This window comes from Papilio polytes, unplaced genomic scaffold (assembly GCF_000836215.1).
Source record: "Papilio polytes unplaced genomic scaffold, Ppol_1.0 DF821544.1, whole genome shotgun sequence".
NCBI lineage: Eukaryota > Metazoa > Arthropoda > Insecta > Lepidoptera > Papilionidae > Papilio > Papilio polytes.
Genome location: NW_013527660.1, coordinates 51,146 through 123,234, shown reverse-complemented (window position 1 = coordinate 123,234; position 72,089 = coordinate 51,146). Strand labels below are relative to the sequence as shown.

The window sequence follows — 72,089 nt, the reverse complement described above, 5'->3', positions numbered from 1 at the left end:
TGAGGACGAAGAAAACTATGTCCCTCTCGCTAGTGCGAAACAATTATCTCTGGTGTTAACTGTACATTACGGCAATTTAATATATCCTAGTGCTGGTGGGTCTAGAAAGACCTGCCACGCACTGGCGAAAATTTCATTTTGGGCGCATTTTGACCCGCCGTCGCGCCAGATATCAAATTATGATTTTACTTGCCGCAGTAAACGTGGTAATATTAACTCGTGAACTGTGTGAAGATATTTTTAAAACAATGATTTATTGATTGTATTTATAAAATTTATCACAAGGGTCATGTTTCACAAGACGGTAAAGAAAAAGTGCTGTTTATATTCGGTTATCGAGCTTGTTTACGGTTGAAATTGTGACGCACGTAGCAATCATCGTATAGTTGACCCCCACGACGATTATTTCGTTTGCAATTTTTCCAAACAGTCTGCTGTAATGTTGTTGTTAATTGCACACTGACTAAGATAAACTAGTTGTCTTTTTAACAGCAAAACAAATGAGTTTATCTAACTTTGATAAGATATTTTAGGCATCAATCGCTTGAGAATTATTTAATCGATGTGAACCTATGATCATCATAATTGTATCTCATTACTTGCTAGGCGCTCTGTGCGGCCTACTACGGAGATAAATGGAAGACTATAGCATATTGTCTATCGTTTATGAATTCTCTCGTTTCAGGCACACGCTCCATCCATTTAATTTCTCTCCTCTGATATCCTTTGCGACTGCAATTCTAAAAGTAAATGCGGATGCTCTAAATAATCTCTATCCTTCGGCCGCGTCTTCACTTAACTTAGGTGGAGTCGTGGTCAAGTGCTGATTTATTTATGTTAAAAAAAAAATTATATCCTTGAGATAACATTGAAATAAAACGCATTGTTATAAGGAAACTCGTTTAGTTTAATGTGCGTTGAGTATTATCAATAGAGTCTAGTACAGTCGTAAAGCCAAGAGTAAGTGAAATAGACAGCATGTCTGTTCGCGGACTATTAGCCTAGCGATAGAGTAAATGTTTTGAGATTATGTTCCAGTTGACAACCGAAACTTGCACGATAATAAAGACTTGATGCGGAAAATTACACGAAACGTGTTTAGTGCGTGATTGCTAGGGTTGCCAGAAATCTGGTTTTAGTCGGATTTATTTTAAGATATGTGTAATTTTAGACATCGGAAAATTTAAATGGCCAGCGATGTTTCATGTTTATTGGCTTGTCTAAATAAAAGATAGTTTACTTTGAGTTATTGAGTTTGTTTTTTAATATTTCTTATTATTTTTGTTTCACCCCAGATAATCTTACTAATATTATAAATGCGAAAGTTTAGATGGATGGATGGATAGATGTCTGTTTGAGTTTGTAACCTAAACGGCTGAACGGATTTCGATGAAATTTGGAATAGATGTAGAATATAGTCTGGAAGAACACATAGGCTATTCACTTTTGTTTTTTCCAATACTACGCGTACGAAGTCGCGGGCGAAAGCTAGTGCAATATAATACAATTAACATACAATAGCCTTGCGATACTATACGAGGTAAAGCAGTATTATATCGTGTATTTCGATTACCGAAACATTTATATAAAATCATAATACTATCACTCTCATTCTCTTCTGATAAAAAAGAGCAACAAGGCAATAGGACTTTTCGATATAAAAGTTTATAATTAAATGTTGTTTGTCCGTTATAAATATAATTAATGTTTGGTAAATGGAGTTGTTGCGTCAGAGATATCGTAAAGAGATACAGCTGGCAGGATTCGTGCAGGGGTCAATAGCAAGAGTGTTGTATATCGCCCGCTGATCGCTTTATCAACAACAAAAGTTCGCGCCATGAGTAAAAGACCGGCCACGCTCGGAACACGTGTTAGAGTATGAATAAACACTTCAAAATCTTTTATTTTTAATTTTACCTGATTCTGCAGGTTAATGTTTTTGCGCGTCTTTAAATATCTTTTTTTGTAGCCGACGACGGGGAGGTTTGTATAAAAGGGGGGGGGGGGCAGTAGCAATTTTTTTTAATGCTTATAAAATTTTGGTCTAATTTATTTAATGAAAAACTGACAAATCGTTCTTAAGTTATCTATGTGGGTCTCTAGAGATTGTAAACATCTTACTCGTAGTATAGTTAAAATAAATCAATTCATATATTTAATTTACAATCATCAACTCTAGGCAGGCAGGTGCTGATTTTGACAAATAAAGTGTTAATTTTAAATTATATTCCGAGTGTATATTCTAAACTAGCTTTTGTCCACGACTCCATCCGCGTGGAACTACTAAAAACAAAAGTGAGTAGCCTATGTGTTCTTCCAGACTATCCCTACATAATAATAATAATAATAATAAGTCATTTAATCCATTCAGAAGGCAAACATCATACACTTAATTACACAGTTGACAAAAAATAATCATCTATACGAAATTTCATTGAAATTCGTTTAGGCTACAAACTCTTACAAACATCCATTTATCCATCTAAGCTTTCGCATTTATAATATTAGTAAGATGTATTTTACCCTGTAGTGCTAAAATATATGGTAATTAGCCCTGTTTATTTATTTTTGGCTAAGGTGTGTTAAATAAGCATTTTGCGGAGGTCAAAGGGATAAAGGGAAGGTATCGTTCTTTAACCAGCTATCTAACTAACATTTTAACTGCGAAAGTTTAGATGGATGGATGTTAGAGTTTGTACCCTAAACGGTTGGCCGGATCTCAATGAAACTTAGCATAGACGTAGAGGATAGTCTGAAAGAACACATAGTCTTCTCACTTTTGGTGTTTTTTATTGCACGCGGACGGAGTCGCGAGCGAAAGCTAGTAATAAAAAATTACAAATGTTTTAATAGTAAAACTCACGCATTTCGTTTCTAAACCTCTAACCTCCTTGATAAACAAAGATAACCTTCGTAATTCGGTTAAAATGTACAAATGCGCAGACACTGGAGCGAAAGATAATAACATAAAAACGATACACTCAAATGTGATTGACCTGAGGTCTTAGTGGCCCGTAACGGGGGTCCTAAACCTAAAAAGATATTAACATGTACAAAATATTAATGTTTTCGTCTAACATGCCATTTTTAAATAAAATATTTTACTAATAAAATGCGGCTAATAAATTACCATTTTGTAGCGTTTACACCTATGGTATCAATGTATACTGTTTTAAAATGTTGTGTATCAAATTTATTTAGTCGTAGTTATACGTGTTGTTAGATTGTTGGACAGTGTAGTGGTCGTCTATTATGTGAAGTATCAAGTTGTTTAAGTAAATGACAATAATAATGTTTAAGTTAATGATCAATTGTCAGATGTCACGCATTGTGGCATTATATTCACATGATAGGTGAAAAATAAAACGCTTTAAACCATATTAAGTTGGCTACATTCTTCGAAGAGGAAGAAAACGTCCACTGGTTGGATGGATTTGAATACACGGAAACAAAGATGGTAATTAAAGATGAGAATTCACAAATTGTTTTATGAATAGTCTTAGTTAGCCGTGGGAGAATGTTTAATGTATCCATTATATTAATTGATAAGAAATAATAAAGTTTATATCTTATATTTGTTTCCTAGAATAATTACTACACGTGATAAATTAAATCAACTTTTCAAAAAATTACGTATTGTTAAAGTCACGTTTGTGATATTTTAATAGCATAGCTGTTTTTCCTGTTAAGAAAAACGTTTCATATAATAAATGTTTAGAGATTTTTCATTGGTATTTATTTTTATAATTATAGAAATTCAAAGCAATTTCAATACAATACATAAGTCAGAAGATGATTTTGTGTTGATTAATTGTGTTCGTAGTCAAATCCTAGACTTTTTTTTTATAATATAAGGTGGCAAACGAGCAAGCGGCCACCCGAATCCACCGAAATAGAAAGCGACCACTGCCCATAACATCCGTAATTGCAGATGCGGACGAAGATAGGAAATCGGATCGGATTGACGGAGGAGGAGACGCACATAAAGAGGACATTTCCCCTTCCTATGCGTCTCCTCCACCGTCAAATCCACTTTTCCTTCCCATCCTTTCCTCTCAAGAAAAGGGTGGAAAGGAAAAGGGACTAAAATTAGGCCTCCGGCACTACACTCATCAGACAAAACGCGGAGTTGCTCCCACTTCATGCCTGTTTTCTGTGAGCCGGCCCATTCGTGCGAAGATGTTAAAGCGGGCTTTACCACTGTAGAAACTTCTTCTCGTCCATCATAATTGGATGTCACATTTAAATCAGTCAGAATGTTACTTTTGAAGATGCTGTAATAACTAATCAAGATTTGTCTTCAGTTCTGTCCACGTAGGTAATGTATGTATCACTAAATACCGGTTTGCTCCGAAACAAATGTTACAACGACCTCACAAGGGCGTTCGTGTGCCTGGTGACGAAAGCATTTGAGTTTAATGTTATTAATAAGATATCAAACACTAAACTAATCTACACTATTTATACTAATAGCTTTCGCCCGCGACTCCGTCCGCCTGAAATTGAAAATAAAAGAGAATAGCCTATATTTTTTTTCAGACTATCTTCTATATCTATGTCAAATATCATCGAAACCCGTTCAGCCGTTTAGGCTACAACTCGAACATATATCCATCCATCCATCCAATCATCTAAACCTTCACATTTATAATTAGTAAGATTATAAAGATGCAAGATTTATGTTTTTGTAGCTTCTGAAATAACTCAAAAACTAATGAGTTTTTTTAATTCTTTCACCATTAAATAGCTATGTTATTAGTGAGTAACGGGGATTTTTTAATTTTTTTTTAATTTCACGCGGACGAAGTCGCCGCCACCGAACCGCCAGTGAGTATTACTTTTATATCATCATCTACAGCCACCAACATTATTTTAGAAATTTACACTCCAGTAAAATTCTATGTTACAATGTGGAAATACAACATATCGAGGTTTCTATTTTATCAAAATGTGCAAAAGTAAAAAATACACACGTCAGACAACAATAAAAATATTCCATCACTACTGGTAAAACCCTATTAAGTAAAAAGTGTAGATAACTTTAAGAAATTATACCAGCGAGCTAAGAACCAAGGTTTTCAAGTTGAAGGTGAACCGCCTTTAGTTGTCACGGTTACATGATACGAGGAAAAACTCTCATTATCTTACTATCATCCAGTCACAATTTAACAGACGAGGAATTTATAAGTCCATTTAATTATTAAGGGTTACCAAAGGTACTTTAGAGTAGGAATCGAAACAAAAGGTGGATGTGATCGGCTTGTACTAAGAGACTTGATTACCTTTATAATAATTTTACATTGTAAAGAAATCTTTTAAAGTCGCTCCCATTTCGGATAAAATAAAAGAGAAACGTCCACGTTGGTATGGCCATGTTCAGAGGCGATCAAATTAGCCTTAAACATGCCGACAACGATGCGAACTCGTGGAAGACCACCTACCACTTGGCAGACGACGATCCAAAAGGATATGAAGGAAATAAAACTTGACGAACAAGTCTCTAAGATTTGTCTGGAGCTGTCTGGAGACAAGGAAGACCGACCCCAAATAACTGGGAGAAGAACACAGAAGAAGATTGTAAAGGAATTTTGAGTGATTATCACCACTACACGTCTTCACCGAGGGGCTCGGAGCCTATCCAAATTAGGGTGACTAGGCCATAGTCAACCACGCTGGACTAGTGCCGGTTGGTTGACTTCACACATCTTTGAATTTCTTCATCGATATGTGCATCACGATGTTTTCATTCACCGTAGGAATGTAAATTATGTAGGTACATATGAAAATTCGAAAATTTTTAAATCAAATTGGTACATGGCGGCATTCGAACCCATAAACTGGATATTATAAGTCAAGTGATTATAACCACTGCTCCACCGATGCTCGAATCGTTAGTAAAGTTCCGTAATTACGAACTGTCTGAGATATTCCGTAAACATTTACTAGAGTAGCACGCTGTCGTGCGGTGTAACATTATCGAGTGCGTACACCAGGATTCACGGATACGTAAGTTTAAGATAATATTAATTAACAATGTTATATAGTTCGATAAAATGTGACGCACTTCTTGATAATGAAGTTCAATAAATGAACGCGTGTCGTGAACTGGTTACAACTCGTCGGGGTCATATCGTAATCCTCGGTAGGTCGTCTTACAAGCCGGAACAGGTATTTAGCGATCTTTTTTTTATCTGTCAGTCTACTGAGAAGAATATAACTAACAAGCTGTTGCTCGTGGTTTTGTCCGCTTCGTATAAATATCATAAGGAATGACGTAACTATTAAAGGTACATGAATTGCAATCAGCTCAGTAGTTGTTTAGTTTTTTCAATGCATACAAAAATACAACTCTTCTATAACATTAGTATAGAAGTGTAAAATATGATCTCTAAATACATATGGTATGTATGATACAAAAAAGAGGTTCCTTGAATCTCCCCATTAAAAGAGCTATTTCAAAATCTGTAGCGTAGTTTTAAAGATCTAAGCATTCATCCCTAAGTATTTATACTATGTAGTCTATTAATAAATTCCGGTTTATAGGGCTACAGGCGATTACAACAAAGTAGGTCGAAATCTCCCTAAGTTCAACTTAAGTGTGAGCACACTTTTATAAGATAAATTGTATAACGTCAGCTGTCTATAAAAGCAGTACGTATTTGGGAATTATGAACTAACAAAACACAACAAGTACCAAAGTATAATCATTTCGTTTGCCTTTATTCAGTGTATTCATCAATTATGAACGATCCAATTTTACCGAATCTTGAAAATTTCGTCTGAAATACACTTTTATTACAGTGGTGTTAAAGTTTAGATTACAGTGAATGGGATTACACAATCATTGTGCGACCTGACCTAATTTCTGACCAATGGGATAATGCATTAATTTCCATTTCCAAACAGTAATCTTTGGTATGGGAACTTCGCTATCCTTCGTTTGTGGAATGAAACAAAATATGAGAAGCATAAATCGCATTATCTATGAAGTTTCATACTCCTATAATAATTCTATTTGTGGTTTTACAAGGATTGAATGTTCGTTGTAAATTTGGATTGATAAAGATTATGTTGAACGGCAAGGTGGATTTATTGATTGAAATTCCGAGGCAATCCGTATCGCGTTCCATGATATAAACACGTGCGCCCGTATTTGAATGCAGAATGTGACTTGCCATAAAAGTGTCACTAATGTGTCTATTTTACCATGAGTTTCCACAGCCTAAACTGCTTTATAAATACATCTTACTATCTCTTTCTTTTCAAACGGAATTTGAGAGATGACGATATGTTTTTATATAAGTACATCTGCAGAGGAAGCTTACGGTTACGTGATCACCACAACGTGTCATGGTACAAGGTCGAGGATTATTAACGGCGAACGTTATCAACTTTGTGAACCTTTTAACCAAACACTACATTTTGTTTCTGTCATTGTATACATTAAAAAGAAAAAAATAGTTAAATCAGCGTCAAGCCTATCAAGGTAAAGGTCACGGACTGCAACCATGATTTTGTACCTGCCTTTTGAATATTATAAAGTTACTTAATTTTTATACTAACTTTACTGTTTTGAATGAAATATATGCTCACATTAATACCATCAAAAATGCTTCAATTTATTCCAGTGTCTGGTAATTACAAGCTATTTCGCAACATATGTAAATGAATTAAATGCGTCTGATTAACCCACCGACTTACTTATAAAAACCTGTCCGTATTTCCGTATCGTTCATAAAAATGTAAATATAGAGATTTAAAATTTTAATCATCATAATATTTATATCGCCAGCCGCATTTTTGTTGATATAGAAATATGTGAATTTGAAGACGTTAAGTTTAATTACTTTTTAATATCGGGTTTCGTTTTACAGTTGAAATTAAATAATTTCTAATGTTTTAGTACACAGATTACACAAACTATATTAATAATTTTTTTAACAAAAATAAACCAGCGTTTGACTACGACTCCACCTAACCTAAGTGAAGACGCGGCCGAAGGATAGATAATAGATTTTGATACATATTCCCATTGTATTGGTAGCAAATCATCTTCGTTAAGCGTTCGCTTCTCCCGTCTTTAGGCTACTTTTAAAATCAATTCATCTATTCCTATAAATTCCATAAAAAGGAGCCAAAAAGTACTCGCTTCACGTATTTGTGTATTGATAACATGACTATCAAATTATTAATGGTCTTAAATAGCTTCGCAAACCTAGTACTATAAATTGGCACTGAGCGTATGTAACAGGGTTTTCTATTACTAATGTTACTTCTTACTAATCATATTTAATATTATAAATGTGAAGGTTTAGATGGATGGATGGATTTTTGTTAGAGGTTGTAGCCTAAACTGCTGAACGGATCTCAATGTTTGGCATACATGCAGAGGATAGTCTGGAAGAACATATAGGCTACTTGGTTTTGTTTTTTTAATACTACGTTGACGTAATCGCGGGCGAAGTTTTTATTATAAAAGTTTGCACGAATTGAGTTTGTCAAAAGGTATCACCCGAACAGGTCAATGGATTTTGATGAAAGTCATGTAGAATATAGCCTGGAAGTATACATAGGCCACTTAATGAATGCAAAATTTTAATAATTCCGCGCGGAGTTGCATGAAATAGCTACCTAATAGTTTAACGTAGTTTTAATACGAGTAATACTTCCGAATAGTTTGCATTAACGGATTATGTTTTAGCAAAATATTAGCAATCCATACTTCCGTGGTTTTGATTATAATAATAGAAAGATTTTTCCCAGAGCTTGAGTGCATACGATCTTCAGACATAATAAACGAATATTTCTGTTTCTTATCAAAGTTTACAGTTATCGTTACCGTCGAAGATCATCAAAGTTTAGCAAACTTGAAGCGAGTGACATTTGTTTTATCAGTCAAGGTTGCTATTCTTGATAATCATTGTTTCTTTTATTTGTTTATCAATATTTTCTTTTTAATCGTATTACTTCTTTAGGATGTTGTTTGGTAGTCTGTCCGTTTGTTTACACATGTTAAAGATTTCCGTAACATATTGAGTTATTAATTTACTCGTCAGCTATTTGTAAATAAAAATCTAACACACTTTCCACAAACAAGATAAAAAAAATCCCAAAAAACTTCACATTATAAAAGTATAAATCGAACAATGAATATCGTAAAAAAATCACATTTAAACATAATGGCATAACATTGACTATGTAGAGACAGACTAGACAAATAGCTGCCATTGAACAGAATGAAATCTTTTACTTTTTGACTGTAAAGTAAAGATGACAATAACTCTTGTCTAATATTTCAAATAGAATCGTTCTATAAAACGGATTACTTATTCATTAACACAAAACGAGCTAAGACAAGCAAGTTAAGAAGTTATTGTTTTATTTGACAGGTCTTGTCTCTTGAAGGTCAAAGCATAAATATCCACGTCCTGTAAGCATGATCTTTGCTAACACCATATGTTAATTGTGCTAACTAACACTGGACGTCGGCCTGATAAAAATATTTGCTAGACTGATCCGGTTTGAGAAATTTACATTGTTACATTTTATTTAGTACATTTAGTGTATAATTTTGTACATACATCTGAAACGTGATACTCAAGAATAAATACTTTACTTTGTCAAGTTTATACTAATTTTTAATTTAGAAATAGTCACGGAGTTTTCATCTTTTCATGATGTTTTACGTTTTAATTATATTTTTATATGCTTTTAAGTAATACAAAATTGTTTGGTTAAATCTATACTGTCTTATGTTTTTTTTTAATAGGGACTGGTTCCTGATGGTTAGAAAATGTCATAGATAAATTTTGAAATTTTTTTAACTACCCATTAAGGCCACTAAGACCAAAAAAAGTTAGTGTTAGTAGTTACTAATCTCCACACTAATAATATTATTTGATAAAGATTGAAAGAGACTACGATATAAGAAAAAAAATACAAATGTCAGGGCATCGGCAGTGAAGTTCTACGGTAAAATATGCGTATATGATGTGTGAGAACAAAAAGCGTCGTTTGTCAGTTGCACGCGTTTAGCGCGTGTAGATACCAGGACATGCGATTATCAAACTGTTTTCATGTAATTTATGAGTGTCATTAGACGAATATATTTTTGGAAAAGACGTTGACTTTACTTTGACTAATTATACTCGTAATTATTTGTTTCCTTGAGAAGAAACAAAAGAAACTTTTTGTAAAATCTCAAATGGCTTATTTAATTCGAAATATAATTTCGAACACAATTTGAATTAGAATCTTAATAACGTTCTTTTGTCGAACTTCTATAACCAAAGATGTTGTATGTAAACTATCTGTTGCCCGCGGCTCCGTCCACTTGGAATTAAAAAAAATAGCATGGACAATATGTATTCCTCCAGACTATGTTCTACATCTGTGCCAAATTTCATTGAGATTCCTTGATTCGTTCTTCAGATACCTTCACCAAACATCTAATCCATCCATCTAGACTTGCATTTATTATAAAGTTATAAGTATAGCTTTATTCACATTGTTTCATTATACTAACTTTAACTGAATCAAACAAATGCATCCGTTCTCGTAATTTCCTTCAAGAGTGTTACGAAGTTTTCGCTTCATGCATGTAGATTTTTAGAAGTCTTTTCTAAATCCTTTTACACCTGCACTATTGAAAGAAATCACTACACTAACTTTGAGTGTCATCATCACGACGATTAAATTACGTTGACTATGACGGGAAGAAATTTTGGTCATTTCGTTTTTGAATCTGGAAATTAGGTGTAGAAATAAATCCATATTACCAACGTACAACAACAAATTGTTTGTAAAAACGTTATAATTTATAACACCAAAAGGTTAATTAATTTTGCACACGCATTTAAAATGCACCGCATGCATCCGTTTGAATTAAACATTCATTTAACTTCTGTTACTAAGTTTGCAGCCCAAACGAATACGAAATGTCGGTGGTCGGCCTACATTAATTGGTCCAATTGAGAGTGACAAAATTTGTCGGTTCACTACGATTAAAATAGACAGGTATCAATTTTGCAGTGCAACGTTTTTGTTTTTGACAAATGACATATCCGGACGAAAAGAGATACATCTTACTAATATTATAAATGCGAAAGTTTAGATGGATAGATGGATGGATGGATGTTTGTTAGCGTTTGTAGCCTAAACGGCTGAACGGATCTCTATGAAATTTGGCACAGGTTTAGAGCATAGTCTGGAAGAACACATAGGCTACTTTTTATCCCGGGAATAGTTACGGTTCCTGTGGGATTCATTAATTTAGTTTTTTAATGTTTACTCGAACATTCTGTAACGGTGCAACATATCTTATTGAAATCTGGCACAGATATAAAACAAAGTCTCGAGTACACATGGGATAAGCTACATCCCCGAGAAATGTCCGGTTCCCGTGGGATACGTAACTTTTTGTAATTTATATAGTTTGTATGTTTTCTAATACCACGCGGACGAAGTCGCGGGCAACAGCTCGTATTCAATACTTTAAACTCACGATTCCATCCGCTTGGACTAAAAAAGTATGCGATGTGTTCTTCCGGACTATCCTCTACATCTATCACAAATTTCATTGAGATCCGTTGAGCAGTTTAGGCTATAAACTCTAACAAACAAATATCCATCCATCTAAATAGTCTTATTTATAATATTAGTAAGATGAGATGTAAATCTAGATGTTTAAGAGGAAAGGCAGGTAAGTCAGGATCATACGAAACTGAAGTTGTCTGAATTTGCTTTCCCTTATGAGTAAGAGCCTACCGGGGGTAATATATCTGTTGAGTGTTTAATTTTACATATATTTATTTCGATTTCTTGTATATTAGTTGTATGAAAAGCTGTATTGTGTTTACATTTATGTTTTTGTTTGTTAATTTGTCACAACAAGCTAATTAAGGTCGACCGGAAAGAGTAATTATACTTCGACCCTGCTAATTGATGCTTGTTAAATTATTTTTACCTTTAATACATGAAAAAACTAAAGGTAGTTATTTTGAAATTAGGTAAATAGATTTTCTATAAAAGAAAAACAACGTATTAGATTGGTTTTTAACAAACAATTATATTGAAGTGGAAAAATTATTGGTTTCCATTTGTTTGCAAAATGTTTCCAGAATAATTGGGATACCACTTATTCTCTTAGAAAACAGCAAATTATACTTATGTTTTTTACATATTTCTTAGCAGTAATAGAAGACCAGCACATACGGTGCCGACCCTCCGTAAGGGCAAGTGGATGATGATGATGATGATGATGATGACGATGATGATGATTTTTTAACAGTAAAACTATTAGATCAAAGTACACTAACGCGTGTTAACTCTATAAATATGCATAGTTCTTCATAGATCATAGTATTTAAACAGATTAGATTATGAAGCAGATCGTATAAATACTTGATAGAGAGCACTTAAAATGTAAAATATTTATATCCTTACGGAATTGTAAGATTTTCAGTTAAATATTCAATAACGTACCTATTCAATATTAGTAGCTTACGCCCGCGACTCCGTCCGCGTGAAATTAAAAAAAAGAAACAAAAGTGAGTAGCCCATGTGTTCTTCCGGGCTATCCTCTGCATCTATACCAAATTTCATTAAAATCCGTTCAGCCATTTAGACTACAAACATTCATCGATCCATCCATCTAAGCTTTCACATTTATAACATTAGTATGAAGTATGATTACACTCTCCGTTCATCTTTTATTACAACATACAAAAGTAGAAGCGATGCTTGTAACTTCTTCATATCACTTAATGAAACAAAGAAGGCTTCGTTTGAACGCAATTTAAATAAAAAAATGCAATTGTGTAATTTCGATGTACTTAATGATATTTTTCACCCTTCGAATAGGGAATTCCGAGAACACAAATGTCTATTCGAAATGTGAAATACAATCTCCCCCTTATAAACCTCAGTCAACCTAGTAAAGGTAATTGTGCAATACTAAACGTCTTTGTGTGCATTACCGCAGAACTCCACTGCTATGCCACTTCTATTAATATATATCGACATCCCTTTCTGTTTCTTTGATAAAATAGAGACTACAATATGTAATAATACAACTACAATTGCAGACGAAACCCACCGGTCCGTGTCATATATTATTCAGTAAACGTCAACGCTCGTCGACGTACACCGATCAACTTCACCCCTTTTACTAAAATCACACTAATTTTAAAGCAACAAACCGACATTTAACGGAATTTCAAACATATATTTAGTAATTATTAAGTAAACTATTCCTTTGTGCGAGACGCATTGGCTAATTACTGGACTTTACAGATCCTGATATTTCCACCGTATACCTTTTTATTTCATTTTACCCCACTATTTGTCCGAGTTTACGACGAAAGGACCTTCGTCTGCAATCTTTTATTTTCTTTTTATTACGTACAAACTAGCGCTTGAGCAATATCCCACCTAGACAGAAGTTAAGATGTGGTCGAAGGATGGTACGCGCTAGTTTAGTAAATACCGATTCACACTACTCTTGAAGGCACCCACGTTATAACTTGATGGGAACACTGACGCCGGCAACTTATTCCATTCCGAAGAATTTCAAATCTAAGAGGAAACTCAAAGGTGTGGAACGAGCTTGTTTAATCAGCGCCTATTCCTCTTGTAGTCCAAATTCACACCAGAACAATAACAGAAACGCCTGAATTTATTCCCAATCGTATTGAATAAACATAGGTAATTTAGACCACTCGTAAAATGAATAACAAATTGAAGAATTCACCGTGTCATTGGTCTAAAGATTGTTGTTGTAGGTCTTTTAGCTGGTACTGATACAATTAATTAAATTCATATTTATATAATAAATAATTCAATTCATCGAATCGTTACGAAATATAGATTAATTACTATGTTATATGTAGGTACAGATAATAATATTAATTTAAAAATTAATTTACAAAGGCAGTAAATAAAATTACAAGATTGTAATAAAATCTGACAGCCATGTAAAATACAATCTCAAATCTTTGGATAACATTTTAATTTTAATAATAACAAAGCAATTAAAATCACTCTTAATTAACAACACAGTGACTAATAAAACGACCTCAAATGGGATTGGCCCGTACTTTTAAGAAAAAAATAACATTGTTATGCTAAAAGTTACTATTTTCTGATTTAAATACAGTGAAGTTGCGAGATCTTTTTTCAAGCTTCATTTATTATGAGCAGGCATAAATAATTTTTACAACAAATATATTACATTGTAACCGGCTAACTTTGTGCGAACCTTCTTTATATATGATAAAATTGTAGTGTCTATAATATCAAAAGAAAAATACCAGATTTCGGCACGATGATGTATTTTCATTGCTGATAACGAAAATCACATTTGTCTGACTGTCTGATTTTGACCGGACTTTCACTGAATGGTAGGTGACCTAGATCGACATATTATAGGCCACTTTTTATCCCAGAAATAGGTTCCCGCTGTATACACTGTTTTTTTTCTTTCTTCATATTTACTCGATATCTCTGCAACAATTTTACATATCTTATTGCATCGTAATATTGCGCAGACGAAGACGCGGACAACAGCTAGTAGCAAATAAAATGTTTTTTTAATAGCGTAGTTATAATAAGTGTCACACGAATCAATTGTCACGGATGCGTCACAGCGGAAAGTCTCAACTGTGTAACAATTATATTTTTTAACTTATGTTTATCTCAAGACATCTTATTGTGGAATAAAAAAACAAAAACTTTTATGTTCATTTACAATCGAATACGACTAAAACTTGTCTTCGTGATAATTCTTGTATTATTTCCCGTGTATGGCGGCGTAAAAAATAAGGACTGCATATACAAATACCCTCATTAACGCGATACGATACTAGAAGTTACACATTGTTTGAAATTGAACTAATAGAATTTATAATCAAAGATTTTTTATTTGTGCAAAATTTCCTACCGTCTCGCAATTTGCTTAAAAAGTTTTCGCTTACGTTTATAAGATGTATAAATATACCGATAACCTAGGGAAGACAGGCAGGCGATGACAATGCATTTCCAAGTGTAATCACTGCATAAATGCTGTGCACAAATGTTACCTTGAATCGTATGTGAAGCTAGGCATGATTCTCAAAACGGTCCACTTTGGACCACTTAAGAACCGGTACGGGTTCACGAACGTTTGAAATAAAATTTGGGACACACAAATGGGGGTTTCGAAAACTGAAGGCTCGCTATTAGTTACGATCGTGTGTGAACCACTTAAATTGGAAAAAATAAATACAAAATTTATTATTTTACACTTAATCATCATTTATTTGACCACTGCTAGCTATATGCCTTCCCCAATATCTTCCACATAATGTGGTCCTCCGTTTTCCGCATCCAACGACTTTTCCCTTTAACACTTAATGTTAACAATTTATATTTCTCAGCCTAAAGTAAAAATTAAAATCTACTGAAAGAGAAAATTTTTGGAAGGGGTCCATGAGAAAAAAGTTTGAGCACCTCTGGACTAGTGCAATCATTTGCGTAGTCTACGGAGCCCTTTAAACCGGACTCGAACCGACCAGACTACCTTTTTGCAAATGTACTTATGCACCCGGTTTATGAAACATGTTGACATTATAAAGCAAAAACTCGTTAAAACAAACAAAAAACAACCGGAATATTTTACTTAACTAGAATGTTTTTAAGAAACTAGCTGTTGCTAGCTTCTTTATCCGCGCGGAAATCATAATTGTAATAAATGCAGTTACTCAGTGATAACGTAGCTATTTATTGGTGAAAGAATTTTTGTAATCGGCCCAGTAGTTTACGAGTTATTTCAATATATACAAAAAATACAAATCTTTCCACTTTATAACTATAGTATAGATATGTTCATACGTTTTAAAAGCAAAGAGTATGTCCTCACAGACGAGAATTTTTTTTTTTTTCTTACATTATAATTGCATTACAAGATATTTAATTTAAAATATACTTAAATAGATCTTACCTAAGTCCCATGCTCGTTAATAAAGTCACTTTAATGAATTCTTGAAAATTTTCTAAGAAAAATTACAATGATTAGTGAAACTAATACTAAAGTTAATTAAAAATTATCGTGTATTTTCATTAACTTACGAGTTAGCGTTGCTTAATTACCTATTAATTAACTATTATTGTCTGGGCAAATAAGATAATACCAGGTTTTAATACTAAATTATTTCTAATTCCCGAAATTTAATTAATTTGTTATTTCGATTTCTTTCGAAAGTTGAAAAGGGCGGTTCGAAACAGTTCGTAATTTTGTTTCATAACAAAAATTAATGTTTATATAAATTATTTGTTCTCCCAGTGGAAAAAGGGTTTTATAACCACAGAGGATCTTAATATAAAAGCGGAAGCTTTTATAACCACAACATACATTTAATTATAGATTGTTAGTTTAGGATAAGTTTCCACTGCAGAAACACGCATAGAAAACATATCGTTGTCTTTGTTTTTCAAAGACAATGAGTAGAAAGATAATTGTGTTTCTGTATAAATGTTTCGGCAGTGGAAACTGACTGTTAATTGTAGTCTTGTTTAATCTGCAGCTGCGGTTGCAGCTTATATTTCAAACACAGGTGTAAACTCAGAAACTATTGAAAAAAACTAAGCGAAATACTGACATTAAATGTCATTTTAAAAGCAAAACCATTTATTTTTTTAAAAAGTCCCAAGTTCTATCACCACGAGATTAATACATCTATACTACTATTATAAAGAGGAAAGATTTGTAAGAGGAAATAAAAACTACTACTACTTTTTAAACTTTCCACGCAGACGAAGTCGCGAGCAACAGCTGGTCTGTAATAAAAAGGGGTTTGATTAAAAGAACAGTGTAATAGGGAAAACACTTAAAAATTTCGGTTATAACTTTATTTAATAGCGTTTGTTAACCTTTTTAGGGTAAAAAGCACACCCTAATATGTGGGGTAAGAATTAGAAAAGCGATATCGAAGGCAAAGCCCCTTAACTCATCACACAGTAAAAGGAAGTTTCGTATTCCTTAATATTATTGTATTTTACTTCATCATGCCAAGGCCGAGTTTTAAATTATATGAAAAAATTATAAAAAAAAGTTAATGTGGAATAATGTACCATTGCTAGAAAAAAATAAATTCGTATTATAAAATTAAAAGTCGCAATTAATAATTATTTGAAACCAGTTTAGGCTCTTAAGTTATAAAGTGGAACTAAGTTACGAAGTTTATATTTAATAAATAGGTCTGAAAAGGTTAAATTAAAAGAAATTTCCAAAATAGCTTAAATTGAAATATTTCTTTGCTTATTCATAAGACAGGCTGATTTCGCTTCCTAGTAAATGTTAGTACAAAGGGCAGACGCGGAAGTCCTTGATTTTTTGTATGAAAACCCTGGAAGGTTTTTAGGTTATCTTTATGATTATTCCGTTTTTTTTTTCAACATTTCATTTAATAACAAACGTGATCTAACGACGGAAAATACTGTTTGTTATATTGACAAGATTAATGTGGCAGTTATTTACATTCCATTTATGAAATTGAGTTTGTAATCTATCGTAATAAACAACGATAGAGATAACAATAAACATTCATGTGTGTTTTCACTAACTTTGTAATACAGTTGAGTAGTGTTGATGTAATTTTCCAGTTTGAGCTATGGTACCAGTTGACACCTTAGCACCGAGTACCACTAACCCCTCGTCGTTGTGACCTCGTGATGCTCCAACCGGGAGATCTCTCAACGCGTTCAGCGAAGGGGACTCCTGACTGTTTAGGTTAATCGGGATAATGGGCCGTGGGATGTAGGGTGATACCACACTCCGCAGTAAGTGATGTGAATGAAGCAGCCTCCCCCCCTGTACCCCTCACCGCAACGGTGGTCTCTGCGTGCGCATAAATACGACCGCACACTGAGAAAACGTCAGTCAATTTCGCAGCGCCACGCGTGCTGGTCGTGTCGACTATTGCCCGTTGCCCCTAGCAATACTACTTACGCATCGCGCGCGACTTTCAAGGACTAAACAAGGTACTGTATACTCTTATTTCAAGTTATGCCTCGGTCGATATAGGGACACAAGGGAGTGCGCGAGCGTGTTCTGGCACGCACTACGACGATGGAAATTTATCGTCTTAGAACGTGCAGTGCGATCGCCTTTAGCCCACCATCAGCGTTGCATTGCGAATTACAACACCGGCCAAATCTCCCGGTGGCCGGTGCATCAAAATGTGCTCGCTATGTATTGCACTGCTTAGCGAACTTTCATTTATTTTTGTACATTTCAAATCATTTTAATTATTATCGTACTAGAGACGGTATTATTAAGCACTAGTTCCGTCCATCGAACGAGGCATTCGTAAAACTTCTTTCGTAACCTGTGAGTAACATTTTTAATTTTAAAATGCATGCGGTTAATGTTAAAAAATCGTGTTTTAAATGTTATAAAAAGAATATTAAAAACTTAAAAAGCTTGAATAATTAAATTTCTGGGGATTGAATAATTGAAAAACGGGATTCGCTGAGGTTTGTTCGCGATGAATTAGTAATAAAGTTTTGAAGTGAACGTAAAAACAAAGTTTATGTTACTTGCCCTCGTTAATTTTTATGAACATTTTAGTGTTTTTAGTTTATTTGGTAGAGTATATATCTTCTTAAAATAATCTTACGTAGTAACTTTTAAGTTGTTTTTTTTTTAATTTCTAACTTGAGAAGTTAAAGTGGTTAAATAAAATTATAAATATAAATTAGTGCCGCTTGGAATTTCGAAGAAAATAATACCCAGCAAAGTTGTGGGGTAACATTCTATGGCGCGGAAAAGCGCTGTAATTTACTCGTAGTTATATTCGACCGTACAATTTAAAAAATATTTTAATTTCAGAAAAAATATTCTTTACCTTTTCTACATTTATAAATCTAATTTCGGATATTTAATGCACTGTTATATTACATAAAACGCCTAAAATACGTGTAGGTACTATATAAAAAATTTGCTACACTGGCAATATTCTATCTAGAGAATACCCGTTTCACCAAGAAAATAAAAAATGTTACTCAATTAGGCTTTTTAAACTAATATTGTATCGTTTACAAAGTAATATTTAGTAGGGTAGACAGAAATTATATTTCACCTTTATGTAAATGTTTAGTATACTCAATTATGACGGGCGAGATTTTTGACAGTTATATTTTTGGCATTTACTGATAATCGAACCCTGGTCCCTTAACCATTGAACTAAAAGGGATAATTGTACAACTGTAGAATCAATAAAAAAAATTCTTAAAAAAAATATCCGCATTATGACATTTTGGTATCTTCAGATATAAAAGTAGACTAAGATTGTAAATCCCATTATATTATTTAAATAAACGATAAGATAATGTAATCCGGGTTTCTTACAACAAAGACTTGCCCGCTCCACGTGCCACATTCAACGCTAATAAAATTTATTTTTAGTTATAATAGATACGGATAAATAATAAATCATTACCTTTATGATAGCGTCTAAACTTTTTTTCGAGATAACCCACCGATTATAATTCACTCGGAATCGTATTAATTACGAAATTTCTTAGTACATTTAGTACAATAGATTACAGTATATACGCCTAGTGTAATAAATGTAGTCTAGGCAAAAGATCCCCAAACGTTCTGATTGTAGACCTCTGGCAAAGAATCCTAAGTATCTATACTATTTACTATAATATTATAAAGAGGAAAGATTTTTATCTTTGGATTTTTGTATGTATTCGATTCAAGTACGTAAAGGGCCGATTTCAAAAACTCTTACACAATTAGAAAGGTAATTTATCTATGAGTAACATAAGCTACATTTTTATATAGTTTTTAATTTCACGCGGCCGAAGTCACGAGCAACAGCTAGTCGATGGTACATTTGTCCTTCGACTTGTGAACCCTTCTACATTATTTCCCTCCATCATGCCCTCTGGGGTCCATGGAAAACCCGGCGAGGGTGGAATTGTAGTTTTTCAAATAACCCTTTACTTTGAAGGAGTAATTTCTTAATAATATTATAAATGCGATAGTTTAGATGGATGGTTTGTTAGTGTTCGTCGCCTAAATTGCTGAAAGGATGTTGGTAATATTTGGCGTAGATGTAGGAGATAGTCTGGAAGAACACATAGGTTACTTGCTATTGTTTTTTGTAATTCCGCGCAGACGGAATCGCGGGCGAAAGCTAGTATTTCATATTTCAGATTTTGAATTTAATAATTCTCATTTTTCGTTACAAGGTTGTTTATAATAATAAAAACATTAATTTAGTATTACGTAGTAAATAATACATAAAATATTACATTTGTGTAAAGTAAAATAACATTTATTACATTGAGGATAATATTATTTATGTCATTATGCAATTCTGAGAAAAAAGATTCCGAGTTTTATTTACATGTAATAAAGAATTGAATTTATCATCTCGCTTATATAGCTTGTGCCCGTTTCTGTAATATTCAGGGTACGGCTTAACATTAAAGTCGAATGATCCTTGTAGAAATGATAAATACATGAACAATGAGTTTAACTCTGTCTCCAAAAAAGTCAAAACTAATCAATGATAATAAAGACTATATCTTTATTACTTTCTACTCAGAATTTCGTATACCTCATTGCATCACTTTGTCCCTATATGAAAACAGACATCACAATTGGACTGTCATGTGCAAAAAGAATCTTCCAAAATAGATTAAATCCTAATATTAGCGCATCCAGTCCCTGTTTTTATACTTTTTATTGTGTTTTAGTATGACCTACTTACAGTTAATGACTGCATTTTAGAAAATTCATTTTTTATCTGTTCATTAAGCGATAAGAAATTTTTGGTAGTTAGAATATATGAATTATTCTTTTATCATAGTTATATAAGAAGTACAAACGTAACTGAATGGTAAGCTTTGTTTATTAGATTCTTTGTTTAGCAACAAACAAAAGAAAGGTCGAAGTCTGTTGATACGGACGGCTGTTCATTTACGATGTTAATGCGTCACTATGGAAAGATCGGATGCAATGCCCGCACGCAGTGTTCCACTGCGAAAATAAAAACGGCCGTGAGTCACGGGGTCACACACCTAAAGTACGGCCACCCGACAATTTACCACATATAGTTCGACACTCTTATCTGGCCCGGTAAGAGAAACTACATTATTACACAGATGCCCCAGTCAATGTTAAAAAAATGCCAATTACAGCAACTCATGTCTTTTGTGTATGCTATGACTAAGGTGATAATAACAATGTTCCCACCGGGTCAGAGAAGATTGTAGGACTATATACGTATGTTTACAAACTATATTTATAGAACAGCTGAGCGGAATAAGGGCAACGTGGTTCGTGTTGTACATTTTCCTTTGTTGAAAACTTTTGTATGAAAACGTTCAATAAATGTAACTCTGATTTGTAATTTTTCCTTCATTGTTGTGGCAGCGACGAGCTGATATTAGTTACTGATTTATAATTAAAACATACACAATGTTGTGTCTATTCATTATCAGTGAATAACGTATAGTTGTTTTTTCCTAACTGTACTTTTAATTGATTTTATACACTTTAGTCTTCATTAAGGTCTTTTCAATCTTTACAATTTACTCGATAATGGTTCTTTGATTTTTATAAAATACTAGCTTTCGCCCGCGACTCCGTCGACTCATTAATAACGTATCTTTTTAATGGTGAAACAATTTTTGAAAAAGGCTCTGTAGTTTTTGAGTTATTTTATTACAATCAAACAAACAAAGTTTTCTTTATAATATTAGTATGATTACAGAGATTTGTTTTGTTTTATCATAATGTTGAGTTTTGATATTAAAAAAAAACATACAGACGAATTGATTACCTCCTTCTTTTGGGAAGTCGGTCAAAAAGTAACTCAATAATAACGAAAAAAAAATTTTTATTTATGAATTTTTAGTATAATACTAAATGTAAAGAAACCGATGACGTCATAGATTATTTGAGAGAACAAATGCGTAGTTATATTTATTAACAATAATAAGTTGAATACGACATTAACGGATTCTTGTTTGCGTGCTATCAGAAAACAATTATTATTCAAACGCTAATGATAAGCTATACTTAATACCTACTCGATGTCAATTCTATTACAAACAACATTTGTAATTAATGGAAAAATACTTTACACATTACGTCTGTTATATACTTTGGTTAATCTTACTAATAAACTGCGAAAGTTTAGATGGATGGAAGTTTGTTAGTTTGAACCCTAATTAATGTTATAAAGGGGAAAGATTTGTATTTTTGGATTTTTGTATTTTAGCCAACACAGATGTATTAGTCAGATAGACTATATTTTTATTATTATTTAATTTCACGCAAACGAAATCGCGAGTATCAGCTAGTCATAAATAAAATTGGTATACATGTAGAGGATAGTCTGGAAGAACATATAGGCTACTATTTTTTTGTTTTTTAATACCAAGCGGACGGTGTCGCGGCCGAAAGCTAGTCATCTAATTAGTGATTATTTTATTTGAAATACGATAATAAAACCTTTGACTATAGACTGACCTTGGGTGACCTTTCAAGAAGTATCAACTTCACATATAATCGAGAACAAGCGAGTACTCAGTATCACAGCCATTGTTGTTGTAAACAAACGTTTTGTGATGCAATTTGCATAGTTAATGTTCCTTACTGCTCGGAGTTAATTGACTACTAATCAAATGCTACACACCGTTTAGCTGTTAGCTGAATATATTATCCCATTGTGGAGTTAAAAATTCTTTTTGTGCTTTAAAGAAAAATACAAGGAATAATATTGTTTTTATTGTCTAAATGATGCATTTTTATTACCGAATTGTACGGAAATATGTGACGACGTATTGAAGAAACTGATAAACAAAATTCATGAACTACATTTCAAGACCCTAGTAGTTGTTAGGGTTGCCGTACACGGACAACTTCAAACACAGCCTTCAAGAAAACGCGTATCCGAAATGTACGGCAATTTAAAGAACCCTTTAGAAACGTGTATTATTTTATATTAAACCCGTGGTAATAAACACTTTCATTCCTTTGCCTTAAACCCAAATTGTATACAACACATGTGCGTCGCTATAGGGAGAGCAGAGAGGAGTGTCCCTCTATAAAATCGAATGTTAAAAGAAAACCCTACGTAGTCTAGATCGCCAGGCGACTACTATGTTACAACTAATTTCAACAGGACTAGTTCTAGACGCATCTAGGCGCATAGAAAGTGCGTAAAGTTGTGTAGCTGTAGTAAACATATCGAGGTCGAGACTCGATGGCTTCACTACGCAACATGTCGACAAAACGATCTTGACCTAAACAAGATTGATAACACAAAGATTCGGATAAGCTACTTAGATAAACTTATTGCTTAAATATCTAAGGTTAAATGTACACAAATAGTGTTGGGTTGTACAAAAAATATTATTCAACTGAAAGTAATATGTGGAAATGAAAGTCAAATGTTTGTAGACTTTTGGAGGACATTGTAGTTATGGCTTTTGTTATTCTTTACTATAAAAACAATAGCACAATCTGGCATTGCAGTGGATTTTCACAAAATATTCCTTCACGTTTGTATCACGGTACAGAATTCTGAATAGAGAGAATAACGCTGCCAAAATGTTTGTATATTTTCGTATGAAGGTTCACATATGTTCATCACTTTAATGTATTAACTTTGAAGAGAGTAAAAATAACAAAACAAATCTATACCAATATTATAAAGATTTGTATTTTTGTATGTATTGAAATAACTCAAAAACCACTGGGCTGATTTTAAAAATTCTTTCACCGTTAGAAAGGTAATTTATCTGTGAGTAACATAGGCTATATATTTTAATTTCACGTGGACGAAGTCGCGAGCAACAGCTAGTGTTTTATAAATTATATTTGGAACATGAACGGTATGGAATAGCGTAAATGTTTGTACCCTGTAAAGAGATTTACGGTTCTCTTGGAATAAATTTGAATTTATTTTTTTAAATAACACAACGAAATTCGGTAAAAATATTGATTATTAATATAATTAGAATCCTAACCTAATAGACCTATCAATTAAACGATTTTGTTATTGTAATGTAACATTAGATGATGTAATCTATATGTGCTTAACCTACATAGATAAAACTATTAATATTGAACATTTGTTCTTGATAAAGTTATACAAACAGCAATCGATGCAATACCAGTCACAAATGACATGTTTATTTTTATACTAGTTATTGCTCGCGTATCGCCCGCGTGAAATTAAAAAATACAGCCTATGTTACTCCATGATAACGTAGCTTTTTAATGGTAAAAGAATTTTTTAATTTGGCCAAGTAGTTTTTGAGTTATTTCAATACGTAGAAAAATATAAATCTTTCCTCTTTATAATATCACTACACATTAAGTAAATAGGTTCCTACCACTAGCTGTTTTCGTGGGACTTTATCGACAAGAAATCAAATCAATAAAAAGTTTATTTTATGGTTTACATTTGTTAAATTATCAATTGCATATATCAAAATTCAAGTGCACAAATGTTAAGGAAGGCCTTTGCCAGTGGATAACAATGACCGTTACCATGACAATCTGGTCTGTTTACTCATAGCTTGTAGTTTTCGTTCCTTTCGCGCATGTCTATTTTTTCCAATTTATTCATTCTCTAAATTAAAAAGTGTTAAAATATATAGTCAACTGACTGTCTTGAGTGTAGGGCTTAGTATTAATAGAATATTCAAAAACATGCTGTGATTGCAGACATCCAACAAACAAGTGTGTGTTTACGCGTTATTTTATTAATATAGTTAGATTAATATTAATTTGTTTGAAATCTTAATGAGTTTGTCATCATTAATTGATGATTTACAGATCAGAATAAAGAATGGTAATGCCGAGCATAGAATTTGAGAAGATGTTGTTGAACAGATCCTACTAATACTTAATATTATAAATGCGAAAGTTTAGATGGATGGATGAATATTTGTTAGAGTTTGTAGCCTAAACGGCTGAAGAGATCTTGATGAAATTTGCCATAAATGTAGAGGATAGTCTGAAAGAACACATAGGCTACTTGATTTTGTTTTTTTAAATTCCGCGCGGACGGAGTCGCGGGCGAAACTACTTTGTTATAAAAATGGCTTTCACTGCAGAGTTTATTTGAACTTTTATATATAGGTCAACGACACGAGGCGCTTCATTTTTGCACACTGCATAACACCGCGATATACGAGTAACGTTCCTCGTACATACAATGAGGCAATTAAGGTTATTGCACTAAATGCATTTTAATTCATTTAATAACAATATCTAACTATATTAGCACAAAAATTGTAGACATTAAATTATTTAAACTTTCGTGAGTGAGTGAGAGAGTGAGGTACCGTCACAGGAAAAAAAGTATGACGTGAGTAAGCCGTAAAATAATTAATTATAAACATTGTTTAGTTAACACTTGTTTAACTCTGATCGTCGCTTATTGAAGTTATGGGTGTTAACGCAGTTATGTTTTACCTCAATTATTGCTTTCCGTATAAGTACTTTATTATTTACTAGTTGTTGTTTGCGACTTCCTCAGCGTTATATTAAAAAAATAATAAAAAACATAGCCTGTGTTACTCACTGATAACGTAGCTTTTAATGGTGAAAGAATTTTTGAAGTCGTCTCAATAGTTTTAAAGGCAATTCAATACATACAAAAATAGAAATCTTTCCTCTTTATAATTTTAGTGTAGATTTCATAAATGTTTATAAACATATTCGTTATTTATCATACAAATTCGTTTGCACTCAGTCGTCTATGTGGCTAATCGCAAATTCCCACATAACATTTTGAGAAACTAACGTTTGTCCGAAAATCTACTTATGACTGAATTGAAGTTGTTATGAAAACAAATATAACGTTCCCCGTCCATTATACTTCTCAGCTATGTTTTCATAATAAACGCCTTTTCATTGACTTTGTCGCAATTGTTTGTTATTTACATAGAATTATCCGTTTATCTGGCGACAAATAATACACAGTTATATAACTTTCCAAATGTACTAAAACTGTCCTAAAACTAAAACTTTTAACCATACTTTCTCTAAATACTTACCCGGCAATTACGCTATTTATTTTCTGGGAAATTCGTTAAATAAATTAAAATAATATTACGTCATATAGGTTATCTTACTAATATTATAAATGCGAAAGTTTAGATGGATAGATGTTTTAGAGTTTGTAGCCTAAACGGCTGAACGGATCTCTTTGAAATTTGGTATGGATGTAGATGATTGTCTGGAACAACACATAGGCTACTTATTTTTGTTCAAAATACCGCGCGGAAGTCGACGGGCGAACGCTTGTATAATACATTTAGATTTAGATAGAGGTTTCTAATTGTGACCAAGTATATATCATGTCACCCCTTATTAGCGTAGGCTCCGAGCCCCTCGGTGGGGACGTAAAGTGAGCTGGTGATGTTGATGATGATGATGATATCAAGTACATATTTTTTTCTTCTTCTCTTCTGTAAATTCCGTGTTCTGTTTTAGGATTCACTGAAAACCGGCGTTTCAGTGTACACCGCAGCACACGCCGAATGAATTCCTTGACAGTTTTTTTTAATTAACCAATTTCTTCCTTCTTTCTAATAATTATGTGAAGAAAAGTTTTTCTCCCGAATATTTTGTTCGAAAATTTTACAGCAATACCACTTTATTATAGAAATAGTTCCTTATTGTAATTACAGTCTTAATAATAGCTTTGTTTTCATCGTGTTTTAAAGTAATTATATTCCTCGTATTAACCTCGTGACCCAAATAGAATGTAATCAGAACTTGTGAAATTTTAATCACTTGAAGACATAACCATCTAATTAAAACAATTGTTAACGCTTTTTATACACAATTTTTTTTTTAAAGAACTAGTTAAATTAACTATAAGTGGTAGTTACTTTCCAAGTCTTGGTGAAACGTTTTCAAGTGAAATCTTAACTTAGTTAACCAATCTATTTCAGTTCAGACAATCTATATTTGACTTGAATACTATATTCGAAAGTTGACATAAGTTCGATTTATTGCAACGGCGACTGCGCCGGGATACATTTTGGTATTCAACTTCGTTAAACGCATTTAAAATATTCAGACAGACAGACAAAAAAAAATTCTTTGATGTTACAAACAGACACTCCAATTTTATTTTGTATAGAAGATTATTTTTAGAATAAACGCAAGGTTTGCGATATAGAATCTAAATGAATACAATTTGAAATTCAATTTATAATACCTCTATTACACTGTAGATCGTAACGCATACTCAGTGAACGAAGAATTTAGATTTGCTACCATGTATAGCGACTTTTCCGCGGCAGTGTACGATTACTGAAGGTGACCTTGACTTATAGAAGCGTAATAAATTTGTTGTCTCAAATACACATAGTTTATTACAATATTATAGGCAAGTGTACAATCCGTAAAGATTTTTCAAGGAATTTTTCGACCGTCTGCATTTACTGCAATATAGTTCTGCGGAAAATTGTGAATCGTGAAATTGCTCTTGACACGAAACGCGGTCGATGTATGGTTGAGATCGATTGGCACTTTGCCCAAAGTAGTATAGTGAGTTGATTCTCAACACGCGACCGCTCCGAGGCCTCTTCCTGTTTGTAATGCCGCTTTATAAAGCATAGAGAGTACGAGGAAGTTTTTTTTCTAATTTATTAAAACAGCTCATGAATTTTGACCATAGATACATTTAATGCGTGAATTCTAAATTTGAAGTATTTTATTTTTTAACTAGCTTTCGCGCGCGACTTCGTTTGCGTGGCATTAAAAAAACAAAAGTGAGTAGCCTATGTATTCTTCCAGACTATCCTCTACATAAGTACCAAATTTAAATGAAATCCGTGCAGACGTTTAGGCTACAAACTCTAATAAACATCTATCCATCCATCTAAACTTTCGTATTCATGATATTAGTAAGATTTGTTTTAAAAAATCGAGTAGTTATATTTCATATAGTTTCCATAGCAACGATACTAGAAAATAATAACATTATCTATTATTTAAACATGTCATCGCCTATTTATGTTTCCGAAAGACTTTCGTTATCAGTCAACAACTAAAGTTTATCTCATGTGATTTACATATTTATCAAGATTATTAAATATATTACTGTTATCATTTGTCTGCGTTACCAACATAAAAAATAGATAACACAAAAAAACAAAGTAAGAAAACTATACCTGCAATACGAAAATGTTCTATACTATTTTTTATTAAAATGAACAGACACGTTCAGTTTGAATTATTCAAATGTACTGCAAAAACTGTTTATTTAGTATGAAGGACCTGGACCACCACTGGCTGATAAACGCTCAGATAGCTTTAAAATGACGTCACTGTCAGATAAGGGAACAAAATCCGATATTTCCATCACTTATTTGACACGTTGGATTGTTATCAGACAATTTATAATTTGGTGGACAGGAAACAATTGTTTAACCCACTTCTTCATTCTAATTTTTAAGTTCATGAGTTCGCACAATTTCCTTACGTGATACATTTTCGCTTCACGTCTAATTATAATAATAATATTTACAATCGAAGTGGAGACCGCTAGCTTGTTCTATATAAATTGCCTTAGGTAATTAGAGTGGAAAAGCTTGTTCAGGGTAACTTATAAGAAGGGGTGGGACGATGCCGATATTAACTGAATATCAAAATGAGGCACTAAAGATAATAAATTTCGCAAACATTTTCTTTAACAGAGACGTAGTTTTAGTACATTTTAATAATTAAAGAATATTATTCTAGATGTTTTAAATAGTCAAATCTGACTGAATATATTCCAATAATAAGAGTGTACAAATTAAAAAAAAATGTTCTTAGAATTCAATTGAATGTAATTAACTTATTAAAACTTTCGTGAGACATTATACTATATAAATTATAACACGGCTAAACTCACGTGATAACATTCGGTGTAGGCACCGACAGTTTCGAACCCGTTGGGGGTCCTTCTTCAAGTTCTTCAGGTTTCAATTGAATGTGTTTCGAAATACGTAAAACTACTCGGCCGATTTCCAAAATTCTTTCACCATTCAGCTAATAGCAAAGTAATATAGGCTATATATTTAATTTCACACGGACGGAGTCGCGAAAAACAACTAGTTTATTACGGCTGAACCACGTAAGGCAAAAATACATTCTTACAATAAATATTTTTTTAAATGTCAAGGATTATTATATAAATAAACTCAGAACTAGTATATAAGACATTTTTGAAATATTTACCAGTCTCGAATAAAAGGATCGGGTAGTAAAATTGTTAATGAAAGATAATACAAATTTGAAATAATCATCTGTATATAAATATATTGTTTTTGTAATAATATCATAAAATTTTTAAGCTATTTACTATCAGAGTACACATATTTTAATTTGTAATATTGCAAGGAGTCAGAGAAGGGTATTCAATGCTAAGAAAGCAGTGGATTCAGATATGACGGCCGATAGAGATGAATGGAAGAGCAGCACATACTGTGCCGACCCTCCGTAAGGGATAAGGGCAAGTTGATGATGAGCAAATTTTCAGAGACTGAAAATTTTAGTTAGAAACATAAGAACAATATTGTTGTCTCTCATTATTTTAAAGATTTTGTACATATGTTGTTTATTAAAAATTTTGGAAACTCGTCAAGAACCTCTTCTGCGATCATAAGACTTTGGCTTATCTCATCGAACAGGCCATATCTAATAGATTCTTTTAACATAGCAATTATTAATTATATATTCTCGTGTGTAACGGCCGGTTTCCCAGCTACATTTAACCTTTCGTAAGTATTTTTGGTTCGATAACTTTATGAAATGCGTTAACGAACTTTGGAACTCGAGTTTTACTACGTTCCAACTTAGATCAACCTAACACGCTAGTTAAAAACAAAGTAAATGGAAACTTCAGAAACCCAGCATCAGTGTGTTACAAACAAGGGATTTTAGGTCATTGTCATATTTTTTTCTTCATTTTTACGATAATACGATAACTTTTAAGTCACGCGACAAACGAAAATAAATAACACAAACAAGCAAATGTCGTTATGTTTGAGGTTCATTCATAGTTTGTATAAAATATAATTCTCTGTTTGGTTCATTAATTTGATGCATAAAAACGTGTCGTCCTCGAAACATTTATCGAAGTCCGGTTTGCTTGAGGCTACGAGCTTTCGGAAATTTTATGTCGGACGGTTAACGCCTGGTTTTACATTTAACGAGCATTTTTTTATTTATTTTTTATTACGTTTTAAAAATATGTACTTGGCTTGATTTACAACAATGGTTTATTGATGCAAAAATGAAGTATTCAATTATATCAGCAAATAAATGTATTTTAATGTCTTTTATATAAAAAGAAAGTTTTATCAATAATAATTTTGGAATTTTATATTTGTTTCAGGACCTAAGTATAGCCGTAAAAATGTCTGACGCGGGCCATGGAAAAATTGAAGGTACGTTGTTGATAATATAAATTAAAAAGTTTTCATCAAATGACTTATTCAAAACAATCCGTTGGACTTAAGACACAAACCTTTTGTTAAAATGTTTCATTAAAAATACATGATGTCAATATGTCAATGACATTTGAACAATCAATTTTGCCTCGATATTTCATTGCATTTACGCCTATCGAAATCTTTCGTTTGTTAATATGAATCATTTTGTGAGATAAAATGCAGTATTTATGTGTATAAAGTAACACTTTCAATGAAGGACAAGGGTGGTGTTCGTTTTAAAGGTTTGCTATTATAAAACACATATATTAATTTAAAACGTCTATAGTGGAAATAAATAAATAAATTTCTTTTATCTTATGTATCTTACAAGAGGTAATAAATAAAAAAAATCAACGTGTATGGTGAAAAGAACATTCAAAGAATTTTTTACATTGTATACCTACAGCATTGTTATTAAAAAAATTAAATCATAAATGTCTCGTATTACAGAAGTGAAATACAGTAATTTCATATTGCCAACGATTCATGTACTGTTTCTGCTGTAATTATTACATTATTCATTATAATTCAATGATTGCTCAATTATTATTTCGAATAAGTAAGGCACGTAAACTTTAGGTCAATTGCAAGGCCGACTAGTTACAATCTCTCCGTACTTTTGTATATTGAATATCAAGTACCCCTTCCCCTTGTATTGATCTAATATTAGTGTTAGAAATTTTATATTTTTTTTACAAATAATCATATCTCGAGAAACTTCAACGTGACTGTTCGTTAGAACTGTTCCAAGCATTTTCTTGAAACTCTATATCAAAGTCAGCACTCAAAACGTGACAATGTTAATAAAACTAGAATTGTAGTTCAGTAGCAAGAGGAACATTTAGTTTAAAAGTCACTTGCATTATAAATGTCTTAAAATATATAGCTTTCTAAATTCTTAATGAAAACAACGGTAGTTCTTATTAGGAAACAGTTTTTTATGCACTCAGTTTAATAAATGTCTTCGTTATTTGTACTTGAATGTTTAATAATTTTTATATCGAACTATTTGTTGCCAACAATGCTATAAATTCACAATCAGTCTATAATATGCGTCGGATAAATGTCATTCATATTTCATTGACTTGCTGCATCGTATCCGATCATTTCCACTTTTGACATTTGACGAGCGCGCCAACTCACGGCCATTGTTCCCCACTGCATCGGTATTTCTGTACGCAAGAGCAATTAACAATATCACTGCGCAACGGATTGTAAATAAAAATACATTCTCTCTTATGTCCCCTTACGAGTCAATCGAATATCTACGATTAAAAACTACCTACCGCTTTATTGGCCACTAAGGGTATCCTTTACATCTCAATTAGAGAAATCTACACTTAAAACCTATTAAAGTAAGTATTAAACGATTGTGATTGCGACGATCACTCTAAAAACTATAATCGTAGAATCACGCGACAAAACTTATTAACAAAATATTAATATTTAATATATCACAAAATGTTAATAATTACTGTTTTGATAGATTGTTATAACATCAACATCACTTCGTTTATAAACTTAAATCTTAATAATGTTATAAATTTGAAATGGGTGGATGGATGTTTGTTAGAGTTGGTAGCCTTAACAGATTTCGATGATTTTTTTATAAATTAATATGAATTAGAGGATAGTCTGGAGGAACACATAAGCTACTCCACGTTGTTTTTATTATTCCACGCGGACGGATTCGCGGGCGGTAACTAATGTTATATAAATTTTCAGCGTAATGTATCTTTTTCAGATAATCCGAAAATCCTCTCGGGCCCTGTTTTGACCAACTCACCCAATGCGGTCCTGTCAAAGTCCCTGCTTGGCAGGTACAATGACCTCCCTCTCCCTGGAGACAAGGTGCTCGCCACCTACATCTGGATAGACGGCACCGGGGAGCACTTGCGGTGCAAAGACCGCACTCTAAGCTTCATCCCTAAACGACCTAAAGGTGAGTACAAAATTTCATAGAAGAGAGTGGCGAAGAAAGTCGAAAACAGCAAAGTGACTTGCTCCACACTGATTATACGTAAGGGCGAATCACACGTCACGTCTGTCTCTCCTTTAATTGTAATATTAAAACAGATGAGCGGGAAATTACTGCAGCAGATATCAGTGTTGCGAACTAAAAAAACTTTTAGGGACTGTCCCACCACTGGCTACTTAAAAATGACGTCACTGTTAGATAAAATAAAAAAAATATTTCCATCACAGATTTGACACGTTGGATTGTTATCAGACAATTTACTATTTGGTGGGACAGGCTCTTGAAATTCTTGCACTTACATTTACTCCGTAATAATAATTTTTTAATGTTGTCTTTATTTCTTTGAAATAGAACTAAACATATGTTATCTGTGTACGCTTAATGTTACGTATGTAATAAGCATCGTAAAGATTTTGACGATGGTTCTCTTTTGTAATCAAAAGTAATGTTTTAAAATTAGTCTGAAACCTCTTACATGAAAATATTAAATAAAGTGTCACTAATTTGGTTTAAATGGTCCATAGCTCTAGTAAAGTTTGCCTTTTTAAAATATGCTAATGCGAATCGCTATACAATTGATGGAGAATTACACATTATGAAAATTTTCGTACATAATAGTTTTAAATTTAAGTGACCATGGCGTACATGACTGATTTACATTTACATGAACTACTGAAGGTTAAAGCAACTATATACAACAGCTTCTAAAGTTTTTTATACAACCGTTTTCTTCCTATATTACTTTTTGCTTGATACAACTGGAAAAGAAATATGAAGTATATAAACCGACATTTCCATTATGTATATTATCATATTTCGGTGACGTATCGATTACTGTGACATATTTATTTAAGCTATTATAATTAATATTAATGAATCAGGTAAATAAAGAAACTTTGTAAAACAATTGAACCGGATTGAAAGCGCCATCTGTCGTTTCGTTTGTAAAATTAACAATGAAATATAGATGAGTGATAACTCGTAATTATTTAAAATTGTAAATTATTTTAGACTTACGTTATTTTATGTCGCTATATAAAGTTTTTAAATATATATATAAAATGTTTACATCTGAATTAGTTACATGCAGGGATCCTCTGACAACGACGCCATTTGTAATTACGTTGCAAAATTAACGTCCGGCAATAAACATGTTTATTAATATTTAACGAGCAACGTAAATAAACAAAGGTTAGGTGAAGCAATTTCAAATACACGCTTCCTTTTAATTTATTGCAGTTAAATGACGGCGCAATGCCAATTTCACTATTTCAAGCGATTCGAAAAAGGAACCGAGATATCAATATGTAAATAAGAAATACGTAACAGTCTACTGTATAGCCTATATAACAATATTATCGTAATTATTATCTCTTGTTCTTTGAAAATAACAGGAACAGCACAAAATATTGTGCGTTTACAACTCTGAACTTTGTACTAAATAACTACCTGATTGCTTAAAAACGACGCCTTAGATTTCCTTTCGATTTAAACGCATAAGTTGATAATATTGACAGTTTATTCCGCGCCGCAACCTTCACCGCCAAAATGGCGAAAATCAAGAAGACACAAACTACCGCGTTTATAGCCTGTCCATTTTATAGAGATCTGTTGTATACAAGTGACATTTAAAACTCACTTATTAATGTTTAGAAATAGAAGGTTTTCAATTTACTTTTCAAAATTAATTAATAAAATAAATTATAACTAGTAATTGAAATAAGAATAAAAAATGCATAGTTATTTTTCATTTGTTTAGTTTATTTTGCTTCAACAAATGCAATTGTTTTTAAGTGCTACAAGTGTTCAAGGCAACTGTAAATGCCTGTATGGCGAATTTCGATTTTGTAGGGAAAATGTAGATCCCCTGGCGCCGACTACTTGATACCGACTCAATTTATATTTATATAATACTTATATTTGTTTATATTCTGGGAAGTACTTATTTATATTTATGCCGGAAACTTACAATATGATTATGCGTTAACTAAGACTTCCATCACGATAGAATTAATGATGCCGATACGTTCGTCAAAATTCACGTGATTTTAAAACTATGGCGCAATGTATCGAAATGAAACTTTCACGTGCCTTGCCAGGGTTGTCAAATATATTTACACGTTTTCTATAAGACAAATTGACATTTTTTTGTGATTTTATATTAGTAAGATTGTACCAGTATTTTTCTCTGCAGAATATCATTTTATGATTTAAAATTCAATTATCTATTATTTCGTTTAATGTAAACCATTACTACTATTGATGTTTTAAATTGCAATTTATCTCTGTGGCAGCCCTGACTTCTTTTCTTATCGGTTCGGTTTTAGTTGCGGTTGATTTAATTTCTAATAGAGATGAAATGCATGCGGTTGGTGCCTTTTAGATAAAAATAAGTGGCTTGAATCGCTTGATAAAGAACTGCTTTTCCCTCTATGTTGTAGAATGTGATCTGCCGCCTACGTCCATTAAAACAGGGTTGCTTAACGGTGATTTGTAACGCGTACTATGAGCTAATAAACCGACGGTTCTTCACAAATATCGGTTGCGCAAGTGGCTTTAAAAATGTATCATTCTAACCTGCTCTTGGGAAATCATGACATTAGTCTAAGAATTGTTAAGAATAATTCAATTATACCCAATACGTGTTTTGTAATTGAATTGTAAATTTTCAATAAGCACAGAAGGAAAAGTCCTTTATTGGTTTCTATTTTCTGTGTAAATACAAATAAATTTTGCTTAATTTGTAGACAATCTAACACGGATCCTCGAAAACATGTACACGAAGTATGAACTATCAGTTCTCGAAGATTTGAAGTGGTCGTATGTGGACCAATTTTCGTCACCGTACTTTTTCCCTCAGGATGGCCGCGAAGCATCCATCCCCTGCGAACAGAAACTTAACAGGGACAGTTTTGATGAGAACTTCAAAGGTTTCCCTAATAAGCTCCCAGCAATCATAGAAGTGTAGATTACAATACATTCAAACCTTGCGATATTTTTTGTTCCGTAATAGTTTAATAGTTCCATACTATTTTGTAGACATATGTAGAGTGTTTTGCTTCATTTAACAACGCATTTTAAAATTATACCTCATAATAATTGTAGTATTGAAAATGTTAAAGTACCTTAGTATTAAATTAAAAATAACTAGTAAAAATATTAGTAAAAAACCTAACCTTAGAGCGCCACAATCGACCTTTATATTGCTACCCTATAATTTGTACAATTTACAGATTAAAGAAATTTTAATAAACTAATTAAAAATTTAAAGCCCATTGTATGTTGAATCTTAAAAAAAAAATGTTTATTTTTTCTACATAAAGTCAACAAAAATTTTTTATCATTCAAAAGTATTTGATTTTATAATCTATGAGTACAACTTATTCCCGCTCGCGCTATCTAAACGTCAGTGTCAAACGTCAAACTGACAAATGTGTCAAAAGTCAAAACAAATTTTTTGTTACCTTTATTCCTTTTGTTAATTTGTTATCTTTTTCACTGTTGTGTTATTAAAATGTTATTTTTAAAAGAAACATGGCTCAGCTCTGCAGGCACCTTGCCCAACATCGACTGCAACGAACTATTAAAAAGTTTTAAAGTAATGTATTATACACACAAAAAAATCATAACCATTAATAGTTACTCGTTTCAGTTAAATGTAACACTAAATCCTACTTCAAATATTTGTTAGAGAAGGACTTTTATTATACATAAAGTTTTTTCTACAGTGTTAAATATGAAAATGTTGTATATCCACAGATCTGCCAGTTTGGAACTTCGATGGCAGTTCAACAGGTCAGGCAGATGGCCACAACTCGGACACTTATCTTGTGCCCCGCGCCCTCTATAGGGATCCTTTCCGTCGTGGTAACCATCTTCTTGTCATGTGTGACACTTACAAGTACAATATGGAGCCAACAGGTAAGGCCAAACTCGATTATATTTCATATGTCATTAATGGAGGTTTAACATGGTGGTCTTAGTTAAAACATCGTTAATTGTATTTAAACTCCTAAAATTACTTAACAAAATCCTATTTGTTTTTAAAAGTAAATTGAAATGTTTATTTCTCAATTAAAAATGTCTATTTTATGTGATTATTGTTATAATTCCACAGAAAGCAATCACCGTGTGAAATGTCAGGAAGCATATGAAAAGTGCAAAGATGATGAGCCTTGGTTTGGTATTGAACAGGAGTACATCTTGTTAGATTCAGACCTTAGGCCTTTCGGTTGGCCCCCGGGCGGTTTCCCACCACCGCAGGGACCTTACTACTGTGGTGTTGGTGCCAACAAAGTATTTGCAAGGGATTTAGTTGAAGCCCATTATAAGTAAGTTTGTCTTAAAATCTATTTGATACAAGTTTATTTTAGTGAAAAGTATGCATAATTGACAAGAAATCCACCATTTATTATTGCCTCATCAGAGGTGTTTTCATCTTACTAATATTATGAATGTGAAAGTTAAGATGAATGGATGGATGTTTATTACCAGGTATTTCCAAGATGTAGCTGAAATTTGGCATTGATGTAGGGCATAGTCTGGAAGAACATGTAGGCTTCTTACCAAGTTAATTTATTATTTCCGCAGATAAAGCCACTGGCAAAAACAAGTCATTTTATAATATGATTATTATATTAATATGTGAAGTAGTAAATATGTAGCTTAATAAAACAATATAAAAAATTATGGTCCATAGTCAAGTATTTTAGGGCCTTTCTTGGAGTGGGCACGCACTTTTGACTAAACTATTGCAAAACTAGTGTTCAATTGTCGATTTTATCGTAGCCAATTCAACTTTTTAGTTGCACAATTAAAAACCAAGTAGTGTTATCTCCATATAAGTATATAGGAATCAAAGTCAGACTAAACAGTTGTGCGCTCTTAGTATGGTGGACTGATATTTTGTTCTTCTTTATTGTCTTTTCTTAACAATGCAATTTTATATTTTCAGATGTTGCTTGTACGCTGGTGTGCCAATAGCCGGTACTAACGCTGAAGTGATGCCGTCACAGTGGGAATTCCAAGTTGGGCCATCAGTTGGCGTGACTGCTGGCGATGATCTGTGGATGGCCCGCTACATCCTGCACCGACTGGCTGAGGAGTATGGTGTGATCGTGACCTTTGATCCTAAGCCTGTGCAGGACTGGAACGGATCCGGTGCTCACACCAACTTCTCTACTAAAAAGATGCGGGAAGAGAATGGTATTATGTGAGTATTTTTTTAATTTGTTTTACTCTGTGCCCTTGTTTTCTTTGATTTTTATTTTAAAACTAGCTTTCGCAGGCGAAACCGTCTGTGCAGAATTAAGAAATAATGCAAGTAGCCTATGTGTTCTTCCAGGATATCTTCTACATCTACGCCAAATTTCATCGAAATCAGTTCAGCCGTTTACACTCCAAACTAACAAATATCCATCTCTCATCAACTTTCGCATCTGTAATATTACGAGTAGTATGATAAATATTAAGGATGACTCTTATTGTGGGAATTTAAAATCAGTTATAAAGAAAATTATATTAATACCACGTTTCCATATATCTAATCTTAAACTCCAAAGTTTTATTACATTGCAAATACCATAATTGTATAATCAAAGAGTAAATTGTGAAATGAATGCAAATATTAGTAATTACATGTACTTATCTTGTTTCACCTTGTTTTTAATAAGGTTGAGGTAAATGTAAGTTGTTTGACATACATTGTCTTTTGAGGTCATTTGTATTAAGGATAAAGATGTATAAAACCGGTTTCTTATAGCCTTTTAAATATATGACACAAGTTAATTACTAAAAATTTCTTTCTATAATAGAATTAAATAAACATGTAAACTATGACCTAGGATGTTTCAGCTCGGTGATAAATTTAATACTGAATTTTGGTGTTTCCGAGTAAATGTTGTATAGTATAAATAGTTGTTTTTTATTATGGCATATTGATTGTTGATGTATTTAATTTCCAGTGAGATTGAGAAGGCCATAGACAAGTTGTCGAAGGTTCACATGAAGCATATTAAGGTGTATGACCCTCGTGGTGGCAAAGACAATGAGCGTCGCCTGACAGGCCTTCACGAAACCGCCAGTATTAATGATTTCAGCGCCGGTAAGTTGACACTATGAGTCTCCCTTAGTGGGTACTTAGTAAGAGAACTCGCATTACATTCAGTAACAATTACTAAATTATGTAAGAGCAACATTTTCAATGAAATTAGATCAATTTCTTTATTTACAAACACAGTAAATATGTAGATAGCTTAGAGAAATAAGTAAAAGTTTTTAAGTAATTTTTGAATACAGTTCAATAAAGAATTTCTCGAGACCGTAATGTGAAATTTGTCCATTGCTCTTCGAAAAGTGGCAGGCGCTCGCCAACAAACACTTTTTAGATTTTATTGTTACAATAAAGTAGGCGCTATTTTTTATATTATGGGATAATAAGCAAGCGGACATCTTTCTTCACTGAAATAAAGAAATTACTATATATCAGAGAAGTTATCAATTGCAGATTTGTCTACTTTAAATAAATGGAGGGGACGGACGGAGAGAATATTTCCCCTTCTGAGTCCCCTTCCATAATCCCACTGCATGAGAATAGAAAATGGACTAATATTAATAGTTACTAATTTTCTGTCAATTTTGATATAAATTTTGTGTTTTTTTTATTATTTTAAATCAACATCTACAGACTCTTAGCACGTACTCTTTTTTGCACAGTTTATATTTTTACTTTTTTCTATTATTTTTATTAATATTTTAAGTTATACTAAATACAATAACAGTACTACTAAACAATATTTTAATGTATACTAAAATTAATTTTGTGTTAAAATGTGTCCGTAGGTGTCGCTAACCGTGCTAGCAGTATCAGGATACCGCGAGCAGTCGCTGAAGAGAAGAAGGGATATTTGGAGGACAGGCGCCCTGCTTCCAACTGCGACCCATACGCGGTAGTGAACGCTCTGATGCGCACCTGCATACTGAACGAATAACACGTCCGTGCCGCTTGACGGCGCGCGACACACTGCGGTAGCAGCTAGTGTACGCACATCAATTGAACAACTATACCATTGACTTCTTGTACGTTGGATAGCTCGCTCCTAATTCTTCTGCTTAGAGGGTCTATTACTAATATTTGTTATGTTATCGACAAAAATTGTATGAGATTGTATGGCGTTTCATGAATCTAATATATTTTATGTCGCTGATGTTAAGAAAATGTTATTACGAATATTAGATAATAGTGATCCGATGGTCATAAGTAAAAAAATGTAACAGCTCACTAGCGCCCCCTGTAATGTAATTTTTATTTGTATAACTATGTTATATTTTCTTTTAAAATTAACCGCGATAATATCTCTTTATCATTATTTGACTATACATGCCTGTTGATTTTTTGTAATTGATTCTATCTATAAATTCAAGTTTCGAGTCGCCAAAATGGCGAAATTCAAATATAAACGGCGCGGACTGTCCAGTGGTATTTAGAAGTCAATGAATTCTATCCACATAATTTACATAAAAACATTTTTAGAAACTTTTTTTTGTTAAAAAATATTTTTTAAAAATCGGGATTTTGTCGCGGCTGTGGTTAATCGCTTTATAGATAATAGATCGGCTTGAGAAAACATTCCGATTATCAGATATGAGAGTTCGTCACCCGTAATGTGATATCAAACTTTATGTACAAATGTTACTGGATATTATAGCAATATTATGGTATATCGCATCGCTATAGACATTTGCCTCAGATTGCCTTATATAAAAATTAGTTTCCGATAGTAATTTTGATAATTAAAATATACATAAAAATTTATAGAAATGTTAGCTGCACTATTCATTTATTTAATATCTAAAAATTAAAAAAATTATTATAATCAAGAATTAGTTTAGGCGTCAATAATTCAAATATAGAATTATTGTATAGTCTATATAAAGTTTATTATAAAATATTAAAGTTGTACGATTTATTGATAAATAACGAAAAATAACACCAAATAAAGTCACTGGACAGTGACGTAATTAGCACTAAATTGTTAAAAAGGACCACATAAGATATTATAAAAAAACAATTATCATAGATTAATAATTTTACGAATATTATGTGATATTTAAAAATTAATTGTTACTTTTTGATATTTAAATAGTTTATGATTAATAGATATAAACACATATCATCGTTTCTAACGTTATATGTTACGTGAAGTAATGTTAGCATATTAATAAATGTAAAGGTAACAACTTAGCACAAATTAGAGTAAATAGTCTTGGGCTTAATCGGACATATACAAGTGTCCGTACTAGTACAATTGGGAAAACGTACTAGTACATTTAGTACATTTAGTACTTCAGAATTATAGAAACACAACACGAATATAATATAACGAGGGCTATAGACCTGGAAAATATACAACCAAATCAAACAACGTAAAAGCGAACACCGATATCGTGTACTGTACTAAAAGTGCCATATGTCCGATTAACAGAAGCCGTTCGGTAACGTTACTTTTAGTACAGTGCCGAGTAACATTACTTTTTAGTACATCGTACGTGTACTACCCAAGAATACTTTTTAGTACATCGTAAGTGTACTACCCAAGAATACTTTTTAGTACATCATGCATGTACTACCCAAGACTAGTTAATAATCATGTTTGTTTAAAAAGTTAAATATAATCTATTGCATGTGTTTAAATTTAAACATGTATTGGAACAAGTTTATGAACATGTATGAAACATGTTGTGTATGAAACATGTATCATGAAAAGTTAATAAATGTCTTGTTGCATTACAAACATCTTTTATTTAATTGCCTTTGTCTCTTATAATCAAGTTGAAATTAACAATTGTACACCGTAAAAGTGAATTAGAAATTAAATTTATCTCATTTCTATTAATTTTCTGGTATAAAATCTATATAATAAAATACTAGATTGATTATTACTACCTTATATTTTTAAAGATAATATTAACTGTCATAGATCTGTATAAATGGATAGGTTATCTTTTAGTACAGCTCATGCTTTTGTCTCATTAAACGCGTCTATTCTTATAGTCAATTCTATGATATTCTAAAAATAAATTACATAGTAGTAACCATAGTAATCATAAAATTAATGCCCCCTTAACCTAGACCAGATTATCGGCTACCCACGCATTTAAATTCAATCTCTGTTTTTAGTTCGAACCCTCACTGCCGCTACTAAAAGTTCAGCGCCAATATCTCGATAATTACAATAGGCATATAATGTATTATAGATAGTCCATATACATAGGTCAGTTCTGTCTGACAATTGTTTACCTAAGCGAAATGAGAAATGATAAAAACAGTGCACGCATGTCGCATTTAAGTTATGTTTACAATCTCCGGGTCTTTAATTGGAACTACATACATAAATAATATCACTAGTAACAGTATGCTTTTGCTAATAAACCAGGACAAAAACAGGAAAATTTTCAATGCAACATTTAATGTATTTTTTTTTATATTTCATTAGCAAAATATCCAAATTTGACCGCCAGAGGGCTACAAGGGAGAAGAAATTAACAAGTCGAAAATATTTAATGTTTTTATTTATTAGAGACCAAATTGGTATTTATTACACTAGCTTTCACCCGCCACTCCGAACGCTTGAAATTCAAAAAACAAAAGTAAGTAGCTTAAGTGTGGTTTCAGGCTTAGCTTTACATGTGTGCCAAATTTCATCGAGATGCGTTGAGCCGTTTAGGCGGTAAAGTAGTAGTAACAGTATGATCTGCATCAATATCCCGCCGTAAAATGCAATATCACGACCACACCAAGACAAATAGCAATTATTACGCATTTCGTCTAAACAATATGCGCCGGAGGACGAATTTTAGACAACTTCTATCTACCCTTTTCTTATATCTAACGTACAATTCAATAGACGGTAGTTTAATTCACACTTACCTTCATTTATCTTTTAAAATCCTAATTAAGTTTGATATTGTAATGGTAAATTGATTTGACATTTATGGCATTGTTTTAGTAAAAAAAAGGAATTTTTCCTTATAGTTTTAAAATAAAAAATAACGCAAATTGTAGAACACAAAATTTTAATATAATTCTTAACATGATAAATTTCTTGTCTATGCTATAATGTGGATCGAGGGTGGGGATAAAAAAGGATGCAGTTTGGTCTTCCTGTGTGATGTATGGTGCACATTTGCATTTGCTTCAAGTATTGCGCACTGTCCAGTTGACCCTTTTTCTGGAGAGAAATGGCGCCAAAACGACCTGTCCCTCTTGGGTGGATGCTTCGTGCAAACCAGATCGACGGTAAGTTATTATTTTTAACATATTAGCATATTTTCTGATAAGAATTTTCAAAATTTAAACAATTTTGAAAATTCTTGTCAGAACATATGCTTGCTTCTATTAATTTAACAAAAACAGTAAAATAATATGCATGAAATTGGGATTATAATATTGATAACATTAACATAAAAAAGCATCGTTATTTTTCTGTAAACATTATATGTAACTAATTTCAAATTAAAGAAAGTGATGCATCGACGAACCCAAATAGGGGTTCCTTTGGCCTTTTTATAGCCTTATTTTATAAAGCTGCCGTGGAAAATAGTTAGATAACTTCGAATTAAACAGAATTATGTGAGTAATTTGAAAAGTACGTGATGTTTGTCAGAGTTTCAAGGACACAAACTTTTCTGGTGCGTAAAAGGGAAACCGTAACTAGAATTTTGTAAAATGTTATTTTAAATTCCTTTTGGTATACTACTTATTGCTCGCGACTTCGTCCACACGAAATTAAATGTTCGCCAATTTTAGAGATTACGCGAAACGTTTGCGGACAGACGAACGAAAAAAAAATGCATCTGCATCGATTACATTAAATTATCATAGTTTTGTATTTATAACAAATACGTTTTACATTTATGATATGTGCATTTTATATCTACCTTTTTTCGTTGTTTACTTCGTGGTATGTTTTGATTATAATCTCCTACAGTATTGAATATCTTCTGCGTTGTTATTTAACATTAATCACTTGTTTATGAAGACAGTACCAAATAATAAAGGGTTGTCAACACATTTTAAATGGAACTCATTTTAATTTTTGCCTACATTTATTACACTACTTCACTACCGTTCTCACCTTAAACTTCAACCTTTTTCGGCGAAAGACTTGTCTAAAATAAATTTTAATAATTAAATGCGCTTCACCATCTATCGAAAATCAATACATACTTATCGGACAACCTATTACTTATTGGACTACACCGGCACATTAGTACATAAATCATACACAGAACAAGACTCTAATCGAAGAATTGATTGCACTCCCTGCATTCTGAGTATGCGTGTCCACTTGCTGAATTTCGCAGACGCGGCGATTGTGGAAAAAATCGGTTACGCCGACACAGCCAGTGCACAAAATTAGAGTTGACGCTGCGCCGTAGATTTTTTTTTGTTACTTGTATGTTGATTTTAAGGCAGGCGTATGAATTAAATAAAACCTATATAGGGTTAAATGTTTTTGTACGGATGTTTGATGATAAAAATAATAAAAACAATTTTTGTTTCAGGACAACTTTTCTATTGTAATTTGATAACTGGCGATTATCAATTGAAAAAACCCCATAGGCCAGTCTCTTTAGCGACAGATGAAGAGTTTAGTTTAGGCGATGAAGGACCACTGAGGAGACCTATAAGGACTAAAGCACGTCATATCGTTATAAAGCATTCTCTGAGCGTCCATACTCCACACTGTCGAGTACTGAGTGGGGAATGTGCAACACGCTCTGAAAGTGATGCTTATAATCTCGCAAAGGGTTTTTATTATTTTCTTATATCTTGTTTGAAATACAAATATCGTGACAATTGTAATCCTCTTCATATACAAGGCAATGTAAATCTGCAATTTTGGTTTGGAAGCGACTTACGTAATACAATCTCGTTGACGGTCGTAAACAGGTACGTGACGTCGATACGTGACATTGCATTTGCAGATTTTCGTTACCTTGTGTACGAACAGGCTTAATTCATAAGACAACTGGAGTATTATTGTTTTTGACTAATTTTTACCTGCGAGTCCGTCCGCGTAGAATTAAAAAACAAAATAAGTAGGTTGCTTATATACTCTTTAAGACTGTCCTCTACATATTTCATCGAAATCCGTTCAGCAGATTAGCCGTTTAAGTATAGCTTAACTCGCATTTATAATATTAACTAGTTTTCGCCCGCGACTCCGTCTGCATGGAGTTCAAAAAAACAAAGCATGTCTAGCCTAAGGCTATGTCTTCTTCCAGACTTTCCTTTATGTCTATGCCAAATTTCATCGAAATCCGATTAGGCTACAAAATCTAAAACATCCATCTATCTAAACTTTCGCATTTATAATATTAGTAAGAAGTAAGATACGTGATTTATTTTTGCAATTTTCAAACAGTTTATTACAAAAGATTTTGTTTATATTTCTAGTTATACGCCTTGAAATAATGACGTATAAATATACATTTGAAGAAGCCGCGTTGGAATATTCAGAATGCTCGACAGCTTTTGTGGGAGGCAAAATGGATTCTATTTTTCTCCAAACTAATGTGGACAGAGTTTTCAAGGACGTAGCATCCTCTTTAGATATTGGAGAAATAAGTGATCCAATTGAAACAAATACTGGTTTTCACATAATACAGCGAACTGCTTGATTTGTTTCTCTATACATATATTGCATGTTAGTATATATCCTTTAAATGTTGTTTTAAACATCTCTGTTAACTTTGCTTCTGGAAAGTTGTTCAGTGATAATTATTTTTTACAAATGAAATGTTACCAGTCTTATTGAAAGTTTTGTTACTTTCATAAATTTTAACACATGTTAAATGAAAGAAATTTAGTAGTTTTTTAGCCTGTTCAGATTTTTATTCATTTATAATGTTTTAAATTATGTTACTTTTAATGATGTTTAGTTTTAAATATGAAAACATTTACTTTGTTACAGTTAAAACAAATCTCTATGCATGTTAAATACTTATATTATGTTTGTTTTACTAAAAAAAAATTTTACCTAAAATGTTTTGGACTATTGGGTCAGTATTTTGTAAACTTTTACAATGCTGGTGAATCCAATATTTGTTTTTTTAAATCTTACAACTAAGTAATGCTAAACTAGACATCTAGTTTAGGCAAATCTACTGTTTTTAGTTTTACTAAGATATTTAGTATTTTTTCTACATTACATACAAACCAGTTTACTATTTGTACTTTGAGATTTTATGTACCTTTTATGATTAAACTTTATATTTTTTATTTTGAAATGTTTTTTTACCTTCCTAATCATCCGAATGGTTACTTTTTAAGAGTGTGCACTTTTGACTAAACTATAGCAAAACTGTAAAAATTGTCATTTGTACAACTAAATAGTTGTATTGGCAACCACAGAACAGTTGTGCGATAGTTTAGTCACACACAAGTTTGAACTCGACTTATAAGAGGATTACGTATTTATATGATGGTAATAAAATAAAGTAATAAAATAAAGATATGCATATGGGTCTAAGTACTTTGGTGACCTCTAAGGCTTAAAAACTGAATTAATTTTGACAATTGAGATGTCATTGAATTCATATTCTACTCCGGAGTCATAGACAATATTTTATAGGAATAGCTTTCGCCTGCGACTATGAACGTGTGGAACCAAAAAATTTGTAGCCTGTATGTTCTTTCAGACTATATTCTACATTACACAAACCATCATGTAGTCATTATTATTTTTTTTTATAATATGAGATGGCAATCGAGCAAGTGGCCACCTGAATCCGCCAAAATGGAAAGGGACCGCTGTTCATAAACATCCGCCATTGCAGATGCGTTGCCTACCCTTCATTGACGGAGGAGTAGACGCACATAAAGAGGACATTTCTCCTTCCTATGCGTCTCCTCCACCGTCAAATACAATTTTCCTTTCCATCCTTTCCTCTCAAGAAAAGAGTGGAAAGGGACTAAAATTAAATTTTATGATTTAGACAGTAAAGATGATAGAATTTAATCAAAATAAAAGGCGAATTCTAAATAGATTAAATTTATTAACATGTCAACTCTAAAATCACATAGCATATTAAAGCAGTAAGACTTAAAGAATAAAAATATATGAAGTAAACAAGTTTGACTCAACTAACAAAAACAACTTCATATAAAACATCTCTTGAAAGTTCCCGGTTCCTTTGTCATTGATAATCAAGTTCATAACATCAATCAAATCTCTATAGTTTAAATTATGTGAAACAAATTGAAAAATTATTTAATTCTCGTTTAACAGATATATAATTTAAATAGATTAGCTGCAGACATCGCGATAGCATAAGAATTTATCTAATAGCACTATTCAAACATCTAATAGCGATCAATGCAAGGAACATTCAGAACAAGAAAAGTTTATAAGAGAAATACACCAATATAATAATTTACTACGTCTAAAAGCTATGTCTACTTAGGTACACTCTCTTTTACAACATCCAATGTTTGTTGTAAGCAAAAAAATAGTTGTTTAAATTTTAATTTGCATCAAATTTTAACATTGCAATAAAATCAGATACAGTCTGGTAAATAATAAAATTTTATGTCAAATTTGTCATCTATCCAACTTTATAACCTTTGCATATCTTAAAAATGGATAAAATCGTCAAACGAAGCTGCAATCTATCAAATAATTTGACAGAAACGTAAAATCTGATAAAACAATCTATTTACCAGACGCATAATAAAAATAGAAACCAAATAATTTAAGGTTAGGTTAACACTACAAGATACTGTATCATAACATTTTAATTTTTAGCTATTATATGGCTAAATATTTACTCAATGGTGCCATATTAGGATAAATAGACTATGAAAAGGTTCCTGAGTGGCGCTCTAACAAAACAGTTATGAGTAAGATTTGAACTAGATAATGTAATATAATATAATATAGACATTTACACAGAGCTTATACTAAATCCCTCGTACAACATTTGCATGTTAATACCCAACCCCGAACGCAGCCATCTCATTTACATCGTCCATTATTTTAAACATTAATCTTAATATATATTCATCTAATATTAAATAACCTTGACAGAATTTAACTAGAAATTGAGGAGGAGATCCTACAAATGTATGACGACAATTAAGCAAAGTTGACTTGACTACAATAAAGAGGTTTTGGATACTTGAAATCGATTAATTTTCATCACTTAAGTTTAAAGACAATGGAATCTAATCTATATACGAACATTGTAACTACTGTTTTTGAAATTTCAATTTTTTTTTAGCAAAATCTACATATTTTTTGGCCTTTTATTTTTTTTCAATTAATACTTTAATGTCAATATTTAAAATGTTTAAAAGGGTTATTTACTAAGCAATCACCCATACCTTTAAAACTACAATTAAGATAATATGAATTTTTAAAATCAGTAGTAACCCGCTATGCTAAAATGAGTTGTTTGTCAACATTGGGATCTCGCTTTAATCACGTTCTATTTTCTAAATTCTATATCTTCAATATTAACGGGAATAAGTTATGTGTATTTGAAAAAGGTTATTTAGATAACCTCTAAAACTTTTATGTACTATGTAGAGATAATGCTAAAATTTACGATCAAATATTTTTTGTTAATCAATTTATCTTAAATATTATATTTTTTTTGTCATTGTAATGCTTATACTTTATTTATATCAGTATAATTAAATTTACGTCTTCCTGGAATCATAACTCTATATTCAATTTACCTAACACACTAAAATGAATTTTAATTTTATGAAATTGTAATGTTGAGACTAGTACTGTGATGTATGTTCATACAATAACTATAGTAAATAGAGGTGCACTCACTAAGAAAGTCTTCAACATCAAAATTGAAGCATTTCAAACTCCTTAGTGTTTGTGCAATATTCAATCTTAAACTATCATCAATACAAATATTTGAAATACAGATCTTATAAAGTATAGTCATAAAGTAATACAATCATCAAATTCTATACTATTTGAACAATAAAATATAGTAATAATGAAATACTTTCAAGTCAAATTGGTTTACAACACACTTATTCAGAATACTGAACAATCTATGACAAATAACTATGGATTAACTAGCTGTTTCACATAAAAACATGCTATTTCTTTGAGATCATAACATGTTCATACGTGAGCGTTTCTAACTCATAGTAAGAGTTAAAACTTCAAACACTATTATGTAAGTTGTGAAAATCGGTTGTTTAAACCGATATACATTATAATTTATACTCTAACACTAAAACTGTTTATAGCACTCACTCAAAGAGTCCGGAGAGATTGGAAGCGTCGTCAATAACACGGCATCGGTAAGCACAATCACCATTAAAACACTACACTATTCTACAAACCGCAATCCCAATTTTCATTGTTCCACATTTAAGGATAATTCAAACTGGCCGTGTTATGTATTTATTGGGTTAATGCATAACTAATAATAGATATGAAGCCCATCGTGACGCTTCCCGCCCAGATTGCAACGCATCTGAGGAATAAAATTCGTTGCTATTCCCTTATCTCTGGGTCAACCTCTCCAAAGAACTCCAATAGCTAATTGTCATAAGACACAGGATCCGGAGCCGGGTTCTCGTTGTCCTGAGCGGAGTAGCGGGAGCAGTTGTTGATCACAATGCTTGCCAGATCTTTAATCACTGGGTATGGCCTCTTGTCTTTTATTATCTTTTTAAGGAGTGAAATACCATCTTCGGCAATCACCAAGCTGCAGTATTTTTGTGCTGGAAAACATACAATAATAATAACTAATAGAATCTTTGCTTGAATACAGGAGCTATTGAATAAAAGGCAGTGATGAGACAGTTGCAAGTAGATAAATATTTCACAAATTAATTATTTATGCAATGTACAAAACAGTTCTATAACTATGAGCAAAATAAAAGTAGAAGATATTTAATAGCAATACTAAAAAAATATATATGATTTAGTGGATTTTTTTAAAACATCCTTTAAACAAGCATGTGTCCATTTAATGACTGATTTGATTATAATTGAACACTTACGGTATACTGTAGTCAGGTTAGCAAGGGCCCACACTGCCCAATGCTGGCATGGCGGAGTGTGGTAAACACTGAGTAGACCCAAGATGGGCTTGAATGAGCGGTAATTTATATTTCTCTCATCGCGGAGGTTCCAGGTCTGTATTGCCATGGCCAGGCGCGCGAGGACAGCGTCTCTTGATGGGTTGGCTACCACCCAGGCTTCTTCTCCATCAGAAGCAATGTGGGCCAGCACACCAGCCGCATTGTAGCTTACCTGTTATGTATTGAACATGTAAACACATTTATGCAAACATTTTTCTATGTCTGTCAGTTTTGTATACTATAAGGTAAATGAGCAAATTTCCACCTAGTAATCTATACCAATGACATCTGCATCAAGGTTAAGGTTGTAATTCTTTAATAATTTGAAAGTTCATTGATGATTTGAAAGTTTAAGTTTAAACATACCTCGATTCCATCGCTAGACGAATCTAGAAGATCGTAGAAGACATCAAGGAACTCAGTGTCCATCAACTGAGGTCTCAGTTCAGCCACCTCAGCGACGTTGCCCAGCAAGCCCATCATGTTGCGGAGTAATTCCTCTTTCTGGGGGAAAGTCTGTAAACATGGGGAATTTTTGGCTATACTATATTGGGTTTAATAATGTTTATTTATTAAAGTTAGTTTTATTTATGTAAGAGGGATATATTTCAAAAAGATAATTCTGATTTAGTAATAATATTAGCTGATTTAAATTTTACAGCACAATTCCAGTCTATCGGGTATAATAACTAAGCTGTATCGAACTATGGCCACAAAATATGTCTATAAAACGCCATCGATAGCAAATACAATTGATTATGAACTTTATGCACTTATGATTAAGGTTTTACATCTGTCATTTACCTCGAGACATGCAATGAATAACTCCATTCCGTGGCATTCGAGGAAGCGACTGCTGTTAGCCGGCGTTTCGTCAGTAACATTCCACAGAGTGGACCACGCGACCTCAAGCACATCATCACACAGAACACATTCGTGACGTGTAGTTATCAGTTGCACCATTTTCTGGAACAACATTAAAGGTGGAATTATAGAACATGAATATATGACGAAAATAACAGGTTGAAATTCATGTCAGTTTATGGCAATGCTGTATGGAATAAGTTGTTATTTTTATATGATCATTCACAGATCGCTTTTGTGTAGAGCATAGAGTACCATCGAGAGTCTTTATCCTCGATTGTTGGAATAGTTGCAATTTTCGCCTCGTTCTCTGTTGCCTATTACACATACATTTGAAAATTCTACACAGTTTAAATATAAGCGTTTCGACAGTGTAAACCAACTGTAAGAAAAAGATCACAAAAGGGTAAAATTTTCGCCTCAAACAATAACATATTTCGTTTGGGAAAATGGTGTGGCGATATAGGACAGGCAAGTTCGCGAGGATTTCGCCCTGCATCTCCTGGGCCTGACTGCTGCTAGCGCGCAAACCGCATCTTCCCGCTAGCTCGGTCAACGACTCAAGGCGAAGACCATCAACCATGGCACCGGACAATACATTTTAAGGACATAAAACAAATAAAACCTAGTGCGGAAGTGTATACAGAGTGTGTTATCTTTTAGGGAACATACATAAAGATTTAAAACCATCTCTTTAGAAATCGCAAATAAAAGCGTTTAAATAATTTTAATAACGAAAGCGCGCTTCATTCACTATATAACGATTTTAGTTATTAAAAAAAAAATAAAGAGAAACTGGCGGCACGCTTCATAAGGTTAGTAATCCCGAATGTTACAAATTGACATAATACAAAATTATCAATATTAAATACATCGCTACCATTTGCTAAAAGACTCGCAATAATAAAGTTAGTTGCCAAAAACTCAATCAACACGGAAACAAAAGCAAGTTAACAAGTTAACAGATATAAAAATTATGCTAAAGTGACAATATTATATGCAAATGCCTCGCTTCAGTAACATAACTAATACCATCTTCAGCTATCCAATATTGAATATAGACTAACCAGTTAATCACAAAGTAAAGCCCGCTTTAGATTAGAGAGATCGTAATCCCATTTTGAACGGACTTTCGAAATATCAGACAAATTTATACATCTATTCTAATATTACAAATAGGAAAGATTTCTATTTTTGTATGTCTTGAAATAACTCAAAAACTACTGGGCTGATTTAAAAAAAAATCTTTCGCCATTAGAAAGGAAATGTATCTGTGAGTAACAACAAAGTTCTACAGAAAAGTCCGCGTTGGCATATATCTATCTTTAAGGGATTTCTTACAATAACCACTTTTTTGTTTACAAAATGAATTAAAAACCGCGCGCTATTTGCGGCGTTCTTTTATTGGTTTCAATATTAATCCATATCCAAATAAATGCGTTTGTTGTCAGAAGAATTTAATGTAGAATAAAATTGTCCTTTGCAGTATTTAAATTGGACTAATAGTAAAAGATATCGCGAACACAAACAATAAGTAATGTATCATCCATTAATATATGACTTCTGTGTTTCGCTCAGATATCAATCTTACTTATCAGATTATCAAATTCGCTTCGGACGCATCAAACCTCGCTAAATATAATAGCAATATCACTAATGTATAGCTTTTGACAATTACTCGCAGGCGCATACAAGTACATAGCTGTAAAATAACTTTGTAATTACGTAGCGTATTCGTCAACTTAATATAAACTTTTCGAGTTAATTAACAAACTTTTCTTCTATTTTAAGACGTTAATTAACTTTGCAAATAGCTTGCTTCTTGGAAATCTCATTAACAAGTTCAAAGATTAAATCTTAAACGTCAAATTAGATTATTATTATTATATGTATTTATATGGTAATTGAAGGTTTTATTTCGATCCAATTTGGACAAAAATAGATAACTATTTTTTGTGTTTGTACTAAAACATTTACAACGAAATAACAAGTCGTAAGAAAATCAATAAATATCAAGTTGCTAGTTATTAACAAAATAGTAACTTGGTACAAAAAAAAACCATAAACCGTAATTTTGGCGCAGCTATGAATGTAATAGAAAAAAGATTAATTTGCACACCGCCATTTTTAATTGTATAGATTATTTAAAAAAAACATTCGCCAACATAGGTCATAGGTTAACAATATAAAAGTAGCTATCTGCTAGCAAATATTATATTGATTTGTCTTATTACGTAGACTAACAGAATTATTTGTAGTATTTATCGCACGCTGAGGTTTGTCGCCATATAGTTTTATTTCAAGTAATGTAACAGTGTGTTTGCAATGAGAAGAGTCGCTTTTAGCTTGTGCACCAACGCTGCATAGAAATACAATTGTATCGAAGATCGCTTTACTAACGTATAGCAGAATCTGTATAGCTACTTTAGTATAACACGACTTTATAGCGTTTCGATGTTAAATCGCGAGTGCATTTTTGCTCAGCTTAAGCTCACAAAGGTGATGGAAAATGGACTCTCTAATATCTAAAATCGTTTGCATGAAACCGCCAATCGCTTAAAAGTTTGAATAGTACAATACTGTAATATTAGTTTAGAAGATATCGCGAACACAAACAATCAGGGTAGCCGAAAAACCAGTTGCACAAACTACCGGGCTTAGGAATTTGAAATCTTGCATCGGTAGATTTCTGTTATTACATAGGTTACTACTAAGTTAATACTTTTGGTAATAGGTTGAAAAAAGAGGCGAATGTAAGTTTTTAACTTTCAAATTCCACACGGTAGAAGTCGCGGGCAACAGCTAGTCGTATATAAACTGATATGACTATCAGCTTGTAGTTTAAAATTTCAAAGCTAGTTTTAAGCTCTCCAAATTAAGATTTAAAATCTTAACCACATAGTAGTTAATTATTTATTGTGAAGTGTATTTATTGTATGGATGTGTTGTAAATAATTCTTACCTCAATGAGGCCACTTTTCCCCAAAAATAATTTCCGGTTTCCATCAACCTGGCAGGCCAGAGAGTTAAGCAGGTAAATAGACACGCGCTGAACGAATCCCTCTTGGCTCTGGTAGGGCACACAGCTCAGCAGCATTTGAACTAAACGTTCATACTCGCACAGCTGTTGAATATAAAAAAAAACATATCAAGGGCCATTGCCATCAACACAGATTGCATAAAACAGCCCCTATATGGCTTCAAAATGAGGTATGCCCAAAGCAATGTTTGGCAACAATGTCAAGTTAACTGGTGATTGCCCAACTGCATAATGCTTCCAGTACTTTATTCAACTTTTATATCCCAAACCGATAACTTGACACTTCCAATGTATGGGGTACAAAATAAAACATCAGCGTGGGAGTTGGATTCCAGCGGAGTCTCAAGTTAAGAGTACAAACTATATTCATTGGACCAGTAGCTGCCTTGGACCTGTATTGGCTTACCAGCTACTACACCATTTCACTGGCATGTGTATTCCCACCCTTAATTAAACTTACCACATCAGCTGGTATTTTGAACTGGCAGATGGTTATGCAACCATTCCTCATTACAGTTTCATCTTTCCTATGTTCTTCCATTGCATTCAGCAAAGCTTTCAGGATATCATGCTTTGATTTTTTCCCCAACTTATCTTTTTCCTTCCCTTTCACAATGTAAAACAGGGTGGCACTACAAAAAAACATGTAATTATGTCTTCATATAATATACTAGGGAATATATTTGATTTTTATAAGATATTTCAATGCAAAACCAATTCAACAAAAAACAAACTACTAACAAAAAAACAAACTACCTTCCAGATATTTGAATATGTTTCTCTGGGATATGTCGAGCCATGGCGTCCAGTACTACAGCAAGAGATTGATGTACTGATTCACATTGATCATAACGGAACAGGTAGTATAGATCATTGAGCACATGAGCAAGCATTGCAGGTCTTCCCATATAAACCTTTGCAGATGTCAGGACTTGATCCTCGCTGGCATCACCTGTAATCTGTATAAAAAAAATGTAATGTGCAAATGATTAATTAAATTTTATAAAATTTGTCTATACCTCATTATTGGATTTTAAAAAAGCGCATAAATTTAATTGAAGGAATATTGGTTTTAATGAAACAATTAAAGAAAGCTATAGAAAAGGTTACAAGAAAATTTAATAAAAATAGTTAAAAAGTTACCACTTTAGCTGGAATATCATGCCACCTGCAGGCCCCATTATGTGTTCCGTAAAGCCCCAGGAAGTGCAGAGGCCTGTCCACTCGACTGTAAAGGCCAGGAATGTCACACCTCACAATAACTGGCGGTATTTCAGGTTCCTCACCTTCTGCTTCAGGGGGGGGTGTAGATCCCGTCCCAGCTAAATTAGTACCGGAAATGTCCAGAGACATAAGACGTGGGAGACAATGCATCATCCTTGCTAGCATAGTATTTGGATTCGGGAATATCCCCAACCTTTCGTTTGATTGAGACAAATCTAGGTGCTTTAATGAGTGCAGGGTACAAATCCATTCCACTAGTCCAGTCTCAATCCGTACATTGTAAAGGATCAATGACTCCAGAGTCTCAAGGCCTTGCAAAGCAAGCAGGTAATTAGATTGACTCAACTCAGATAGTTCCAAGTGCCTCAAGCAGTACAGAGGCAGTGTGAGTAATAACGGGAAGCTAGTTGCCCTGCGGCACTGAATGGACAGCATCCTTAGTTGTGGTATGGACAAGATGTAATCCCTCTGATATAGTGTATTCTGTGAAACGGTGTAACACAGAGGTCCAAATTTAAGAGAAACCAGATTTTCGCTATGATCATTGATCACATCGATGGCCTCCTGTGTCAAATCAACACAGTGAATTAACTCCACCGTTTTTGGTTTATGAACCATAAAGCAGAGGAGACCTTCCACGGTCACTGCCGCGTTCCGCAGCTTCAAGTTGATGATTTTTGTGCTTTCGGTGTCGCGAAATATATTCGCGATCTTGTCATCAATTACATGTCTCTCTTGGAATACTTCAATAAATTTTTCGCACACTTCTGCGGGAAGAATTATATCACTTCTAAGGCTGCGTATGAGGGTGTCAGGATCTCTTATCGAAATTGCGTCGAGATCACGCGCGATATTGTTTATACATATTTCTACGAGGGAATTTGGATTAGTTTCACAAATTTCAATTTCCTCTGCGTTCTGCGCCATTTTGGTTGGATGAATTTTCTTAAGGTGTAGAAAAATTACACGTTCTATGGCACCATTTTGCTCATTTCTTTTTTTTACTTCTGCTTACGTCGTGTCAACACTTTTATTAGACTGTTCACTTTATAAATTTACATTACGTTCTTCTGAAACATTATAAACTTGTGTAATACACTGCTAAACAAATATGGAACGATGCAATGCAATGGACGTGATCAATTTTCGCACAATTTAACCAAAATGAACAAAGAATCGACCGATTGGAAAGTTCTACTAATTTCTGTTCTGTCACAGATAAATACAAATGTTGCTATACTTAATTTATTTTGTGAGTAGTCTTTTTTTCATATATATGGCAATACTAATATATACAATCCACCAAATTAAAAACAATAAAAAATCTTAATTCCTTTTTCTAATTTTGTTAATATTAAGTGAATTTTTTGTTACAATGACAATTGAATCACCGCTAACTATTGAAAGTCGTAAATTTAAAAACCCGAAACAAAGAATTACAAACTAATTGGAGTTCTATTGTTAAATTCTTTTTACCACACGTAAAATTAACAAGCGAGTTCAAAGTTAACCTTAAGTTTACATAATTATTCGAATTATAAAAAACAAAACTGAGAATTTTATAATGTACATAGGTAATTTGTCTTCAAAATTTTATTTAAGTGTGACCAATATTAGGATTTAATGATAAGTAAAATGATAAATTGTTATATTAAAAAAAAAGTATAATTCCTTACCACAGCAACCTTTGATATCCGTTGAAATCCTCCACCCGTTGAATGGCTCTAAGATATCTTGAAAACAGGAATCTTAAAACCCCACGATTTATTCTTCTTAAAATGTCTGAACACTCTTTTTTTGAACTCATCGAAATTCTAATATAATATTTAAGTAGAATTTATGTTTATCAAAATCAATAAGGTTTTTTTTCAGAAAAACAATTTAATTAAAATAACTCTCAAACAAAATCACGGCTCACTTAAAAACACTGGGAGATGTTTTAAACATGAAAGAACACTATATCGCAAAGACGATGCGATACTGGCGCCAAATTGGAAACTGACGATTTACGTTCCCTGTCGTCCCTTTATATTGGGAATCGGCCATTTTGCACTGGCAACACACAAGCAAAAAGCACACTACTGCCTGTCTACCTGCGTAGGCGAAATCAATACCTATTCAAATTCAAGTTCGTCTTATACGTTTTGATACTCGGACAAATAATTTTCATTAGTATGATTAAGTTTTATTTTTTAAAACAATTTTAGCATGTCATCCCAATAAATGATTATTATATCTATACTGAAGACTAGCTGCTGCCCGCGACTTCGTCCGCGTGGAATTTAAACAGTACAAGACTTACGTTCGCTCATTATTTCAACCTAACAAAACTCTATATGCCAACCAGTAACAAAAATGCATATAGATTTTTCCATATTTCTATGCCCTGTAGTTTGTGAGCTAATTTTTGGCTACGCTTATTTTTTGTGTTTGCGATATCTTCTAAACTGTTAGTCCAATTGAAATACCTTAAATGGAGAGTTTTATTCTATATTAAATTCTCCTGACAACAAATGCATTTGTTTGGTTAAGGATTAGTATTGAAACCGAGAAAACAACCCCGCAAATAGCATATTACGTTTTTAATTCATTTTGTAAACGAAAAAGTGGTTATTGTAAGAAAATCGTTAAAGATATGTATGCCATCGCGGAGTTTTCTGTAGAACTTTTTGATATCTACAATTTTTTCATGCACCTTTTTATATACACTCTGACCGTTTAGGCAGCGCAAACCGAGAAAAATTAAAATGTAGTGGTTTTTTTGCGCCGGGATCCAGAAACGCTATTTAAATATAGCCTATGTTACTCACAGATTAAATTACCTCATCATCCACTTGCCCTCATCCCTTACGGAGGTACGGCACAGTATGTGCTGTTTTTGATACTGTTTTTGATACATCTCTATCAGCCGTCATATCTGAATCTACTCCTTTCTTAAGCATTTCCTCTTTCACACAATCCATCCATACTTTCCTCGGTAGCTATCCACATTCAATCATTTACTTAACACTTTCTGGTTTATGTCCTCATCATTTCGTCGCATAACATGTCCGTATCACACTAACCTTTTGCTTCTCAATTTCTCCACCACTGGCGCTACTTTCAAACTTCCTCTAATGTACACATTCTTAACTTTATCCATTCTTGTCACACCACACATCCATCTTAACATACGCATCTCAGCCACATGCAATCTTCTTTCATCCGCAACTTTGGTGGCCCAACATTCAGATCCATACAATACGACAGGTCTTATGATGGACTTGTAGATCTGTCCCTTAAGCTTAAGAGGCATTCTTGGATCACAAGTCACACCAGTAACCTGTCGCCATTTCATCCAACCTGCATTTATTCAGCTTTTTACGTCTCGGTCAACGCCACTGTCAGACTGGACTAGAGAACCAAGGTACTTAAAGTCGGAGCAGGAGCATACTGTGTGACATGAGCTTTATTCCTCTAATTAAATTACCTATCTAATGTTAAAAGAATTTTTAAATCGGGCTAGTAGTTTTTGCGTGAATCAAATACATACAAAAAATGCAAAAATACGAATCTTTCCTCTCTATAATATTAATATGGAAGTATAGATAAGATAGTATTAAAGATTAGTAATCAATATTTTTCAAGGAAAGGAAGCACCCAAGAATACACTTTAGTGCGATAGACCTCGAGAACTGTTCGAACATAGTAGTGAAATCAAAATCAGAGAAGTTAAACCATATTAAATATTATGTTTAATCAAGAAGCTTTGAACCAACTATACGATGCACACATGCATACTCTTCATACTTGTAAACTGAGTGGGCGGCATGTTCCAATAGGGAATTTCTATGTAGTGGTATAACAACTACATACAAAGATGATCCTTGCATCCCCCTACCCCTTTCCTCGATGTCACCTTAATTAAGTATGGCATTTATTGTCTATTTTCTGATTTCTGATAATTTCTTATGAATACGTATAACTTATTCATAAACCTTTTGTGAATCTTCCATCTTAAATTAAACATAATTTAGTCGTTTAACCCTTAATTCGACGAAGTATTTTTGTAGCAAAAATACTGATTTTTTAGTAAAGCCACATTTTTGGATATGAAATAAACTACTTAGTTCAATAGTTTTTTTTAAAAATTAGGTTGTTCTTCACCACACTGGACACTATCGGAAGAAGGGTTAAGGTACACAATGCAATAATCATTATTTAAGGTAGTGAATTCAAATTCATCCATTGACTATTTTCTTAAGTTAACACGAGAAATTAATTATTGCATTTAGCTAATTCAACGTTAAGCGTCGGTGGCGCAGTGGTAGTACTACTAGTCCTAGTTTGATTCCACTCATTTACCAATATAAAGCAGTGAGTTTCACAGTGGTGGAGCCAGTTTTAACATATCCGCACGAATGGGCCGCCTCGCCCGCTGATTTACCACGACCACACAGAAGACAGGTGTGGTGACAGGTGGTGTGAAGTGGGAGCAATTCCGCGTTTCATCTGATGAGTGTGGTGCCGGAAGCCCAACTTAAATCCCCTTTTCCTTCCTGCTTTTTTACTTATAAGAAAGGGATGGAAATTGGACGTGGACTTGACGCTAGAAGAGCCGCATAGGAACGGGAATTTTTTTTTATTTGCGTTCTCTCTTCTGTTAATTAGGGGTAGGCAATGCACTCATTTTATTAAAAAAATGTACCAATGATAAGCATCAGTGGCTCCGAGGTTAAGCACTCAACTTATCTGCAGATCCTAGGTTCGAATGTCGACATGTACCAATATTTTTCGATTTTCAAATTTCATGTGATCAAAGTTTATCCGACGGCGTTTATCATACGGCGAAGGCAGTGTGATGCAACCTGCACATATCTACGAAGAAATTCACAGATATGTTTAAATTCAACCAAACCGCAGAGAACTAGCGTGGTTCACTACGGCCTTATCACCCTTCAGTGAAGGCACAAAGCTTCTCAGTGAAGACATACATAGTGAGCTGATGTGCATTTATGTGTGATTCTTAGCTTGAAAGAAAACATCGTGGTGCAACCAAAGCTAAACCTTTGGTTAGTCTTCGGATTCCTCGATGTGGATGTACTGCTAATGGTCAGCTGGATACTTAACACAATTTGCATATTCCTCGATAGTTATATTATTTAGAGTTTAGAGAAGATAACCTTTTTAAGAATAACCATGTGTCATTATATTCTTAATTTTCTTCTAAGTGTCATATTTTTTTAGTAGTAGTTGTTCATATATACTATACTCTGTACTCCGTAGGACACAGTCCTTCAGTGTTATGTTGTAATTTAATGAGGTTATTATGTTGAGATATAGACTATCGCTCTTGAACATTTATATAATTTTAAAACACTTATGTACATCAATAATAGAAAGCCAAATGTTTACTTACATTTAATTGCTGTGCACATCTTTTTTTACATTGTCGTTTTTAAGATATTCCCTATGAAAATAAACATGGCGTCCTTTTTACAGTTTTGTGTAAGCGATGTTTGTTTGCTTACAAACTTTTAGTTTTTGAGTCCAAATAAGCTTAGGCACAACGTCGTTCTGTGTTTATAATTTAATAAACGTATGAGTAAAAAAATTGTTATTTTAAACTTATTTATTATTGCAGAAAATGATTGACGATAATTAACCTAAATGTAATTAAATTACAAAATATTTCTTGCAAGTAGTTTTACTGGTCGTGAAATAATAAAAACATAATTTATATTATGTATTATTTATTGTATTACTTATTTGCACATTAATTATTTAATTAAGGAGATTACAAACAGTCAATTTTCGAAAAGTGGAGATTATGTTTTCGCATTTATTTAATTTGATTAAATTAGTGAAGTAATAAGAGTTACAGCAGAAAAACGGCAGTAGTGATATATTTTGTAGTAGGAGGAAAATACATTCTCAGTGGAAGCAAAAAAATCAATGGTCTAATGCTGTGTTAATGGACAATATTATAAATAGCTCTAACAGCTAAAATTTAAGATAAAATTACGTAACATAAATAATTTTAGGTACCTACAGTTTCATTAATTGGCGCAAGAGTTAAACAATCAAAGAGTGCCGAGTTATATTTAAGCTAAAGATTTTTTAATTAAAAAGATTAGTAAGCCACATTCTTTAAATCCAAAAGGTTGTATAGTAAATCATTAATTTTATTAATGAAACTAGAGATACACGATTACTAGAATATCAAAAAGCATTTAATGTATAAATTTTGCCAGAGTCAATATTAATTACTATATACCTATATTATTTACACCGCCATTGGTAACTATTGAATATTTATTTAGACAGATAGTAACGTTCTGCCGTTTTGAGGTGTGGCAGTATAATTCCTAAGCACTCCGGTAGGGAGCGCCGTGAGGACACTGTTGACTTGAAGATGTGTTGTTCAGTGTGTTGCATTCAGATCACGGAGGCTGAGATGGTCTGCGAGTGGGTGGGAATTTTCTCGCAGAGGTTTTTGGTTCGGCCATTTAACCACATCGGTAGGAGAAGGCGGCAAGGTAACCGGCGGCTCCACGAGGACAGGAAAACCTCCTTCGCGGTCAGGCAGAATTTGTCCGATGAGTGGACCGACGCGTCGATACGCAAGCTGCGGCGCCGTGTTCTCTCTACTGTCTTGCAGGACTCTGACGCCCGCGCCCATACGCGTCACGAGAATGACAGGTGTTTCGGGGACTATGTCATTCAGAGCCCTCATTAATAACGGCGCCGACGTCTGCGAGGTGAGGCAGCCCGCGGCGCCGGTGACGCGCGCGTTCAGATTCTCCAGCACTGACAATAACTCGTAGTAACGATCGTCGCATATTACTGGGTTTTCTGTAACGAGGTATTCGTGCGATTACTACACAACATATAAAAATAGATCTGTGGAAGAGCAGCACATCCTCTGCAAACCCTCCGTAGGGACAAGGGCAAATTGTCGATGGAATAACCACATAGAGGTTTCTCGCTATGTCTATATTGTTTCTATTAATTTATCTGGCACACATAAACTGAGAATCGAATCTGATATTTTCAATTTTAGTAATGACTTAACATGAAACGAAAAATAGTATTTAAATAAAAAGATAGTGGCAACAATCGCTATGCGCAATAAACAAAAATGGTTAGGTTTACAACTATTTCGCTTGGCAAAATGGATACTATAACGTAATAAAGATTCTAAAAACAAATACACTTCTTTGGATTGAGTTTGCGCTACGATTTTGTTTTGTTTTATTTCCCCGACGAAAAAGGAAAAGGTAATTCAATACATTGCTTTATTTCACCGCTAAGCATTAATAACATAGCAATAGTGATGAGACTAACCTTGAAGAAAAATCTTCAGATAGCTGGGTATACCGTTAATTGTACATCGTGATTTCGTGGCAAGGTTATAGTTTAACGAACGAATTTGATTGTAGGAAAAGTCCGCCATACAAAGCGACGGTAGCCCATGGAAACCATTATCTAGTCCAGTAATATTGTTGTGGTGTGCGAACAATTCCTCCAACGATGGTAAGAACGTCTGAAAATAGTACACACCGCCATAAATTATTTATGTTTTATAAAATTTTACGCTTCAATAACACGACACTTAGTTTATAAAAATGAATTTCGCAATAGCTCGCAAGCTACAATTGTATTAACTACACCCTAGTTAGACAAACCTTTGATGTTTCATCAAGAGATGTGATTTGGTTGTTTGATACATCTAGGAGTTTTAAATCTTCCAATCCGAGTAGATCGTCTGCTGTTATGTGCGTTATTTGATTATTACTTATATTAAGTCTTAGGAGACCGTGCACGCTTATTAATGCTCCATCCAGACTGGTAATACGATTGTGGTCTAGGCGTAGTTCTAACACCATTGTTTCAACATCTACTAGATTCTGAAAATATAAACGACATGATATAAATACGTGCAAGAATAGTACGAAGGAGTTTTTCAATCTTATTTAACTTACATCCATATTTCCAATAATATGAGCAATTTTATTATGCGACAAGTCGATAACTGACAGACGTTTCAGTCCTTTAATTTCTAGCAAAGAGAATTCCGTCAGCATATTGTGCGTGAGATTTAAATAACGTAAAGACTTGAGAGGTCGCAGAGAACCATTTAATGACTTCAGTTGATTGTAAGCAATATCTAGATCAGCTAAAACCTCCGCTTCTGCAAATTCATCGCTCGCCAACTGTAAATTGAATATGATATCTATTGTTAAACAGTTAAATGTATTATTTAAAAATTCTAAAAATAGAGTACTTACGTATTCAATTTTATTAAACGACAAGCCAACCCTTTCTAGTTTCCGTGCATTTTGCAAAGCGCGGTCGAGATATTTAATGTTATTGTCGTAGAAATATAAAGACTCCAATGACGGCATAAACTTCATTTCTTTCGGTAAATTTTGTAGTTCGTTGTGTGCAGCGTGAATCAATACCAGTTTCTTGGATTTCTAGAAATTGAGAATTATTATATTTTTCATAGAAAGTAAGTACATAACTAATAAAAAATTTCTTACTAAATAGAAGTAATCGAGAAAGTTCTTTTGGTGTTACAACAGCGTTTCCAAGTTACTCTAAAGAAAAAGGATGTTATAAAGGATGGAGAATCGGAAAGGTTGCAAGCGGTAAGAGAAAGATGAATAGACCTAAACAAAAGATGTGGTTTTACAAAAGAGAAGAGTTGGGACTTTGTATCAAACTCTACCAAATATACGGAGGCGTTGCTAGCTAATCACATAGGCTAGGTCTAGGGGGCAATTACTTTTAATATGGTTTTATTTTGAAGTAGTTACTATGTCTTTTTTACATTATTCTCATTCGTTAGTCTTCGTTCAACGACCTTAATATACCTCATCTTACATGTCTCAGTTCAACTTACTTTATAGTACGTGGTTCTTTACTTACCAAGGGTAGTTCATTATCAATAGACTTCAAGTTATTTGCGTTGATGAAAATCCATTCCAAATCTTCCAATTCCCTCAATGCTCCATTCAATGTACTAAGTTTGTTGATGCCTAAGTGAACGTGTTTCAAAGCTTTGGGCAACGCATGTCTTTCTATCTTTGAGATCTGATTATCAGCTACAACAAGATGCTCTACTTCTTGTATATCCTGTAATATAAAAGCATAGCCTGTTTACAACAAAATATCGGTAAATTTAGTAAGTTTTTAAAATTACATGAGTCAACATTGCATGTTGCAAATTCAATACTGCATGTTTGTTTGTATTTACTTGTGTTAATTATTGAGTAAATTAAATCAAATCTGAATACTTTAATGATTCCGCATTTCCTACATAAAACTTACTTTGAAATCTTCTTCGGTTAATTTTGTAATCTTATTCCTGCAGAGATCAAAGGTCTTGACATGTGGTAGATGCCTCAAGACATGTCGCGGCATCTCCGTCAACACATTGTCTGCCAAACTGAAGTAATCCACAAGGTCCATCTTCGCAAACACGCTCTCCTTCAGTTCACTGAAATTAAGTAAAGAAATACTTTTAATATATAAAAATATCAAATCTTTTTGAACTGTTATATCGTTTAATCGTCCACCTCATCCCGCCCTTATAAGGAAAGAATGGAATGGGAAAGTGTATTTGGCAGAGGAGGAGGACATATCGGAGCGAATTCAAGCCATCGGTCGCTCGTTTCCTTGTAACTATTAAACGAGATGTCAAATTACAGCAGAATTCGAGTAACCAAGTCCTATTAGCTGCAGAATTTCGATAACCACACAGACAAAATTAAATTAAACTACATCAATCTTTTGTTACTTGGATTTTGATAGTATCATAATTGTGGTTCTTCGGGAAAGTAACTTTCTAAAGAATTGTAACCTTAGACCTTACGGCAATTACTGCTACAATATGAGCACATTGCTACATGTTGAATCTTCATTTAAGTCCACTTAGAGACAGTGATCATAATCAATTACAAACTCGACCTGCCTCTCAAATAAGTCTAATAATATTCGATTCATTCTTTATCTTACTGCCAAATACTGAAACGAACATAAATATTTTGCTTCGTAATCGCCGCTTACAATCTGATAGACGTCAAAATATGAATTTGGAGTTTAAGCGTGGCCTCGCTACTCTAGGATCTGAACGTTTAAACGGTAGATACTACTCAACTATTTTTTTCAATTGAATGCGGTGTCGCGGGCTACAGTTAGTATTGAATTATACGATTAACATGTTTTGTAAAGTTATCTTTTATTTACAACGACCTAGTGACCTAATACGTACTTGTATGTAGCTAAACAAGAAACGGCGCCAAGCTTTGAACAGTTAATATTTCAGATAAATAACCCTACATAACTATAATTGAAACTCGATTTTTGACTGACTTCCCAAAAGAAGAAGATTCTCAGTTCGTCTATATGTTTTTTTTCTTTACAGAATTTAATTCTGAATATAAAATTTAATCGAGTTCCGAACAGAACCCTGATGTAAACAGTTATCGATTTTTCCTATCTGGTATTAATTAATTCAAAGACATGAATAGCATTTTAGTATGCAAATGTAAGCTTCGATGAAATTGTTCAATAGACTAAGCAAAACTGGTGTTTTTTTATATAAGATGGCAAACGGGCAACCTGCCACCTTAACTCGCCAAAATGGCGAAGCGCCTGCTGCCCGTAGACATCTGCAATTGCAGATACTTTGATACCTTTGATTAATGGAGGAGGAGACTCACATAAGGAGGACCTCTTGCTATGCGTCTTCTGTACCGTCAAATCCACTTTCCCTCCCATTCAAAGTGACCAAAATTAGGCCTTAGGCATACAAACTCTTCAGACCTAAAGAGGAATTATCCCACTTAAACACTCACTTCGGTATGGTCGTGGTACTGCTAGGGGCGATCCAGTCCTACAGTGCAAAAATGTTAAAGCGGGCTCTACCACTGGTTATTTTTTATTATTTTAAGTATACACCTATCTATCAACACCGGTCAAAAAATAATAACAAGCTGACAAATATAAGTTTTATCTTGCCCTTTGTGACATCAGAAGATGAAACGTTATTTATAACTTTTCTAAGAGTGTTTTGTTCACGTTTGATAACGAAGACTCATTGAAAGCGGTGTCACTTATTGAATTTATTTTATCGACTTATTATGGAGTAATATAATCTGATCTTCTCATTTATTCCTCGAGTGTAAACAAAACTGTTTACCGATTTATAATACAACTAGCTATCGCCCGCGACTCCGTCTGCGGTATTAAAAAAAACAAAACTAAGTAGCCAACGTGTTCTTCCAGACTACCTTCTACATCTTTCCCAAATTTCATTGCGATCCGCTCATCACTTTAAACCACAAACTCTAACAAACATCCATCCATCCATACATCCATCTAAACTTTCATATTTGTAACATTAGTATGATTCTTATACCTATTAATTTTTCCACGTGCTTGATTGACCGTTTAATTAAGATTGAATACGACCTTTTTAGTAGCCGAACGTTTTAAACTACTGGCCATCTAGACAATAAAAACGAAAAAAAACACACGGGAAAAGTACAGAGTGCGAGATAGAGAAAGTAATAATGGGTTTACTTTCTTTAAAAGTTATTAGGACATCAGAATTTTTCGGGTTCTATGATGGGTGACAAACCAAACCCTTGATTAAAACGAGGTCAACAGTAAGTATTTATAACGATAAAACTGGCGTTGATCTTTACAAATGTTATTGCCACCGTTCAGTATTATTGAACAGCTGTAAACAATTTAACTCAAGCTACTTTTTGCAACACATGTTCTCGTCAAAAAACCCACACAAATGGTATTTAATTGTACAATTATATATTCTACTAGTCTTTGTCGCACCAAAATTGTCCATAATCTAGCAAAGTTTTTTTTTTCTTAAAAATAAACACTACACTTTTCTTCACATTATTTTTAACTGTGACTTTCACGGTCATTCGTTCGTATAATTTTCTTAAAAAGGAGTGTAAAGGCTTCATGTATTAATATCGTTGATCCAGTTAGCTAGAGAAAAATGTTTAACATTCGACAGTGGTAGAGACTTCTTTAAAAGGATGTAAGCTTATTTAAGTTTCTTGGAGTTCCTTTCGTTTTATAATCTAGGAAACATGTAGTTAGAAATTCAACCTTAACATTACTTGGCTTCGTGTATTTAGTAAACAATTAAAAAAAAGTTTGGAGAAAGTTGTAAATGTTTATTTTGTAATTGAAAAAGAGGTTTTCCTTTCCTCAGTTCAACGAGTCCTTTGTTTTTCGCTACCTCAATTATATAAATACTTATTACAAAGATGCTTTAAATTAGCAAAATAGTGTTTACTACGACTTCGCCAGTTTACTCGTATATAAATTATTGTCATACGAAGACCTTCGCCAATGTATTGAACAAATAATGTACACCATATTCAGCAACTGCAATATTATTTTATAATACTTAGCGTAGAACTCTGTTATAATCTTCATTTAAAACCTAAATGTGAAATCTAAAAGGTACTACGTTCATAATAGCTAAGGGTGCATTAGCAAAGTACTAGGAAACTATAAGTTGTAAATGGTTGGGAATTAATGAAGTTGTAAATTTTAAGCAAATTTTAATCCTAATGGATGTTGAAAGTTTTGTTTAATGTTTAGTAGAGCTTAAGGTTGAAGCCTTGTGAAGGCGTGTTTAGTGAGATTCGCGATATGCACGACACCGTCGGCGACCGTTTGGCGCCGCCCCAGCTTTGATAACCCCGGAACGTTGACCCGCCTTAGTGTTTACTAAACTCAACACTCATGCATCATAAGGCATTTGATGCATGTTCAATAGTGCAATTAATGTTTTATACGACTGCAACATTATCGTACGTCTCGAACGCTAAGAAAAAATACTATACAACGCATAAGTGATTTAGCATATCTTTGCATACGCGCTAAGTTACGTTACTTATTGACAAAATGTTATTGTTTATGTAGAATAATTATGTACGTTTTAGCGGGTTTTTTATGATGAACTAACGAAATTTTTTGCTTTTATTCTAACATGATTAACGAAAGTATTATAGGCATAAGATAAAAAAAAAATCACCCAAGCAAGTAACCTTGACATTAAGTGTTAGATCGTCCACCCATTTGACACATCGTTTACTTTGTTGTCTGTTGGTAGATTTGTGGTGTTTGTCTCAAAGATGATAACGCAACCGACTTGTGAACTTCGTAAAATAATCAGACTAGACGTTAATTATTATGAATTGTTAGAAAATTGCGTACTGCAAGAATCATTGATAATATCTTGTGTGAGTAATTTATGGAAGAAGTTCGGTATCGAGCATTACTAGCAATGTTAAACAATCAAAATTACCGCTATTCAGAGTCATCTGCGACATTTATTTGCGTACTTTTAATGACAGGAAAACGAGACAAAAGTATGAATATACTTTTTCTTTACTATCCATCCTCTCCCGCAACATTTCAAATTTATAAAATTTGAATCGTAGTTGAAAAGATCTAAATCATTTGAAGATTTTTTTTATAACATAAGATGGCAAACGAGCAATCGGCCACCTGAATCCGCCAAAATGGCGAAACGGCCAGAGCCCATAGATTAAGGATTAATTGATTTCGTTTAAGACATGTTTTAGTAAACAGAATTTGTAGTCGTAGTACTCATCTGTATTTCTCTGACTAAACTTTATCAATTCACCTCTATTTTCACGATGTCACTGTCATGTAACATTGTATTGCAGCTACTGCAATAAATATGTTATCTACAGCTGTGATGGAATCGCGGAGACTCGGGCTAATATACGCTACTCCAGGTTGATGCCACCTACTAGGATATGATGACATCTATGTCATCTAGATACACTATTCTATACTAATATTATAAAGAGGAAAGATTAGTATTTTTGGATTATTGTATGTATTTGATTCACGCAAAAACTACTGGGCTGATGTTAAAAATTCTTTCACCCATAGATAGGTAATTTATCTGTGAGCAAGATAGGGTATATTTTGTACAAGCTGTCGCCCGTAAATTTCGTTAGCGCGGATTTTTTTCTAAAGTCATCTATCACATTCTCGCGTGCATCTACCTTCTACCAGCTATCTTACAGTCAAAGTCCTATCAAAATCGGACCACCCATTGAGTCCTTCTGACAGTGCGGAGTTAAAAAAGTAGCCTATAACATGCCCGTCTATGTTAACTACCCTTCTGTGAAAGTCCGGTCGAAATCGGCCCAGCTGTTTCTGAGATTACCCGCAAGAAACGCGGCTTGCGAACAGACATACATATTTTAAATGCGATTTTTGTTATAGCAACGCAAATACGTCAATTTCCAAAAATTTGGAATTTTTCTTTTGGTATTACAAACAGACACTCCAAGTTAATTACATGTTGATACATTAGAAACTTTTCAAGTAGTTATCGAACAAAAAACGCAAATGAATGGTTAAAAGTAGCTGGGAAACCGACAATAAATGATTTAACACACCTTGGTAAGTAGGAGACCAACATGATGTTTCCGTGGTCATATGACTATCATACTGTCACATTACTCTAATATTTTATATTTACATATACAAATACGTAAAATAAAAACAGTAGTTTACTATCAGCTAAAAATAAACCTCGATGAAACTTGTATGTATGCCAATATAATAAATATTAGATTTGTCTTGTTTAATTACTCGTATGTTCTGTTTAATTTATTTGATAAGGTCGGCGTTATCTTCTTTCTAGCGGTGTCCTGTTTCCATCCGGGTTAGGCGAATAAATAAAAAAGTAACTTTAAACAAGCACCCGCAATTGTCACCACATCTAAATCACCACGATCCTCCTCATCTAGCCTACTTCTTATACATGTATCTATGTAGATATCTGTTTTGTGTAATTAACAACTTTCGCGACTCTATTTTTTTATATTATGAGGTGTCACGCGAGCAAGTGGCCATCCTTATCCGCCGAATTAACGTAGCGACCTCTACCCACAGACCACAGACAACCGCAATTACAGACGCGTATATAAAAAAAAACAAAAGCATGTGGCCAATATGTTCTTCTAGACTAACAAACGTCCATCCTTCAGTCTAATCTTTGGCATTTATAATATTGGTAAGAATATGACAAAAAAAACTTGTCCGAAGTCCTCAATACAAAGTACCAACGTTCAATCAAAATGTTAGTTATTTAATAATGCTTAGGAAACTAACAAGCATTACTTTTTTAACGCAGATAGGAGATAATATAATAGATTATATTTGTTATTTGTTGAAAAATAACAATATGTACAGATAAAATTATAAGCTGATAGACCAATCATAGAGCTACTTGATAGTCGCAATTGTCAATTTCGCATAGTGATTGACAAAATCAGATCTAATTATTGGCAAAGGCCTACCTTAGATCTTAGGGCATGTGCATTTGACACACTTATGCTTTGATTCACAACCAAGGTTAAATTAATTAACATCAGATGAACTTTATAAATATCGTTTAACCCAATTTTAAGTAAAAACCAAACTAGTTTTCACACGAATTATTGAAAATGGTAACGTTTTTAGCGCGTAACCTAAACGTCTCAACGAATGAGGTCTTATTTGATTCGTTTTTTCCCCTGAACGTCGTTGGTGTCACCTCATCAAAATATTGTCATATGTAATACCGTTCTTGATACATTCCATTCCATTCCATTCCACAAAATTCTAATGCCATTTAAAATTCAAAACGCTGTTACATATTTAAATATCTATATCCCGTAAGTGTCTCATATCTATAGTAAATCTTCCTTACATTCTTCATCATGATCTCTTTTTTACATTATAATATCGTGAATCATAATTATTATCTACTCCTTTCGTAATTGAAAACAGTGGTAAGGGATGTCTCCGACGTACAGACGCGTCAGACAAAATACGGAACTACATCAACTCGACGCGTGTTTACTCTGTGGTCGTGGCATTGCACCGAGCGAGCGGGTCATTGGTGCAGGAGTTAACACGCTCACTGCGTAACTGGCTGATATCGGCCTAACACGGTACTTAAGCTAGTGCGGACGAACTATGTCCCTCTCGATAGTGCAAAACTATTATCTAAGGTGTACATTACATTACATAAAATGTATTCATTCTGTTTCAGCAAAGTTATAGCAATTTAATCTATCCTAGTGCTGGTGGGTTTAGAAAGACCTGCTACACTGGCGGAGTTATCATTGGGGGCGCATATTGGCCAACCGTCGCACCAGATGAAGAATTATGATTTTACTTGTCGCAGTAAACGTGTTAATACAGCGGACTCTACCACTGGTATCGATCGCTAATTTTGTCTACGTCTGTATTTTTCATTTCCATACAAAATTGACGCATAAAATTGTTAGAGCAAAATAAATCTTCTTAAAATAGTTAATTATTACATGAATATATAAACAAATATGTTATTCTCAAATTTTACAGTAAATTTCTGTTTTGTATGTATTATTGTTGTATTGAATGTGATAAATAAGAAAAGTAATAAATGGGTTATTATACTGGATGCGTCACTGAGTAAGTGGATATCGCACGATACATTGCACTGACGACTCGTCTGCCATAATTATGTAAGTGCGATATGTAACATAAATTTATTGGAATTACGTACTGATTATAACGAAGGTCAACGACGCTACGGGATTTCTATAAAACATTATGGTTTTTATAGCGATTGTGCAGTGGTTAAGCACCTCACTCGTAATTTACAGTTCCAGGTTCGATCCCCGATATGTATTGTTAAGAAGAAAATTAATACCGTGCTCTAGAATTGATGCAACACTAGATTGTCGGCATAAACGTCACGTCCCTAGCTGACAGCTGTCAATGTCATGAGAAGGATTGGAATATTCGCTCGCATTCCTGACGAGATCTCTAATGCATTTTTAAATTAATATCGCTAGTTAACTGTTAAGTTATGTTAGTTTTTTTAAAATTATCAATATGTTTTCGAGATTTTAATTTTTTTTGAACACATTGTGTTGCAATCTGCATAAATATGTGCGAAGTCAACCACATCGCACTTGGTCAGTCTCGCTGACCAAGTCCTAGACCTTAACTTTTATAGGTTCGAGCCACTTTAGCCTAAACATCTGACTTTTTATATATACGCTACTAGCCGAATGGAAAGTAGAATTTTTTTTTCCGAACCAAACACCCAACTTCCTCTATTATACGCTTTACGCTCAACAAAAGAGTATATTAATCTAATGATATTTCATTGTCAAAATTTAGCCCTATTCGAACGCAAGGTTTAGAGGAATAGAAGAAATGTATTACCATGTATCATTCTGCAGCGCATTTTGATTTTGAGCGCTATGTGTACAAAACAAGAGTGATTTACAAGGGTTCGC

General features: G+C 33.2%; 3 protein-coding genes across 5 annotated transcripts in view; 1 reads left to right on the top strand and 2 right to left on the bottom strand.

The window, feature by feature from the left end:
* The first annotated feature begins 17,904 nt into the window (after nt 1-17,904).
* Nucleotides 17,905-40,190, top strand: LOC106108403 (glutamine synthetase 2 cytoplasmic-like). 3 transcript variants are annotated; one of them, XM_013289566.1, is made up of 9 exons: nt 17,905-18,015; nt 30,411-30,462; nt 32,252-32,449; nt 35,233-35,415; nt 36,245-36,406; nt 36,603-36,816; nt 37,440-37,697; nt 38,449-38,588; nt 39,326-40,190. In XM_013289566.1, exons 2-9 carry the CDS (start codon nt 30,432-30,434, stop codon nt 39,472-39,474), a joined length of 1,335 nt encoding a protein of 444 aa, XP_013145020.1. In that variant the 5' UTR covers nt 17,905-18,015; nt 30,411-30,431; the 3' UTR covers nt 39,475-40,190. The 3 variants fall into 3 exon arrangements, with proteins under 3 accessions (XP_013145020.1, XP_013145022.1, XP_013145021.1); XM_013289568.1 differs by lacking the exon at nt 35,233-35,415; XM_013289567.1 differs by lacking the exons at nt 17,905-18,015; nt 30,411-30,462 and adding an exon at nt 30,625-30,749.
* A 6,336-nt stretch (nt 40,191-46,526) lies between these two features.
* Nucleotides 46,527-55,961, bottom strand: LOC106108398 (protein zer-1 homolog). Its single transcript, XM_013289557.1, has 8 exons — nt 54,658-55,961; nt 54,271-54,473; nt 53,975-54,146; nt 53,437-53,598; nt 50,415-50,576; nt 49,977-50,126; nt 49,530-49,782; nt 46,527-49,247 (listed from the first exon to the last, which is right to left on the bottom strand). Exons 1-8 carry the CDS (start codon nt 55,663-55,665, stop codon nt 49,063-49,065), a joined length of 2,295 nt encoding a protein of 764 aa, XP_013145011.1. The 5' UTR covers nt 55,666-55,961; the 3' UTR covers nt 46,527-49,062.
* Nucleotides 55,962-60,468: 4,507 nt separating this feature from the next.
* The window catches only part of LOC106108404 (leucine-rich repeat-containing protein let-4-like), a 16,920-nt gene continuing 5,299 nt past the window's right edge, over nt 60,469-72,089 (bottom strand). Inside the window, exons 2-8 of the mRNA XM_013289569.1 lie at nt 64,054-64,222; nt 63,652-63,858; nt 63,009-63,197; nt 62,703-62,933; nt 62,406-62,627; nt 62,065-62,263; nt 60,469-61,572 (exon numbers count right to left, since the gene is read on the bottom strand). Of these exons, the coding sequence (XP_013145023.1) occupies nt 61,142-61,572; nt 62,065-62,263; nt 62,406-62,627; nt 62,703-62,933; nt 63,009-63,197; nt 63,652-63,858; nt 64,054-64,222 (1,648 nt within the window). The 3' untranslated portion in view covers nt 60,469-61,141. The remainder of the gene's footprint in view (nt 61,573-62,064; nt 62,264-62,405; nt 62,628-62,702; nt 62,934-63,008; nt 63,198-63,651; nt 63,859-64,053; nt 64,223-72,089) is intronic.

What these genes read in the sequence shown, in the direction of transcription:
- LOC106108403 (XM_013289566.1), top strand. Translation starts at nt 30,432, where the DNA reads ATGTCTGACGCGGGCCATGGAAAAATTGAAG. An exon ending in GGGCCATGGAAAAATTGAAG is followed by an intron (nt 30,463 to 32,251) that starts GTACGTTGTTGA and finishes TATCTTTTTCAG; the next exon opens with ATAATCCGAAAATCCTCTCG. An exon ending in TTTTGATGAGAACTTCAAAG is followed by an intron (nt 35,416 to 36,244) that starts GTTTCCCTAATA and finishes GTATATCCACAG; the next exon opens with ATCTGCCAGTTTGGAACTTC.
- LOC106108398 (XM_013289557.1), bottom strand. Translation starts at nt 55,665, where the DNA reads ATGGCGCAGAACGCAGAGGAAATTGAAATTTGTGAAACTAATCCAAAT. An exon ending in ATGATATTCCAGCTAAAGTG is followed by an intron (nt 54,474 to 54,657) that starts GTAACTTTTTAA and finishes TTTTTTATACAG; the next exon opens with ATTACAGGTGATGCCAGCGA. An exon ending in TCAAAATACCAGCTGATGTG is followed by an intron (nt 53,599 to 53,974) that starts GTAAGTTTAATT and finishes TATATTCAACAG; the next exon opens with CTGTGCGAGTATGAACGTTT.